The 60,948-nt window shown below is 41.5% G+C and overlaps 1 protein-coding gene across 1 annotated transcript; it reads right to left on the bottom strand.

Moving 5' to 3' along the window:
- Positions 1-1,201: 1,201 nt before the first annotated feature.
- Positions 1,202-34,201, bottom strand: LOC142749350 (chloride anion exchanger-like). The gene is made up of 21 exons (XM_075857260.1): positions 34,073-34,201; positions 25,600-25,808; positions 21,863-22,002; positions 19,309-19,419; positions 19,050-19,222; positions 18,450-18,614; positions 16,714-16,866; positions 16,137-16,219; positions 15,471-15,618; positions 14,415-14,528; positions 13,888-13,965; positions 13,279-13,374; positions 12,253-12,359; positions 11,528-11,597; positions 11,351-11,443; positions 11,175-11,270; positions 9,173-9,412; positions 5,961-6,015; positions 3,256-3,401; positions 2,398-2,460; positions 1,202-1,587 (listed from the first exon to the last, which is right to left on the bottom strand). Exons 2-21 carry the CDS (start codon positions 25,740-25,742, stop codon positions 1,564-1,566), a joined length of 2,298 nt encoding a protein of 765 aa, XP_075713375.1. The 5' UTR covers positions 25,743-25,808; positions 34,073-34,201; the 3' UTR covers positions 1,202-1,563.
- Positions 34,202-60,948: the final 26,747 nt, after the last annotated feature.

Raw genomic sequence — 60,948 nt, 5'->3', positions numbered from 1 at the left:
CCACCCAGCATAAAGTTTTCAATTTAGTGCATTGACATATTTATATATGTATATTGATTATCTCATTGTATTAATATTTTTGGGTTCAGTAATGGTTTTTTATAGTTTATGTCTGCAAAAAGAGGATGTGGCCTTACTTGAATACTATCATTATTTATTTATATAAAAACATCATCTTCCATTGCCCTGTACATCTTATAACATCAATTACATAATAGTAATAACCCTGCCATATGGAAGCGTAGAAGAAGGCGGTGTGGATAAGAACAATTACAAGTCTATACATTATCTTCTAGCCCTGCAAAGGTCAGCAGAACAGGAACGGAGCAGAAGTGTATTATTTTCCTATTTGTGGGATCTTTACTATTCCAAATGTCTAAGAACCATCTAAAGTATTAAATTCCAATTAGGGATTCACAACCTGCACTTCCCTATTATATGGAACTTAAAGGGGTTGTCCACTACTGGACAACGATGACCTATCCACCAGATAGGTCATCAGTGTATGATTGATGCAGGTCTGACACCCGGACCCCACACTGATCAGCTGCTCCGACTGCCTCCAGGCACCAGATGTTATTGCACCATATGTATCAGCTTATCGGTGCGAGGTCCGGGTTTCGGACCCCCACCGATCATATACTGATGACCTATACTGTGGATAGGTCATCAGTTGTCCCATAGTGGACAACCCCTATAATGATACTTGATAAACTTATTTTTCTCAGTTGTGGTTTGATGATTTATAGTTTACTATCATTCCGATTTTAGCACTGACTTCCTGGTGAGCTTGTGCTTATATACAGCAGTTAATCTGAACAAGCAGAGCTGCGGTGGGAAGGTACATGGCAGCAGTCTGAGCCTCGGAGGAGAAAGGAGGTGAACTTTAGACACCCTACAATTAGGCTAAGTCACTGATCATAGCTATGTCTAAATGGAGCAGGGATAGCAAACAGCCAAGACTGAAGAAAATAAAGTAGCACGTAACCATTACACATAGGTAGTAACTTTTTAGATTGTAACTGTACCAACATTTTAAGCTTAGAAACAAGGGGCAATGCAGCGTGGCTAATCAATGAATTATCAACTCTCTATTTGGCACTCCTGGCATGATGTCGTGAGAACGAGCACTGCTCCTACATGATAAGAAGTGCCGTTTGGGATCCCACAAGTGGCAGTAAGTGTACACATATTGAACCAGTCTTATGAATGGTTTAAACTTTAATTTTTTAGTAATATATTTTTTTAGTAATATTTTTTTGTTGGTCTTTGCTCTTAAATTCTAATATTTACATTTGGGTAGAATAAATGCAATATAAATAAATACAACAGGAGGGAACAAATTATAATAAACCATTTACAACAGTATTGCAGAGTTTGGAAGAAAGGGGAAAACTATCATAATTAATGGTTAATATTTTCTATCTGGACTTAGTGTCTTTACTGGGTTTTTTGTCCAAAATTCTCAAGTACAACTGCAAATGAAGTATCTTGTCCATAACATCTGTGGAATAGAACAGCATCTATGAGCCCATGCATAGTCATCTATGACAGGTATGATACCTAGAACCTTGTTTCAAGTCCCCCCTAAAAAAAACAAAAAAAGAAAATGTTCAAATTGGATAAATCAGTCAAAATAATAGAAGTATTTCCTGTAAAACCTATCTATGAGAGTAATGGGTAGTTACACACAAGCTGTGTATACTATTCTATGGTGAAATGAGAGCTAGACAGCACTGGACAGTGATAGGATTAAAAAGATATTCCTTAACAGTGGTTCAGTAGAATGAGAGAATGGATAATAGTTGACGTGGACTGGAATTGCTGGGGGATCCAGGTCCAGTCGTTTTTCTCGTCTTCTTTTTAATTCTGAGATAGACTTTAAAGTATAGCACACTTTGAGCTTCAGTTTACTCTGGGACTGGAGAAGCCCCCAGACGTCACTGTCAATAGATGAACAGTGACTTCAGGGGCTCCTCCGGTAGCAGAATTCCTGGCCAGAGCTGTAGCAGCCAAAATGTTATGTTTTAAATGCAGATTTGGAGCTCTGTATCACAAAAGCAAAGCTTTGGCGCTATAAGAATATATTGAGAAAATGATCATCCCCGAATTTTGGACATAAAAAAGATGATAAAAGGTGGAAAGTCACTTTAATGATAATGTCCACTTATTAACACCATGTCATTTTTAGGTCCAACATTCTGTGCTAATAAAGTTTTTCATTTCTTAATAAATCTTTATAGTAATTTTAAGTTTCATTTTTCTAGTACAGAGCTCCAAATCCATTGTATACATATGGCGCTAAATGATAAAAATCAGTGTATCTGCAGTAACCAATTTTCTTCCTTTCTTTTTTTTTCCATGCCATCGGTACCTTAGTTATATGATCAAACTCACCCTCAATTCAGTGTGAATGTTTTGTTTTACAACTCCATTTACAGAGGAAAGATTGACTGCTTCCTACATTAAAAACAATGGAAAGAAGAACATGAGATTACAGATTTGTCGATATCTCACTCGCGAGACTATAAAAATTGGAATTAAAAAAATGTAACGTGTGTTTACATGCAGCGATTCCTCAATATGGTAACGAAATTATAATCATAGCCACTTGGTGCGGGGTTCAAAGTCTAGATGAGTGGTTTCAAACTATCGAACTACTGCATTTACACACAGCGATTTTAGGTTCTTAAGCTTACAATTTTTAGCTTACCTGGAGATCTGCGATCGCAGTTTCAACTCAAAAGTAGTCGGCTATGAGTTTTTACACGTTGAGACGATCATAAGCAACGATGAAAATGTGTTGAATACTACACATTACCGAATCAAGTTAAGCCACCTTTATTTACTGTGACATCATATTATTCCCTCGACAAATGACTAGACATAGTAGTGGATCTTTATCAATGCACGAATATCACATTTAGTACAATCATAAAAAGTGAGTAGGGTGAGACTTGAGTCTACGTTAACAAAATATCTGCGTGCGAAATTGGTCAACTCAGACCAATTTCAATATCTGTAAGATTTATGCTTGTCAGAAAAAGGGGGCAATTCCCATATAAAGCAACATTTTCGTTCTGATAAATGGCAGTGAGCTATGACAGGTAAGCGCCTGTTCCGGACAATGAAACCTCTCACAGCTCTGTATCTGCGTCGTATTCGTATGGCGCATGCTATACAGAAAATGAATACCAGTACTGTGCACCAGTAATAGCGAATATGCCCCATTGTGTCAGCAATAATGGAAGTTACCTTGCTTAGCCCAGTTTTCAATGTGTGTCCCATGCCTTTATTCTCAAGCACCTGTAGGACTGCATCATGGACGGTGAGAAAAAGCATTGATGTTTTAATCTCGTCATCAAAAAATGAACTTCGCTTTAACTTCTCCACCACAGAATCTGTTGGATGCAGATATGCTAATGGTTATAATTCAAGTAAAATTCACATGGCTGCTGTTTAGATCATATTTTACTATTGGATCAGATTTATTGCTCAACTTTTGGCAGTTTTGAAGAATAAAATCCAAGGGATCACCACATAATATATTGTGAAGCAAACAAGAAAGCCTATTAAAGAGAATGTATCGTCAGAAAATGACGTGTTGTTTTTCTTCACATTATAGTTTTTCATGTCATTTTCTATAGTAGAAAAATAATTCCTGAAATCGACAATTTTCACATTGGCCTCTAAAGCTGGCCATACATTAGGTATTTCAGACGGCCATTTTCTAAACGACTTGTCATTCATGGTTTGTCTGTGAAGTTGGCTTTCTGGACAACAACTTTATAAGATAAAACGGCAAATCACAGATTGGTCTCTGCTTTGATGTGTTGCCTGGTCTGGGTTTCTATTGATGGGTTGCAGATTTGTTTTTTGGAATGAACGAGTTTACAAGACGGCACTTGACAACAGCCAAAAAATATCTAAAACAGCGAATCAACTTTTCCACAGATTTCTGTATTTGGTCGTTTTCTTTTACACTCATTCATGTCACGAAAAGGCTCAGATTGGGAGAAAATCAACAGAAAATGGTCCAAAATCTCTAATGTATGGACAGCTTAAAGGCTAAGAAGACTTTTGAAGGCAAGTTTTGGATTTTTTTTTTTTATAAATAAATGATTTATTTCTTTTTGAACAACTTTTGAATTGGGTTTCATTTTAAAAAAAACAAAATTAAACTTTTTAAGATACAGCTTCTAAGTATCCTGTATACCTAGAAACTGTATCTTGCGGTCGGAGCTGAATCTGTTCGGTCTGAGGGACTGATAAGTAGCTTCGGTGAATGCTGGTCCTGGTTCATAAACTTAGATGTGATAGTTATTAGCTGTATTCTGCATGTCAGAGACATACAGGACCAGCTTTCAGCCAAGCCATCAGTACAGCTGACCTGACGGAATCTGCTTTGCCGGCAAGATACATTTTCTATGTATAGAATACATAAAAGCTGTATTTTAAATAGTTAAAAAAATAAAAATCCAAGTCAATTAAAAAGTACCATAAAATTTATTTTTAATTAAGTAACAAAAAAGTCACCATTTGGTATTTTTTTTGCAGTTATAAACACTATGCATTCATTCCATATATGCAGCCTTTCATATCAGAATTCTGAATTCATTTCTACTACTAATGAGCCACTAGAATGTAACTTTATATTAACCGTCATTTAACTTCGGAGCCATTTATTGAATCTTAAACCAGTAACTGTGAGACTCAAACGCTGTAATTTGTTGGTATGCGCCTCCCTTTGCTAAATAGCATGACAATCAGACATTATAAGCTTTTAATAACTGCTGCCAGTAGAGGGCAGAATAACTCTCTTTCACAGTGCAGGAAGGATAGAAACAAAGAGGTGATAACTGGAGTCTTCTCGATGATGAGGGAACTGTGAGACTGCATGTGGGCACTGTAGGCACTAAATGGGCAATATAATGCACTATTTATCTACACAATGCATAACACTCTCTCTCTACAGTATACAGTATAGCACTGTGTGGACATTGCTTGTCTCCAAGTAAGCAACGTGTGGCAATCCCTGGGCACCATTTATTTAGTTCAGGGGTGGGGAACGTCCTGCCCACGGGTCGTATAAGGCCCACAAAACCATTTGGTCTGGCCCTGCCGGAACGCACCGATCTCACTCAGACCGCCGCATCATTCACTACTTGGCCCAGTCCGCCTTCCTCCTGCTCCTAAATGTGAAGAACGTCACTCACATTTAGTAGCAGGAGTAGAGCGGACGGAGCCAAGTAGTGTCATTCACTACTAATGAATGAGGCGGCAGCGGTCTGCATTTGAAGACCTAAATGCATTTGCCATCAGCTGCGGCCTACTCAGACCATCTAACATCACACACCTCACCAAAGAGAAGCAGTTCCAGCCATCACATTAGGGGTGAGTTAGATGCTTGACCAAATATAGCAGGGTAACTTTTAAGTTGATAGTTTTGTATGGCCAGCGAATGATGTTATAAATATCTTAATGGCCCTTGGCAGGCAAAAGGTTCCCCACCCCTGATTTAGTTCTATGCGGACTGTGCTGTTTAGATTTATGTGGGCATTTTAATATAATGCTATTTTGTATGGCACTCTGGGCAATGTACTATATGTTATATATCTGGGCAATGTGTGACATCAGCTGGGCACTGTATGTACTAAATGGGTACTGAATGGAATGTTTTTATCTTCCCCTTGGCAGAATCCCGGAAATGTCCCTGCAGGAATGTATCAGAACAGATTGAGATAAGGCAACCAAGTATTATTTCTTTTACTTACCCACCTGTACATCTAAAAACACTTTTTTTTTTTATTTTGGATGAGAAATAGGTAAGTCATTAACTGAAGCTGCAAAGGTTGGTCCCTGTAAGAAATATTCGTTTTTCTTTTCACTGGTTCAGAAAATGAAACTATTTTTTTTATTATGCCCCATTAGGATACAGCTTGTAAAAAATGTGAACTTACAGTCTGCAGCAACGATGTACGTGTCCACATCAACCTTGATGAATTCTTTTAAAATCTGTAAAAATAATGACATTGACTAGACAATCCTTAATAATCACTCGCCTCATCTTGTGGACCATTATTGTTTTATTTTGGACTATGCATTCACTTGTCAGTATTGATAAGCTGTCCATGATAAAAACATTATTTTATTATAATTTTGGACTAGAATACAACAGGGGCGTAGCTAGGGGGGGGGGGCAAGCGGGGCACGTGCCCCGGGCGCAGTTCAGAGGGGGGCGCCAGCGCCACCTCCTCCTGCACTATAATTGTACCTGTGTCGCAAGGACACAGGTACAATTAGAAGCAATGAATGACCGGGCACGTTCCGTGCCCGGCCATTCAGCGCCTCTCCACGAATGAAGCGACTGGTACCTTTTGTACCAGTGACGCTTCCGTCGATGAAAGGCGCTGACTGACTGGCAGGGAAAGTCATCCTGCCCAGCCAATCAGCGCCTTTCATAGACGCTGCGTTCAACCCCCTGGAGACCTGCGCAGAAGAGAGCAGGTCTCCATGGCTGCCGGACGGCGTGGGAGCGGGAATAAGGTGAGTTTGAAATTATTATTATTTTTTTTTTAAATTGTAATAGAAGTGTGGCTGTATCTGCGGGGGGGACTATATCTACTCGCGGGGGGCTTTATCTACAGGGGGTGTCTATCTACAGGGGGACTATATCTACAGGGCTGGGCTATATACAGGGGGACTATATCTACAGGGCTGGGCTATATACAGGGGGACTATATCTGTTGGGCTATATACAGGGGGACTATATCTGCTAGGCTATATACAGGGGGACTATATCTACAGGGGGGCTATATACAGGGGGACTATATCTGCTGGGCTATATACAGGGGGACTATATCTACAGGGCTGGGCTACATACAGGGGGACTATATCTACAGGGGGGCTATATACAGGGGGACTATATCTACAGGGCTGGGCTATATACAGGGGGACTATATCTACAGGGCTGGGCTATATACAGGGGGACTATATCTACAGGGCTGGGCTATCTACAGGGGGACTATATCTACAGGGGGCTATATACAGGGGGACTATATCTACAGGGGGGCTATATACTGGAGTGGGCTGTCTATAGAGCACCATATACAGGGGTGGGCTATATAGTATATAGCCCCCTGTAGATATAGCCCACCCCTGTATATGGTGCTCCATAGATAGCCCACCCCAGTATATAGCCCCCCTGTAGATATAGTTGCCCTGTATATAGCCCAGCCCTGTAGATATAGCCCCCTGTAGATATATTCCCCCTGTATATAGCCCCCTATGTATAGCCCACCCCTGTATATAGCCCCCCTATGTATAGCCCACCCCTGTATATAGCCCCCCTCTGTATATAGCCCCCCTCTGTAGATATAGCCCCCCTGTGTATAGCCCACCCCTGTAGATATAGCCCAGCCCTGTGTATAGCCCAGCCCTGTGTATAGCCCAGCCCTGTGTATAGCCCAGCCCTGTAGATATGGTCCCCCTGTAGATATGGTCCCCCTGTAGATATAGTCCCCCTGTAGATATAGCCCACCCCGGTATATAGTCCCCCTTGTACATATAGTCCACCCCTGTATATAGTGCTCCACAGATAGCCCACCCTTGTATATAGTATATACAGGGGTGGGCTATCTGTGGAACACTATATACAGGGGTGGACTATCTAGTGGAGCACTATATACAGGGGTGGACTATATGTACAAGGGGGGGCTATATACAGAGGTGGGCTATCTGTGAAACACTATATACAGGGGTGGACTATATGTGGAGCACTATATACAGGGGTGGGCTATATCTACAGGGGGGCTACATACATGGTTGGGCTATCTGTAGAGCTCTATATACAGGGGGCTATATACAGGGGTGGGCTATCTGTAGAGCACTATAGGGGGAGTTATTTGTGGGACACTATATATAGGGGTGGTTTATATGGGGGCACTATCTACAGGGGGCTCTATGGCAGGCACTATCCACAGGGGGCATGGTGTGTGTGGGGGACACAGTGTATGTCACTATTATATTTAGGGGCGTAGTGTGTGGTATAATGAGAACTTTATCTTTATTTATAGGTGCAGAAATGTTGGAAAAGTGAGAAGCTGAAGACATGTGAGCGGCAAACTGCAGAAATGGGCTGTCCCCGGGAGAAGTCATCATAGAGGTCTGGACCGGATGGAGAAAAAGAACTAGAATCTGAGACGTCACCGGTGAGTCACTTAATGTAAATGTTCACTCTGCCTCTAATCAGTAATGTAGTCACTGTGTGATCTGCAGCGAGATGATGGGTGGTGTGATAGGATTTATTTTTTGTGAAACGCCATTTCCCAGCATATCCTCACCATTGTTCTGGCTATGCTGGGAGCTGTAGTTTTACGCCGTACAACCCTGTACAGCAGGGGTTGCACTAAATTGAGCTGTATTTGTGCTGGGGTTGTATATATGTACTGAGCTTGGTTCTGGTGTTGTGTATAGAACCATATTGCTTGTAAAATGTACAAATAATTTTATGCTCGCGTTACATAAAGAGAAATGACACGTCGATTGGTAGAGAAAACAAACACGGCGAGGGGGAAGAAGATGTCGGAAAAGAGGTTGGGGGGGCGCCAAACTGAATCTTTGCCCCGGGTGCTGGAGAACCTAGCTACGCCTCTGGAATACAAAAACAATTGACAAATAGACATATCATATATGTTCATGATGTTAACTGACACTACACAGTCGTGTGCAAGAGCCCTCAGGTTACAACTCTGGACTTCAAACGTGCAACATGTGCTATACTGCAGCGTTTCCCTGCAACATGCGGGAGCAAGGTTATCCCCATCAAATGTATTTCCTTATGAACAAAATGGTGTCTCTCTGGGTTAAAAAAACAAAAATGTTTTGATTCTTAAGATCTCTTATTTTGTTCTCACGTGAACATCTTGTTCCAGAGAACCATGGTCAGCCAAAGCCGTTCTCCTTTACGAGGACCCTAGCTCAGCTTCCTAAAACCCTTTAACAACTTGGGGGTACATAAGCCCAACATGAATTTTAAGTCTTCGGGTAGAGGTGTGTTTTAATTACCAGGACATAACAATTCCAGGCCAAGCCGCTACAAATACCACAAATAGGCATAGAAGGCTATGGTATTATCATATGTAAAACAGAACAACTCCACTGTTATACTTACTCCTTTCAAAGCTTTCATGCCTGATATATCAATGAATGACACTGCCCCAAAGTCAAGGATTAAACTATGAAGGTCTATTCTTGGAACGTGGATATTATTTGGAAGATCTGCATTCCAGTCAACGACAATGGGCAGATCTGCAGTGTTTATGGGTTGGTCCAGCTCTTCAATCGTGTTGTTGTCCAGTTCATCTTCATCATCTGACTCTTTATAATCATTTGATGTACATATAACACCTTTCTGAAGAATGACATTTTATGATAAAATATGAGATTATTACTTTTAACTTGAACATGTTTATTTGCTATATCAGACAAAACAAGCAGTTTCCACAGGTCCTTCTCATTGAATTAGAATATCATCAAAAAGTTAATTTATTTCAGTAATTCATTTAAAAAAGTGAAACTCATACATTATATAGATTCATTACACACAGAGTGATTTATTTCCAGCATTTCTTTTATTTTAAATATTGAAGATTATGGCTAACAGTTAATGAAAACCCAAAATTTAGTCCCTCAGAAAATTAGAATATTGGGTAAAAGTTGCAGATTGTAGACACCTGGTGTCACACTCTAATCAGCGAATCAACACAAAACACCTGCAAAGGTTTCCTAAGCCTTTAAATGGTCCAACAGTCTGGTTCAGTAGGCTACATAATCATGGGAAGACTGCTGACTTGGCAGTTGTCCAGAAGACAGTCATTGACACCCTCCACAAGGAGGGTAAGCCACAAAAGGACATTGCTAAAGAAGCTGGCTGTTCACAGAGTGCTGTACCCAAGCATATTAATGGAAAGTTGAGAGGGAGGAAAAAGTGTGGTAGAAAAAGGTGCACAAGCAACAGGGATAACTGCAGCCTTGAAAGGATTGTCAAGAAAAGGCCATTAAAGAATCTGGGGGAGATTCATAAGGAGTGGACTGTGGCTGGAGTCAGTGCTTCAAGAGCCACCACACACAGATGTATCCAGGACATGGGCTATAACTCTCGCATTCCTTGTGTCAAGCCGCTCATGACACGGAGACAATGTCAGAAGTGTCTTACCTGGGCTAAGGAGAAAAAGGACTGGTCTGTTGCTCAGTGGTCCAAAGTCCTGTTTTCAGATGGAAGTACATTTTGCATTTCATTTGGAAATCTGGGTACCAGAGTCTGGAGGAAGAGTGGAGAGTCATCAATCCAAGTTGCTTGCGGTCCAGTGTGAAGTTTCCAGTCAGTGATGGTTTGGGGAGCCATGTCATCTGCTGGTGTTGGTCCACTGTGTTATATCAAGTCCGGAGTCTACGCAGCCGTCTATCAGGAAATTTTAGAGCACTTCATGCTTCCCTCTGCTGACAAGCTTTATGGAGATGCAGATTTCATTTTCCAGCAAGACTTGACACCTGCCCACACTGACAAAAGTACCAATACCTGGTTTAATAACCACAGTATCGCTGCGCTTGATTGGCCATCAAACTCATCTGACCTAAACCCCATAGAGAATCTATGGGGTATTGTTAAGAGGAAGATGAGAGACACCAGACCCAACAATGCAGACGAGCTGAAGGCCGCTATCAAAGCAACCTGGGCTTCCATAACACCTCAGCAGTGCCACAGGCTGATCGCCTCCATGCCACGCCGCATTGATGCAGTAATTCATGCAGAAGAAGCCCCGACCAAGTATTGACTGCATATACTGTACATACTTTTCAGTAGGCCAACATTTCGGTTTTAAAAATAATTTTTGAAATTGGGCTTATATAATATTCTTATTTTCTGACAGACTATTTGGGTTTTCATTAACTGTTAGCCATAATCTTCAACATTAAAAGAAAAAAATGCTGGAAATAGATCACACTGTGTGTAATGAATCGATATAATATATGAGCTTCACTTTTTGAATTTAATTACTGAAATAAATTAACTTTTTGATGATATTCTAATTCATTGAGAAGGTCCTGTATTACATTGAGCTTTATAGAAAGAAAAGCAATGAAAATTATATGATGTTGTGCTTCCCACTTACCGATGTGACATGTAACTCTCCTTTCTTCACTAATTTTTTTAATTTTCTCAGAGCCTTATTCCGCTTCCGCAGAACCCACAGAGGATTAAATCCCGCCTTGGAATAATAAAAAAAAAATGTGTTTATTACAGAAAAAACATATTATACGAAGAGTAAAATGTGAGTGACAGACTTACAGCAGCAATGAGTTTATCTTTGAAGAAAGAACTATTGGCAAAAAATAGTGGAGATGGGCATCTGAAAATCTTCAGTCCTTTTGGCTCCCAGATCTGTGCAGAGTAACACAAATTATCATCTGAATGAACAATATCTGTAAGTACACATTCCTGGAAATAATATCTGGTATGACTTACATCACTGTAGTCCTTCCTATTTCTGTAGATGTCAGTTTTTTCAATATTAGCTATCTCTGCAAACTTGGGGCTGAAGGAAATGGAAAATGATGTCATAAGATTACATAGAATACACAACATGACACAGTAAAAAAAAGTTCTCTACATTATACCTTCCCAACGTGCCTGAGTAGTAGTGTCATTTCTGCATTTCATTTAATAAGAATATGCACTAATAATGACTGGATCCTGTAGACCACATGTTTGGAAGGTGACCACCTGATCTGTGCTTAGGTTTTTTTGTAATGTGGTGGTCACCTTGCCAGGAGGAGCAATACATCCTTTTGCTTATACAATGATTTAGGCACAAATAATCCTTTCAGTGCGGAGAATCATAAAGCAATCTATTCATACAGAACTAACACTAACTCAGCAATGGAAGCAGGAACTCCATGATAGAGAAGCCAGTGCAGAAAAGTTGCCGGGCTAAGAAAACAAAAGTCTAATATTTAAAAAAAGAAGTGGATTTATCTATCTGCACATATACTGCATGACATGAGCGAATGCGAATGTCTTTAGCACAAACATAACGCAGCCACTGCTCCCGCTTATCAAAGCTGAGAAAACATAGATCATGGGCAGTGGATGATGAACTTTGAGGGATAAATGCTGTCTCCAGCCTGCCAGGTTATCATTAGCACGTTGTATCTAAATGACCTGAAATATGCAATGAAACAATTACTTACAACTGAACACGGAACACGACTGTCAGAAGTTCAATTCCTACACCAACAGCAAGCCCAAGATCCAGGCCAAGAACAATAGATGCGATGAAAGTCAAGATCCACACGAGCTGTAATGAATAATCATATTGGGGCTGATTTATTACTGTTTGGGTCAAGAATGGGTCTAAATATGCGTAAAAAAAACTGCCACAAATTTATGGTGGCAAATACTGTAACCCTCAAAAATGCTATAAGGAAGAGAAAAGTGTTTAACAGGTCATACAAGATGCACCAAAATGATCATGCAGCATGCAGTGTGATAAATTTGGCGCATTTTGCGCCTGCCTGATCTAAGCTTACACTGTCTAACTATTAGACAGCATAAGTATTGGGCCATTTTATTTTATACAGCGATATAAAGAAGTCAGTGATTGGTATTCTCATTTCTCTATTTTAAGTATTTTGTTTATTTATATTCAATCCTGTGAGTTTTAGCCTATGTTCACACGGAGTATTTTGCAGGAGGAATATCTGCCTCAAAATTCAGTTTTTCACTGCGTTTTTCGCCCGTGGCCATTGAGCGCTGCGGGCATAAAACACCGTGAAATACGCTCTCTCTGCCTCCCATTGAAGTCAATGGGAGGTCAGAGGCGGAAACGCCCGAAGATAGGGCATGTCGCTTCTTTTTCCCGCGAGGCAGTTTTACTGCTCGCGGGAAAAAGACGCCAACGCCTCCCATTGAAATCAATGGGAGGCATTTTCGGGCCGTTTTTGACGAGTTTTGTGACGCGGTTTCCGCGTCAAAAAACTCGGCAAAATACTCCGTGTGAACATAGCCTTACTGTTATGTTAAATAACCATATACAACATGTAATTAATTTCCAACAGTGCACATTATAAGCATTCATACATGTTATATCATCTATTTTATGTATTTCCGTTATACTTTATAAATATAACGAGATACAGGTAAAACTGTTCCAACTATAAATATAATCAGACAATTACACCATAATATAATAAAAATAATAATAATAATGTGCTTACACAATCAAACTTATCTTTCTTAAATATGGCAGGAATTTCATTGAACTTCATTAGCATTCCTTTTAAATTCACCACGATTACCGCTGCTAAAACTGACTACAAAAAAAAAGAAAAGATTGTTTTGTGATAAGTCATGATAATGATTATTAATATGGTAAAAGTTGTGAAGGAAAATACAATCCAGTATTGCTGAAAATGTATATGCCTCAATTGTCAGCATTCAAAGTTAAAAACAGTGAAGGAAGCCCTCAAGCCTCACTACTTTATGCCGCACTTATGTTCATATTTCTTTCCTCATATACGAACTGCTTAGCTACCTCCATTATTATAAAAATGTTAGGGCTGTCGGTATTTGAGGTACAAAATGGAGTAACGTGTTCAAACTGTATGGACTGTCCACCATATTTTCTCCGTTTTTGTTTTCTTCACTTTTGCGCCTTTCCGGCACCCTCAGTGTCTTAAAATGACATAAATCCATATCAGTTTACGAGGCTTATATAGCTGCAGCCCGCTAAAGTTTATTTACAACAAAAATAAAGATATAACTAGTGTCTGCGTATTACCATTGCACATTATGTTATATTAAACCACAAGGGGAGTCACAGGTACCTTTGGTAATGGTTCTAGGAGGTATCCAATAGCCAAAATCACAATTAAGACAAGCAGGCCAGATATTATTCCAGCAACCTACAACATAATAAGATTAGAATATACATAGTCATTACAGGTGTATTTCTCCCGTCTATATAGCAGCAAGATCATTTTAATGTAAGAAAACTCGACCAAGTTTAAAGAGTGTTCCCACAATGAAAATGAAAAAACTTTAGGCCAATTTTACTATTGGTGTTGCAATAGAATTCTGACCTAAGTTGCACCTTGTTTTTGGCCAAATTATTTTAGACAAAAATATCAATTAAATGCAAAACTTATCCAACCAAGAGGTGGTATAAAGTTAGAGAAAAGTGTCTATAGATGCACCAAATTTATCATGACCCACTGTGATAAATTTGGCACATCTAGTCTAATTCTAAGCTGTCTAAATTTAAGATAATATTAGCATATCTGCCCCAGTATGTATTTAAAACAGGATACATAAAGCATAATTGAGAATTTCAAAATTATAGTATCTTTTCTACCTGGGTTTTGCCACCAGTGCTTTCTTGTACAGATGATCTCGATAAAGATGTGCTTGCAGCAAATCCTTTAAATGACCCACACAGTATATTACTCAGTCCAAATGCTATTAACTCCTAATGCAAAGATAAAATAAATAAATCAAAGCACGAACAATATTTATCAAACAAGTAGATGAAACACAAACATACAGAATTGTACTTATACCTCCGTATGGCTCCGATAATGTCACACTTTAAACGTGCAATGCCTTATCTCAGAGAAACAGCAGTAACAACTAATCTTATAATAGTTACCTATGTAACTTTCTATGTGGCAAAGTGGCAGTAAAAACTCATTCAGACGGTCGTTTTATGAATCGCTACGGTACAGGGGGTGTAATGTGGTGGCCATGGAGTTCAATGAACCCATACAGTACCTACATACTTTACCTCCGATTTTATACGGGGGGCACCCATAAGTTTTTTTCCTCACAGATTCAAAAAAAAATTGTGGCATGGTGTATTACGGAGGTATTCTCTGTAAGGGTATGTTCACACGCAGTGTTTTCAGGTGTATCTCATGGCGTTTACGCCTCGAAAAATGCCTGAATAAAATGGAAGCTGAACGCCTACAAACATCTGCCCATTGAAATCAATGAGAAAAACAGCGTTTAGTTCATACAGGGCGTCTTTTTACGCCTCTGTTTTAAAAAACGGAGCGTAAAAAGACGCTCTGTAAAAAGAAGTAGCATGTCACTTCTTGAGGCATTTTTTGGAGCTGATTTTCCATTGAACACTATGAAAAACGCCTCAAAAAACGCCTGAAAAGAAGCCTCAAAAGAAGCTCCAAATTAAAAGAACCAAATTAAAAAAAACGCCTGAAAATCAGAGGCTGTTTTCTCTGAAAACAGCTCCGTATTTTCATACGTATTTTAGTAACCGTGTGAACATACCCTTATGGTTCTAGGTTTAAGAATACAGAGCCTACAAAGGTACGTCAATTTACATATGCAAAAACAATACTGCATGGATCTGTTTATTCTTATTTGACACGCTTATTTGGAACACGTTTCATACCTGGTTCCCATTTATAGTGTAATTATGTTTGATGGCATACACCTTAGCAACTGAAAAGGCCACAGCAAATCCAACAATTGCAATGGAGAAAGAATTAGCAATGCATGCTTGAAAAACCTCTAGACTTGGTGCAACTGGGGCCTGATATCTGTGTAAAAAAAAGATTAATATGTATCGGAAATGGAACATAATATAAATTATTTTCAATTAGAAAAAAAAGAATTTTTGCGCCTTTATAACACTAGATCATTTGTATGGGAGTTTAAAGTGTTAACATCTCAAAAGTCCAAATGTGATCTCGTAGAGGCCAAAGGGAACAGTCGGGTGGCCTATGGATTTTCTATACCAAAGGGTCTTTGGGTGCTCTCAAGCAAAGACTTCTGAATTAAATGTAATTTTTCAGGACAAAATGAGAAAAAACGTAAATAAACATCAGTTAAGTAGATGTATATATTTTCAAGGCAGTCATTATAGTCGTCTAGGGGTACGTAGAGAAAGGGGGCAATAACTTACTTGTCCACATCCCTATTCTGCTTGTTACATACCACAACCTTCCTTCCTGAAAGGACTGTAGGCTTCAACAAACCACCAATTGGTCTATTGTACAAACATGGCTCTAAAGCCCTGTACTAAGGTCAGATTACCTTTAACACATGAAATATTTACCCTCTTTGTATGGGTCCTACAATATTTACTCCATATTTGACTTTGAAAGTAAATGCATAGGACACCCCTGCAGCAATTATTGTCTGCAAATAAAAAGAAACAGGAGATATCACATAAGATATACTGCCATAAACACTCAATGAACTTAAGATAATTCACATTTTGTTCATTTTAAAAGGTCTTTCAATAGATAGGAAACCTTAAATTACATTTATTTGTAATCTACTTTTTACCTTAGAGTTCCGTCTTTCTTCTCCTATTGTACACTCATCTGGTGGTTAGGGTTGAAATTAAAAGTGTGTGGGTTGTTGCGCGGCAATTTTTCTATGTAGTCTGGACCGCCCCCTAACTGTCTACAAACAGCTATGATGGGGTGGTCCAGACATCCCAGCCAGTCTGACGTGCAACAATCAACACATTTCAGTTCTGACAAGGAGATGAGGCTGCAGGATTAGGTTTACCAGCACTTCATTAAAATTCCTACTTAACGTGAACCTAAACTTTAAATGTCATGCATATTCGTGTTATGTAACAGGCACTGCCGATGTCAGTCAACAAAGATGGTAGCAGTACTCACCATTATGATTTCTATAGGAATTGGCACTGGCAGTTTTGACTTATAACGATTGTTGAGTTCCTTCACAATGTACACACAGATCATTACGATAATTGCTATGACAAGATCAGCAACATTGGTTTTAGTTATTTGAGTAAATATACTCTTCAGTACCTAAGAAAATGATAAAATTAATTAATAACTAGTATAGTGAAAAAGCTCAAAGTTATGAATTCAGAAGACAATGAAAAAAATAAAAATTTTATATATATATATATATATATATATATTTATATTTATATATATTTTTTTGTCATTCTTTATTTATAAACATCTGCATTAAACTATAACAACAGGTAGGGCAAATGTGGATCAGAAAATTGAAATCCATTAGTTACATTGCACCATTAAACAGGTAGGAAGAATCGCATACATTTAAGGCTTGCACATGGCAAAGCTGTGTGCATTGATGCTGTGCAGAGGTACACGGAGTTCCTGTGGCATCGTACTACGCTCCATAGTACAAAGTCACAGGCACTCCTATTCCGCTGTATGGTTCCATCCGTATGGCTTTGTATTACGAACATATTCTTCCATAACAACAATGCTTTTAGGGGAGAATAGCTCTATAATATTGAATCTAATGGCATGACAGAAAAAAAATCAAAGTCATAGCGATACAGTAGGGACGCACAGAGATTTATGGGTGCCAAACTACAGCTTTGTACAACTCAGAGGTTGTAGTAGGACGTAATTTCAATATAATTTTACTCAAATATCTTCTGGAGACATCCTAGTGTTCAGACCCACACTGGCCATTTGTCGGGTCCGTCAGAATCCAGATTGGCTAATACATTGTTTAGATATAGGCTGCCCAGCCTAGGGCCAATTTCCACGACTGGACAAGTGGAACTGCTGTGACAAGTGGAACTGCAGTGACCCCTAACAACAGACAGCGCTGGCGTATGACCAACCAGGTAGTGATCCACAGAGGTGTGTTCTTTGCCTCTCAATCGGTGAACGTGTTGCTAGGAGCAAACACTCTGAAGTGGAAATCGTGCAACATCGACATTCCCAATCTCAGTCCAGACTGCTTGACGGTTGTGGTTAACAAGAATAATGTTATAACCCTGTGTTGCCAAGATACAGCAAAAACGATGTTGAAATTAACCTGTTTCGGGTCTGTTTTGCATGGGCCCCTTTACACGTGTATATGCATGGGGAGTGCTGTCCTCATTTCGTGTTACAGTTTGTAAATTTGTAGTTATTCATGTGGACTGGTGTGGTATGTGTGCTAGGGCCGTTTTTTAGTCCCAGTCCGGCCCTGCTAGTGTTCACTTTTCATGAATGTATTATTTTACTATGTAGTTTTGAGTCAAGCAAGTGTATTAAAGTTGTTGTCCCATTAGTACACTGTACCATGTACTGTACCTTATTAGGGCAGGTAGACACCACTTCAAAGAGTGGATCCTACTCTAAAGGACTCAAAATGACCATGGATTACCTGGTTGCACATTAATTTCAATGGGTACCAAGTAATACCACATTTTATATAAAGCCGTACGCAGCTTCTACCAACTTATTGTGGTAGGTTTTAGCTGCTGGACACACAGGGATCAGATAATTGCCAACAGGTCCTCATTTAGAGTAGAGAATAATCTAGGTGGCATAATTCCTATCATCCATAATAAATGTTACTTTTCCCCTGCTCCTCACAATATAATTAATAATGATACAGTCCTGTATAAGCTACTTACATAAAAATTTGCAAGTGGCCCACTAATTGAACTGACTTTAAGACCAAAAATGTATTTCAGTTGTGATATCACAACTTCAACGGCGGCAGCAGTCGTGAAACCATTAATTAAGGGCTCAGATAGGTAAATAACAATGAATCCAATTTGAAGAAGTCCCAAAGCCAACTAGAAAAGAGTAAAAAAATTTTAATAGCATTTCATTACTTTCAATAAAAACATATATTCCCATCCAGCATGTTGCATTATGCTAATTAATCTGAGGATTTATGAAAACATAATTTGTTGTGATTTTCATAATTCATACGTTTTAGTGTAAACTATGAATCATATTATACCAGAAGTCTAAAGTATTATATTTTATGTTTTGTATGTGTATCTTTACATATGCATAAGTGCATTTCCATGATCCCAACACAACAGGAATCAGTGACTGGCCCAATCATGTGTCTTTCTTCGAAGAATATTTCCTTAACTGTGTTGAGACCCATGATTGCTGATCTCATTTTTAAAACTAACATTGGGGAAGGCATTGTAGCACAAAAACAAACACATGTATATGATTACTTAATAAAATAATACATTTCTATGAATTATACAGACCTGTATAATTCCAACTAAAAATGTCAGTGACGCTGCCACGATTATTCGTTGGTCATTTAACAAATTTTCAGCAGTGGTATTAGTAATAGTAGAATTTCCGTTGCTCATGGTGTCATCGGGAACAAGACTAGCTACCACTGAGCCAACCATCAGGCTTACAATAGGGAAAGGACCTACAAAAAATATCTGCATATTTTAAAAATAGAAGTCCCAAGCCTCTAGAATTTTTCATTAAAATTATTTAACAGCTACAACTTACCAGCTGATATATGTTTTGATGTCCCTAAGAAAAAATACACCACAACTGGGAAGAAGGATGTATATAATCCATAGCCAGGAGACACATTGGCAAGTAGAGCATATGCTAGACCTAAAATATAAAGTGTAATTATAAATTTTCAGTCTTCCACTCCACAAAAATCTATTTTTATTTTTTTAAAGCAATTATTTTTGTAAAGCCCTGAAATGCTTCAAATGCATTTTCATCAACGTGTGACTAATAGGAGGCCAACCCCTGGCACCCAACCTACCAGCAGTATGAAGGGGCTGTGGTACTCCACTGAGCGCTTGTAAAAGATTTGCCTGACACAGCTTCTGTGTCGACGCCCGTGGTTAATCAGTCTGCATCTGTGCCTAGGTCTGGTAGAGTGACTCGATCTGCTACCACTCAGGCTGGTAGGCTCAGGAGTGGGAGAACCTATCACAGCCTGGCCAGATGGTTCTAGCTCCCGCCCTTGGTCTATGTATACCTTCATTTGCTGCGTTTACTTTGCCTGTGATTCTCTCTGGTTCCTGGCTCTGCTGTTCCTGCTACTTACATTTGACCTGCTCCATATTGACCCTGGCTTGATTGACTACTATTCTTCTGCTCTGCTTTTGTTACCACGTACTCTCCTGGTTTGACTCGGCTCGTTCACTACTCCTGTTGCTCACGGTGTTGCCGTGGGCAACTGCCCCACTTCCCTCTCTTCTGTGTACCCTGTCTTGTGTTGTCTGTCGTGCACATATTGAGTGTAGGGACCGTCGCCCAGTTGTACGCCGTCGCCTAGGACAGGCCGTCCAAGTAGGCAGGGACTGGGTTGCGGGTGTATTAGGGCTCACTTGTCCGTCTCCCTACCCCGTCATTACAGCGCTGTGGCCTATTTAAGTAAAGCAAAGCAGCTCATCATACATGTGGCTGATCAGTTTGGGACTTGGGGATAAAACCCCAACTATTAAGGTGGGTTTACGTGGGCAGATATGTGTCTATAACAAGCACCAATCATTACAGGTCGATTGGCACACATTTAAAGGCCCTTTACACATGCCAATGTAAACCGTATAGGGGCGAACGATCATTAATATTATCGTTTGATCCACATACAATTTATATAATATTGGCAGCACATCCCCTTTTTACATATGGACAACGATGCTTTGCAGGGCAGCATAAAAGATTAAATCAGGCGACGAATTAGCGTTTGCTTGTTCGGCGGCCAATCGCTGGCCTGTTTACACAGTGCAGTTATTGTGAACAAGCATCCTTACGAACACGCTTGTTCATTGACCCGTGTAAATTGACCTTTTTCACACCTTTTCACGTTGATTGCACATCTGTAGGATAGGCCATAAATATTCCCCCCCCCCCCCCCCCAAAAAAAAAAATTTTTGTTTAACTTTTTGCTGCATTGACAAATAAAATTCTCTTACATTATTTCACTTGTGCCCCCTACATACTAGTTCAAACAACTTGTCAATAGGAAGGTGATACCCTCATTGCTACCTTTGGTTATATGTATGTTGTCCATATATGTAGGGTGGCCACCCAGTGCATATTTATTGATGTATTATAAAGATTTCTTGCGTCTTAACACCTGGGTATAAACTAAAGAAAGGAGAACAGCAGCACCATAGTAATAGTATTATATTCTTGGTGCATGCCTCATAGAGACTGGATCCAAAGTCCCAAAACTCAAACAGCAGGAAAGAGATGAAGGGAGAACTCACACATTGCGACCTTTCATCTCTTCACAGGAGCTGCTTGAGAAAGGCTCATGTGTTCAGCTGAAATGTTGCAATAGGTATAAACTAATTTGCACAGAAGCGAAACCCTTGTGTGTCATAAAACTTTATAGGATACTATTGATTTGTATGCCAGGTCTATTAGCTCGAAGGTCCTAACAACCTAACAAGAAGAGAGCGCTAGTTTATCTAGACTGGCTGGTCTATGGACCGTTATTTGCTCTGGAGCGGCCAGAAAAGTAATAATCAGTGCCATACCCGTTGAGGAAACTATTGCTTGTCTAACATGACACCAGTGAAATCTCCCTGCCCGACCTAGGACAATATGGAAAATCACTCCTGCCAAAACAATTTAAGGCTACATTCACATGAGCGTGACAGATTTACGCGTGTAAAAAACGCACGTAAATATGTCAGTGAACGTTGCATTTCACGTAACGTGCTGTTGCTGCGTGAAAACTCATGCATGTGTGAATAGTCCCATTGAAATCAATGGGGCCGTGTCCAGTGCATTGTTTCAACGCACAGCACACGGACGAGATTCACGTTCTTGTGAATGGGCCCTAAGAATGGTGGGGATTCCAGAATGTATTAAGAGTTCCAGAATGTATATATTCAAGTGAATAAGCCAAATTCACCCATCCAGTGTGCATGTTCAGTCTAAAAGGGGATTTTTCAGGAAACAAAGTGACAATCAATGATTGTGATGCTCTGCTCACTAGTATACATGTGACTAGAAAATATGTATCTAAGCATGTCTTTGTAATGATTCTTTCTTTGTGTGATATTCATATTTACACTGGTAAACTCACCTTGCAGCACAGCCACAAGTCCCGTAGTAACTCCAGAAATTATATCACTGAGAATCCATTCCTTAAATCGATAGGTAGGAAGCCATGAAATAATAGGGAAAAAAGATAACGCAATTCTTTTTGCTTTTTTTGAGGAACAACTGCAATTAAACACAGACCAAAGAAGATGTAACCAAAAATATCATATAGACAAACAAAAAAAATATGTTAAAAATATTCTACATGGACTTCCAGTTCCTGTCATTTACAGCAGTATCGCACTACATGCTGTGTGCCCTGCATATCCCGCATTTGTGGACCAAGACAGTTTAAAAACGGCGTATATTAAGGCCCACCCGTGGCATACCTTTCACTTAGACCATACCGCTGGACAGGATTACTACTGGGAGGGAGAGGTCACGACGCTGTGGCCTATCTTGGGTGTCGCTCAAGTTCCCGGGGGTAACACCTTCTTAGCTTTGCTGGGGAAGAACGTGGCGGGAGCTGGTGAAATCGGAGGGGCCCTCACCTCTGGTGAAGCGGACTATGTATATTAATATAGAGTGGCCTTGTCAAAGCAGTAGCAGGTGGCCATCTCTCCAGACTTTTTTTACACTCAGTATGGCCTGCATGTACATCTGAAGGGCTGGTTTCTTAGAGTGCATCTTACCAGGTCAATTACCTCGAAGGTCCTAACAACAAGAGAGTGCTAGTTTATCTAGACTGGCTGGTCTATGGACCGTTATCTGCTCTGGAGCAGCCAAACAAGTAACAAACCGTGCCGTACCCATTGAGGAAACCATTGCCTGTCTAACATGACACCAGCTAAATCTCCTTGCCCAACCTCAGAATTTTCACAAAAGGATGACGATCTCCTTTCCCTTAGAATGGGACTCAATCGGATTTGCTACTGCTAGAATATTAAAAGAATGGGTGTTCCAGCATGTATTAAGGTGACAGAGCTACAGCGCCTCTGTGAACGGGATCTACTAGAGGCGTTGGGCCAGGATTTCTATTGTAGAAAGGGCTCATCGTACTAGCAGTCATCTTGCCAAAAGAGACAATGGTAAGTTATCATGAAGTCACTGGATTTCAATGACAAAGTTGCTCTGTTTATAACAACTCAATCTTTGAAGTGCTGAGGGGCAAAAATGCTTCTCTTTGAAGATTTTTGTGCTGAGGTAGCAAAGAAATGGAGAACCTTCAGTGAAGACTGTTCTGCCCTTTATCATGGCAAACAATGTTTCCAGCTACAATACCCAGCACTATTCCGAGTCTCCAGACGGCCGGACGACAGTTTTCTCTAAAGGAAGCTCTAGATCATCCCCGATCAAGATCTCCGCAGCAACATTCTCGACACAACAGCAGTGGCAAATATCCGCGAACATGAGCCTTCGCATCATGACCTGATGGGGCCAAATATTACAGAACTGTAAAGAATAATGGACACCCAGACTGAAGTGGTCCTTCACCTTCAGTAACCTGGGGACATGACTAATAGGTCTATCACCCATATATTCTCTTGATAACTGTCATGACCCCCGACTGAACCCTTAATTTCCCTTGCCTAATTCTACAGAGTATGTATGTGTGATCCTATCAAAGAACAATTTGACCTCTGGTTGGGCCGATTAATAGCTTTAAAACTTGTTCTCAATTGTTATGTTTTGGTCATATTGGTATTCCGATGTGTGTATAATGCCCCACTCATTAGACCAAATGGTTATTTTCCATTCCTCACTGGACTAGTTTGGCATTCACATAAGGCTTGGAGTTGTACTTTCTAATACTTTTTTTGACCATAATGGAATACAATATGGTGATCTAGTTATAAGTATTTCATTAAAAGGACCAACAAACTGCATGTGACAAGATGTTATTCAGCAGATAACTGTTGTAATAAACTGTGAACCAGGCTCACCACCCAGGCAAATAAAGTCAAGAATGGTTAGAAATACTAGTATCTAAACACCTATCACCCACCATCTAACCTAATTCAAAGACAATCATGTCACATGATATTACTATTCTGTATTGGAATTGAACAAAACATTAATGGAAATATTTATGTGTGGATTTTGACACCGATTTTACCTTCTCAATAGAATGGCTAACATTCACTTAATTTCCCTAGGTAATCTGTAACAAATATTACATGCTACACATTTTTATCGAGGCCTCTTTTGAACCGATTGGTCGAAACCAGTTGATTTGTACAAAAACAATTTCTCAAACCCATTACCCTGCCAGTGCAGATATCTTTTTCCTTTGCAAATGTAAACAAGAAACGCATGATCATTTATCTGTATAGAGGTAACATATTACGCATGTAGTTACTCATAGAGAAAGTTATTTGTCTAATTAGCCTTTAACCCAGCAGGACAGGGTCTAGTTTAGTTTGCGTGCGTTCTGAAACAATACAGCTACTTTATCCATAAATGATAAAGACTACAGAGTATAATGTCTATGTATACTACAGCAGTGAGTTCCCAGGATTTTCTAAATAGATGAATGGTAGAATTCACAAGTCTGGTATCAGACTATGAGACCAAAAGCTATTCTGTGAATATGACCCCCATAGTATGGATTTATTTCTAGATTGTATATGACAGATATGTTGTATGAAAGGGAGATGAACATCTCTTAAGTCTCTTTCACATGGCAGTATTTTGGTCAGTATTCTGCTTCAGCATTTGGAAGCCATAACAAAGAGTGGATTCTACATAGAGAAAAAGTATAATGGAAAGTTTTGTATCTCTGCTGTGTTATGGACACACTCCTGGTTTTGGCTTACAAGTAGTGACGCAAAATACTGACTAAAATACTGATGTGTAAAATAAACTTTAGAGATCCCCTTTGTTTGGAGAAGTAATAAAATGCAGAAAAATAACGGAAAATGAACTCAAACAACAGAGTGACAAAAAAATATTTGTTAACATATTTGCATATAAAAAAGGAACGCTACATATTGGTTTATACATGTAGGAGGTAGAAGGTCACAATAGTTATCACTGGTAATAACTAGGCTGGTCTCCACATGTTTGCAGAGTGAAGAATTCCAAAGGTTAATATGTTCATGCTTCAAGTGAAAAAGAATGAGTAGCTCTATACCGTTATCTATCAATTACTTGTTGCTTGAACATTTATTATTGACTAATTGTAGGAGTCTCTGTAGGTTTTTACTAATAGTATTTCTCCACTTTATATCCTCTGAGTCATAATGAGTTTGCTAAAACACTGGTTCATTTTTGCTATACTCTATGAATACATCTCCATTTTACTGAAAACAACTCTCTTCAATGCTGTAGTTCATGAAAAAGAGGTTACAACTATAAAATGATGAAGGGGAAACTTTCAGGGAGATAGATCTCTTAGATTATTAAATCATTTAATAACACTAAGAAAGTGGCTGCAATAGCTCGGGCTCCATGTACAATGGCACATCCCACTCTACTGATTGGCCGAGAGGGATTCGTTGACCTCTACACTAACTTATGACCTTCTGGAATAACTGTTTGTTCTGAACTGGACACTACAGGATTTCAAAACTTCCACAATTGCCCTTTTAACTATTTTTCTCTCCAATGAGTGTTCTGATGGAAAATGTCCAGCTACAAGTAACAAATATGAGTATGATCACACATGAGAATAAAAATGTATTAATCGAGGTTTGCCCTATTTATGCTCATAGCCTAGGCTACATCTTATTCAATTTGTAAAAAATAGATTTAAATACTCTCATAAAATCCACTTCTTACCTACAAGTCCTTTTTAGAAGATCCAACGCTGTTGTGTGATGTCTTTCCACTATTTCATGGTCAGCAGTGAAGGAATCCTCTGAATAAATTGTTCTTGCCACCAAATACTTATTTTCCAAAGAGTCATTCATTGTTTCTTCCATTGTTTTATATTATTTTTCTATTAATTGTAGGTGGTTAAAAATACCCTAACTAGGACCTGATATTATCTGGCAAATATAGAAACGAACATATTAGAAGCATGATAAAAGTATAAAATTATATAATAGAAAACAAAAGTCTTGGCACTTCCTGTCTAAGTTTGGACTACGGTTATGTTCACACATGGAAGATTCGTTGCAGAAATGTATGCATACACCTAAATGGGGTGCATCAACTTCCATTTCCTTTCAAGGCACTGTCTCAAAAGGAAATAGAATTTATTTGTGAGATACAATGTTCCTAAAAGGTATGAATATTGAACTAGATCTAAATTGTTTTATCTAAAGATAATTTGCATTACTTTGAAGTTATGCTTTTTAACAAAGCAGTATTTTATTGGTTAACCTTGAATGGAGTCGGAGCTTTGCCTTTTTGAAATGGAGATCACTGAAAGATGGATGAATCTTGATGAAGCTGTAATGGCGAAACTGGTCAGTTATCATCTGTGGTTTACTATACATTTTTTTACAAGTAATATTTTTTGTAAGTATAATAAAAAAGCGGGGGGTTACTTATTTTAACCTGAATCCACTCAGTATTGCCCTTTTTCTTCTGTGGTTACCTTGGTGTAGCAACTGCAGAGGCTGGGAGTTACATCACCTGGAGGAGTTGCGACTCCTGAGGAGGCTTGACCGCTAAAGGGATCTGTAGCTACAAGTACGAGCAGAATTGGCGTCTGAGAGGAGTACAACGCTTCAGATTATTAGGAGAGCATGGGATAAGCGTGAAGGAATCCCAGAAAATGCTGAGCCGGCAACAGTGAGCTCATTGATAGTATACATTGTCTGATTTTAATATCACACTATATGAGACTGTGCAGAATGTATATTAGTCTTGCCGATAATTAAGGGGATTGAGGCTGATGAACTTTGCTGTTGTTAACAGTGACTTTTGACTGGATGTAGGAAATTTATTTGTGCATGTAAAAAACATGTTTTTAATGACTTTTTTTTAAAAAGGAGCTACTGACTCCAAAAACACTCCAAAAACGCCACAAGCCAAAACGCTGTGTATGCAAGCCTTCTTATATTTTACTATAGACTTTAAAGTATCATCTGGCCGCAGCTTATTGGGGCCAAAAACATGCAGAAAATGTACTCAAAAATGCCACAGAAAACGTGAATAAATGCTGTGTGTGAGTCCAGCTAAGTAATACTATATTTTTACAAGGTTCTTCAATTGATTATATGAATTAATTCCTTACAGAATCTGTACAGTTCAAAGGTTAACATAAAATGTAACTATAATGATACACTGTAGCAAATCCCCAGGACTGCAGGGAGATTTGTGCTTCTAATGTATTTATGTCATAGAGGATTGTCTAGATTTAGTACTTAACATATTGAGCCAAAAAACTGGTCCAGATGCCGTGCGTCACATGTTTTAGACACGTTTTGCACCTTACTAGACACTTTTGTTAAGTGTCTAGTATAGGAGCCGTTGCTAAGATGATTTAATAAAATGCGCCAGATTTATTAATGGCGTGTGCATTTTTATGGTGCATAATAGTGGTGTAAACTAAGCCAGCCAAGACCTGGCGTAAAGAAGAGAAAAGTGTCTAACTTTTAGCAAGATGCGTCAAAACACACAGCATGAGCCACTGTAATATATTGGGCTTTCTGACTGTCAAGTCATCTATCAAACTTTTAGCTGCGAGAACTGTATGGTCTATACTGGTTTTCAGCCTGTGGGTATAAACAAGATTGTCTCAATTCGCTGACACTAATCAGAGATCTTGAAAATGGTTCAAATCTGAAACACATGGGAGGAGATGTATTAAAGTGTAGCTAAACGTTTGACAAACTTCTGACATATCATAGTGACATGTCAGAAGTTTGGATTAGTGAGGGTCCGAGCACTGAGACCCCCACAAATCGCTAGAATGAAGCAGCTGAAGCGCTCAGCCGCTTCGTTTCTGTTCGGCTTTTTCCGGAAAGCCGATGTATCGGAATATGGGCTCATAGACATTCTATTGAGTCCGTACACTGATACATTTATTTCCGTAAAAAGCCGAACAGACACGAAGCGGTCTCAGTGCTCGGACCCCCACCAATCCAAGCTTCTGACACGTCACTATGACATGTCAGAAATTTGTCAGACGTTTAGCTACACTTTACGGGAAACAAGAACTTGGGGAAACTCGGACATGAAAAACAGCAGTTTTTCACATCCGGGCTTCACCCGTGTGGGACCCGTTTTCACGGATCCCCATACACAAAATAAACATGTTCTATTTTTTAACCCCTTCCCTCTTTGGCCACTTTTGACCTTCCTGACAGAGCCTCATTTTTCAAATCTGACATGTTTCACTTTATGTGGTAATAACTCCGGAATGCTTTTACCTATCCAAGCGATTCTGAGATTGTTTTCTCGTGACACATTGGACTTTATGTTACTGGCAAAATTTGCCCGATACATTCAGTATTTAATTGTGAAAAACACCAAAATTTAGCGAAAAATTGCAAAAATTAGCATTTTTCTCAATTTAAATGTATCTGCTTGTAAGACAGGCAGTTATACCACACAAAAATGTTGCTAACTAACATCCCCCATATGTCTACTTTATATTGGCATCGTATTTTGATCATCATTTTATTTTTCTAGGACGTTACAAGGCTTAGAACTTAAGCAGCAATTTCTCACATTTTCAAGAAAATTTCAAAATGCTATTTTTACAGGGGCCAGTTCAGTTGTGAAGTGGCTTTGAGGTCCTTAGATATTAGAAACCCCCAATAAGTCACCCCATTTTAAAAACTGCACCCATCAAAGTATTCAAAACAGCATTTAGAAAGTTTCTTAACCCTTTAGACATTGCGCAGGAATTAGGGCAAAGTAGAGGTGAAATTTACAAAGTTCATTATTTTTTTCCAGAAATTCATTTTGAATCCATTTTTTTTGTACCACAGAATGTTTTACCCAAGAAATGCAACTCAATATTTATTGCCCAGGTTCTGCAGTTTTAGGAAATATCCCACATATGGCCCTAGTGTGCTACTGGACTGAAACACCGGCCTCAGAAGCAAAGGAGCACCTGGTGGATTTTGGGCCTCCTTTTTATTAGAATATATTTTAGGCACCATATCCGCTTTGAACAGGTCTAGTGGAACTAAAACAGTGGAAACCCCCCAAAAGTGACCCCATTTTGGAAACTACACCCCTCGAGGAATTTATCTAGGGGTGTAGCAAGCATTTTGACCGGCCAGTTTTTTTGCAAAAATTTTTGGAACTAGGCCATGAAAATGAAAATCTACATTTTTTCAAATAAAATGTAGGTTTAGCTAATTTTTTTTCATTTCCAAAAGAACTAAAGTACAAAAAGCACCACAACATTTGTAGAGCAATTTCTCCCGAGTAAAACAATACCCCACATGTGGTAATAAACGATTGTTTGGACACACGACAGGGCTTAGAATGGAAAGTGCGCCATTTGGCTCTTGGAGCTCAAATTTAGCAGGAATGGTTTGCGGAGGCCATGTCACATTTGCAAAGCCCCTGAGGTGACAAAACAGTGGAAACCCCCAACAAGTGACCCCATTTTGGAAACTATACCCCTCGAGGAATTTATCTAGGGGTGTAGCAAGCATTTTGACCGGCCAGTTTTTTTGCAAAAATTTTTGGAACTAGGTCATGAAAATGAAAATCTACATTTTTTCAAATAAAATGTAGGTTTAGCTAATTTTTTTTCATTTCCAAGAGAATTAAAGTAGAAAAAGCACAACAACATTTGTAGAGCAATTTCTCCCGAGTAAAACAATACCCCACATGTGGTAATAAACGGTTGTTTGGACACACGGCAGGGCTTAGAAGGGAAAGAGCGCCATTTGGCTCTTGGAGCTCAAATTTAGCAGGAATGGTTTGCGGAGGCCATGTCACATTTGCAAAGCCCCTGAGGTGACAAAACAGTGGAAACCCCCAACAAGTGACCCCATTTTGGAAACTATACCCCTTGAGGAAATTATCTAGGGGTATAGTGAGCATTTTGACCCCACAGGTTTTTTGCAGAAATTATTGCAAGTAGGCTGTGAAAATGAAAATCTAAATTTTTTCAAATAAAATGTAGGTTTAGCTAATTTTTTTTCATTTCCACAAGGACTAAAGGAGAAAAAGCACCATAAAATTTGTAAAGAAATTTCTCCCGAGTAAAACAATACCCCACATGTGGTAATAAACGGCTGTTTGGACACACGGTAGGGCGTAGAAGGGAAAGAGCGCCATTTGGCTTTTGGAACTCAAATTTAGCAGGAATGGTTTGCGGAGACCATGTCCCATTTGCAAAGCTCCTGAGGGGACAAAACAGTGGAAACCCCCAACAAGTGACCCCATTTTGGAAACTACACCCCATGAGGAAATTATCTAGGGGTGTAGCAAGCATTTTGACCAGCCAGTTTTTTACAGAACTTATTGTAAGTAGGCCGTAAAAATGAAAATCTACATTTTTTTCAAAGAAAATGTAGGTTTAGGTATTTTTTTTTAATTTCCACAAGGACTGAAGGAGAAAAAGCACCGCAACATTTGTAAAGCAACTTCTCCCGAGTAAAACAATACCCCACATGTGGTCACAAACATCTGTTTGGACACACGGTAGGGCTCAGAATGGAAGGAGCACCATTTGGATTTTGGAATGGTTTCTGGGTGTCATGTCATATTTGCTGAGCACCTGTAGTACTAGTACAGTGGAAACACCCCAAAAGTGACTCCATTTGGGAAACTGCACCCCCTGAGGAATCATCTAGGGGTATAGTGAAAATTTTGATCCCAAAGGTTTTTTGCTGAATTAATTAGAATTAAGCCATGAAAACGAAAAATAATTTTTTTTTCCAACAAGATGTAATTTTAGATACACATTTTTCATTTTTGCAAGGAATAGAGAAGAAAAAGCACCCCAACATTTGTAAAGTAATTTCTCCCGAGTACAGTAACGCCCCATATGTGGTTATAATCGGCTGTTTACGTATATGGGAGCATTCAGAAGAAAAGGAGCGGTATTTATCTTTTGGAGCGTAGATTTTGCTGGAATGGTTTGCGGACGCCATGTTGCATTTGCAAAACCCCTGATGTACCAAACAAAAGTGACCCCGTTTTAGAAACTACACCCCTAAAGGCATTTATCAAGGGATGTAGTGAGAATTTAGACTCCACAGGTGTTTTTCAGAAATTAATACGCAGTGGATTGTGCAAAGTGAAAATTGCAATTTCTCCACTGATCTGCCCATACACCGCACAAGATGTTGTGCCCCTAGAGAATCTTACCCCATAAATTGTTAAGCGGGTTCTCCCGGGTATAGTAATGCCTTACTTGTGGCCATAAATTGCTGTTTGGGCACACTGTAGGGCTAAGAAGGGAAAGACCGCCATTTTGAGCATGGATTTTGCTTGGTAATAGTTCTGTTTGGGGTTTTTGATGGTATTTCCGTTTATAATGTGGTGGCATATGTAATCTGTGCGGAGTATATCAGGGTATATGTAATCTGTGCGGAGTACATCAGGGTATATGTAATCTGTGCGGAGTACATCAGGGTATATGTAATATGTGCGGAGTACATCAGGGTATATGTAATATGTGAGGAGTACATCAGGGTATATGTAATCTGTGCGGAGTATATCAGGGGTATATGTAATCTGTGCGGAGTACATCAGGGTATATGTAATCTGTGCGGAGTCCATCAGGGCATAATAAGAAGGTATAATAATGGGGTAAATAATACAATTCTCCATTGGTTGTGTTTTACGATGTGAAGCGGTCCGTTATGCGCAGGCCGGTGTCACACTGATAAACGGTTTTCTTTCTTATCCCCCTTCTGTAACGTTCTGCACCTTTTGGGGACTTTTTCTCCTTCGTAGTTTGGAAAATATTATTGGGAAAGTTTTGCGCTGGTATAATACGGGCGCCCTCGCTTCCAGCGGATGTGCGATGTCCCTTCCTTTTCCTAGTTCCTAAATACTAGGGCCCTGAAACTGAAGGAATGTTCCCCTCCGGCCTGCGCATTGAGATGTTTTTTATCACCGCATTACTAGTGCCATAACTTTTTTGTTTTTCAGTTGATTGAGCGGTGTGCGGGCTTGTTTTTTGCGAGACGGGCTGTAGATTTTATTGGTACCATTTTAGAACACGTACGACTTTTTGATCACTTTTTATTTCATTTTTTGATAAAGGAAATGACCAAAAACAAGCAATTCTGGAATAGTTTTTTATTGTTTTTTTTATCGGCATCCACTGTGCGCCCTAAATTACATGTTAGCTTTATTCTGCGGGTCGATACGATTACGGCGATACCAAATTTATATAGTTTTTTTTATGTATTGCAGCTTTTGCACAATAAAATCACTTTTTTTATAAAATCATTTGTTTTCTGTATCGTCATTCTAAGACCCATAACTTTATTATTTTTGCGTGCACAAAGCGGTGTCAGGGATTATTTTTTGCGGGACGGATTGTCATTTTTTATTAGTACTATTTTGGAGTAAATGTGACTTTTTGATCTCTTTTTATAGCATTTTTTGGAAGGAGATGTGACCTAAAAACAAAGATTCTGGCGCTGTTTTTCAAGGTTTTTTTTTACCGCGTTCACCATGCGGGATAAATTACATAATAGTTTTGTAGTTTGGGTCGTTACGGACGCGGCGATACCAATTATGTATAGTTTTTTTGATTTTTTACGGTTTTTCCCATAATAAAAGACTTACTATGGGAAAAAAGTCAGTTTAGCTTTATTTTTATTTGAAACTTGTGTGTTTTTATTGTTTTACCACATTTTTATTAACTTTTTTTTACTTTTCTGACTTGTCCCACTAGGGGACATGAGGGCCTGATGCCCCGATCGCTACTCTAATACACTGCACTACATATGTAGTGCAGTGTATTAGCGCTGTCAGTTATTCACTGACAGCAAGCCTATGAGGACACGCCGCAGGCGGGTCCTCATCGGCTCCCGTACAAGGCAGACTCGGACGCCATTTTCTGCCGTCCGATTGCCACAGCAACCCAGCGATTGCGTCACTGGGTTGCCGATCGGGTGAAAACCTATCAGATGCTGCGCTCTATTGAGCGCAGCATCTGAGGGGTTAATCTGCCAGATCGGAGAATAGCTCTGGTCCTGGCAGTTACAGGAGGGTGCCAGCTGTATAATACAGCTGTCCCCCCGCAGTGATGGTGCCGGCTGTGCTTCTGAGCCCGCACCATCACTGCGCCGTATATATACGGCGCTTTGCGGGAAGCACCTCCCGACAGCGCCGTATATATACGGCGGATGTCGGGAAGGGGTTAACGGACCCTTCACACGGTCAATTGAAACAACGGCCGTGTGGACAGCCCTATTGAAATACATGCGTCCGTGTGACGGCCATTGTTTTAACGGCCGTCACACAGACGTATTCAATGGCCGTCACACGAACGTATTCAACGTTCGTGTGAATAAGCCCTATGACTGCGCCAGTCTTCATAAAAATCAAGCTGGAGTAAGATGCAACACATTTATTAAGAGGCATGCCTCTTAGTAAATTTTTCCCATTTTCGGCTGTCCGTGCGCCTGTGAAAGAAATCTTTGCCAGCCAGGAACTGGCTAAGATTTCTGCTCTAACTTACGCAAATTATAGTAACGGCAACGGGTGGCTACACCCCTTTTGCTAAGCTTCATCCACTTTTTTAAAAAAGTGGCAAGAGCGGGGTAAACTGACCAAAAAACTAAATATTTGCAACTTTTGGGCCATTGCAACATTTCTATTCCAGAAAACTGGCGTCGAAAAAAAAGGATTATTTAATTCCCCCCAAAGTCTTTTGGAAAATTGCATAATTTTTCATTACACAATGATTAAGCTCTATACAAGATTGGACCATCCTTTTAGTTTTGTTGTATCCCGACTTTCAGATGCAAAAGGAAAATCTGAACGCAATTTATATTCAGTGTGTCAAAGCAATATATTGGGGAGTAAAAGAAAATAATATTATAATATTCATGAAGCACAAAATATCTACATTATGTTTTGATATAATAAATAATAATAATAATTACTATGTATTCAATTTAGTATTATATATGAATACTATAATATTCATGAAGCACAACATATCTACATTATTTTTTGATATAATAAATAATAATAATAATTACTATGTATATAATTTAGCATTATATATCAACACTGTTTAACAACAATGTAACACATACATTCTGGTAACAGTTATGTAAATCTACTTATGGATCCTATAAATTCTAGTTGTATTTGTTATTAAAAGTTTACATCTTTTCCATGGCTTCTACATAGTGTTTCTTACCTTCTGATACATTCCAATAAAAAATATATTTTTTCAAATGTTAACATAAAGCTCTGTGGGATCCCGTTAAAAGGTGTGCTTCCTGCCCCTGTGACAGGCTTCTTTCCCAAGCAGGTCTTCATGTATTCTTGTAGGTGTTAAAAAAGTTCTGTAATAATGATTAACTTGCATTAACTACTTAACATGGGAGAAGATTTCATAACCTTTGAGACTGTAATCAATTGAATCAATATTGATAAGACACTTTCTTGCAGTATAAATATTTTCACTTGTGAAATGTTATTTTTAAAGAACCGTTGTATTCAGATTACCCTCAGATAAAATAAGAATAATAAAAATAAAATAATGTGTCAATTTATTTCCATAAAGAGGACTTGTTACCTCTACTGACTTGTCTGTTTTTAGTAAATAATTGTATTCCCCATGAAGTAACAATTCTGGATCATCTTTCCTTAGAACTCTGCATTGTGTCCTCTGTTATTCCCCCTGAAGATTTATGAATTAATTGACAACTGGGTGTTACCAGTTGGGTGTGTGCCACTACAGAGACTGACAATGTCCAATTAGTGCTGACAGAGTGAGACTCTATAGGGACACACCTGTTTGACAAGGGCAATGGTAACACCCAGTTGTTAATTTATTCATACATTTCTAGGAGGAATAACAGAGGAAAGGCACAACGCAAGAAAATATAGCCCAAAATTGTTATTTCATGGGGAACACAAATATTTTCTAAAATAGACACGTCAGGAGAGGAGACAGATTCTCTTTAACACCTTAGTTTTGCAGCCATTTTTGGATTTTTCTTTTTCACTTTTCCTACTCACCTTCCAAAAGCCATAACTTTTTATTTTTCCATCAATATGGTCGTATGAGGGCTTTTTTTTGCGGGACAAGTTTCTAATTTTTCACAGGGCTATTTATAGTACAATATAGTGTACTGGAAAACAATTCTTTGTGGGGTGGCTTGTTTTTGCGGGGCGAGCCATAGTTTTTATTGGTACCATTTTGGGATACATAAGACTTTCTGATTACTTTTTACTCCGTTTTTATTCCCTTTATTCCATTTTATGTGACCAAGAAGAGATGACCAAAAAAATAGTCATTCTGGCATTTTTTTTATTTCTTTTTTTACTGCATTCGCTGTTCGGTCAAATGTAGATTTCTAACGTTAATCTGGTTTCCCTTAGTCCTAACAGCAGCACAATAATGGGGGTATTTCTGCCCCTGTGAACTAGTAGGACAGATGGAATTTTTAATTTAATCAAATGAAACACTAATTAACTAGAGCCCCCTCCCTACATAAGGTTGTCTAGCCCCACCTATCATGTGTTTATTATAAAGTAGCAGCCTTAATTAGGGCAGAAAAGCTTGTGCTGCTGTTAGGACTAAGGAAAAACAGATTAACGTTAAAAATCTACACTTCCCTTACCAGCAGCAGAATAATTGGGATTTAGAAAGAAATAATCCCATAGTGAGGGCCTTCTTGTCAAAATTGACTACTCAAGAGCTGCCTTCTCGCAGAACCAAAAATTCAGCCTATAATGGTTGATAAATATTAAGTACGAGCTCCTAGCTGCACAGCAAATCTGATAGAGCTGGATCAGACTTTATTAAGCCCAAGAGGTGGACACTGCTCTAGTAGAGTGGTGTGATGGCAGGAAGGAGGTGAAGGGAAAGTGAGCCCTAATCTACCCACCGCCCTGTCCCTGCCTACTTGCAACGACCCGCCCTAGGCGACGAGGTACAACTGGGCGGCGGTCCCTACGCTGTCTAAGTGCACAGGAAAACAAACAGGGAACACGCAAGGGAAGGGGCAGTAGCCACGGAACGCCACGAGGAAACGGAGCGGCGAACGAACAGTCAGGACCAGGACGAAGTGAGTAACCCGAGCGGGCACGGAGACAGAAGCAAGCCAGGGGCAAAGCAAAGCAAAGCAAGTCAAGTCAAGGAGAACTGCAGCAAGGCAGAAGCACGGCAGAAGCAGGCTGGAGCAAGCAGCAGTGGGGCCAGGAATCCAAAAGAATAACAAGCAATGAGGAAGAGAAAACTGCAGGTATAAATGGACAGGGGGCGGAGCTAACTCTGACTGACCAGGCCGCGATAGGCTCTCCCACTCCTGAGCCTGCCACCCTGATTGGTGGGAGCCGGTGTCAGTCTAAGAGGTCTGGCCTCAGGTGTCGACTGATTAACCCTGGGAGTCTCCACAGACGTAGTGCCTGGCAGATCCTTTACAGTACTCCCCCTTTTATGAGGGGCCACCGGACCCTTACTAAGAGGACCCGGTTTAGTGGGGAAGAGAAGGTGGAACCTCCTGACCAATACCCCAGCGTGAACATCTCGAGCAGGTACCCAAGTCCTCTCCTCCGGCCCGTATCCTCTCCAATGGACCAGGTACTGGAGGGAGCCCTGGATCATCCTACTGTCCACAATCTTGGCCACCTCGAATTCCACCCCCTCAGGGGTGAGAACGGGAACAGGAGGTTTCCTAGAGGGGGACCAGGACGGGGAGCAGCGTTTAAGGAGGGAAGCATGAAAGACGTCGTGTATGCGGAAGGATGGGGGCAGCTCCAGACGGAAGGATACAGGGTTGAGGACTTCAATGACCTTATAAGGCCCAATAAATCGGGGAGCAAACTTCCTGGACGGGACCTTAAGGCGCAAGTTCCTGGACGACAACCAGACCAAATCCCCGACGACAAACCGGGGGTTAGCAGAACGTCTACTATCCGCCTGAATCTTTTGTGCGCTCTGGGACGCCTCTAGGTTCTTCTGAACCTGGGCCCAGACAGTGCACAGTACCCGATGAACATCCTCTACCTCAGGATTATTGGAACAACCAGGGGAGACGGAGGAGAACCTTGGGTTAAACCCGAAATTACAGAAAAACGGGGAGACCCCTGACGAGTTACTGACCCGGTTATTCAGGGAAAATTCAGCAAGGGGAAGGAATGAGACCCAATCGAATTGACAGTCAGAGATGAAACACCTTAAATATTGTTCCAGGGATTGGTTGGTCCTTTCCGTTTGGCCGTTAGTTTCGGGATGGAAGGCGGAGGAGAAGGACAGATCAATCTCCAACTTTTTACAAAAGGCTCTCCAAAATAAGGAAACAAATTGTACCCCTCTGTCCGAAACGATATTGACTGGGGCCCCATGGAGACGCAGGATGTGTTTCACAAACAAAGAAGCTAACGTCTTGGCGTTAGGTAGCTTCTTAAGGGGCACAAAGTGGCACATCTTGCTGAAGCGGTCGACTACCACCCACACCACCGACTTGCCCTGAGATGGAGGCAAATCGGTGATAAAATCCATGGAGATATGGGTCCAAGGTCTCTGGGGAATGGGCAAGGGACGTAGTAGGCCCGCAGGTCGGGACCTAGGGGTTTTGGACCTAGCGCAAACCTCACAAGCGGCGACGTAAGCCCTAACATCTTTAGGCAACCCAGGCCACCAATAGTTTCTGGTAATGAGGTGTTTGGTGCCCAAGATGCCAGGATGACCAGATAGAGCGGAGTTATGGTTTTCCCTGAGTACCCTCAGCCGGTATTGCAGGGGAACAAACAGTTTGTCCCCAGGGACGTTCCCGGGAGCTGCACCCTGATCAGCCGCGATATCAGAAGCTAAATCAGAATCCGTGGCAGAGACGATTATACCAGGGGGTAAAATACAAGCGGGATCCTTCTCGGAAGGAGGATTGGCCATGAAACTACGTGACAGAGCATCAGCCTTAATATTCTTGGACCCAGCCCTATAGGTAACCAAGAAATTAAATCTGGTAAAGAATAGTGCCCACCGAGCTTGTCTAGGATTAAGCCTCCGGGCCGATTCTAGGAAAACCAGATTCTTGTGATCCGTAAGGACCGTTACCTGGTGTCTGGCCCCCTCCAGGAAGTGCCGCCACTCCTCAAAAGCCCATTTAATGGCTAGAAGTTCGCGGTTGCCAATATCATAGTTACTCTCCGTGGGCGAAAACTTCCTAGAGAAGTAAGCACAGGGGCGGAGATGGGTGAGGGAGCTGGTACCCTGGGACAAGACGGCCCCCACTCCCACCTCGGAAGCGTCAACCTCCACAATAAATGGCTCCTCTTGGTTGGGCTGAATCAGCACGGGGGCCGAGATAAAGCACTTCTTGAGAGTCTCAAAGGCCTGGACGGCCTCAGGGGGCCAATGGAGGACATCAGCACCCTTGCGGGTAAGGTCCGTAAGAGGCTTAGCGACGACCGAGAAGTTGGCAATAAATCTCCTGTAATAGTTGGCGAACCCTAAAAAACACTGTAACGCCTTAAGGGAGGCAGGTTGGACCCATTCCGCCACAGCTTGAACCTTGGCAGGGTCCATGCGGAATTCATGAGGAGTGAGGATTTGCCCTAAAAATGGTATCTCCTGTACCCCAAAGACACATTTTTCAGTCTTAGCAAACAGATTATTCTCCCGAAGGACCTGGAGCACCTTCCTGACATGCTCCACGTGAGAGGACCAGTCCTTGGAAAACACCAGTATGTCATCAAGGTACACAACAAGAAAATTACCCAGGTACTCTCTCAGGATTTCATTAATAAAATTCTGGAAGACAGCAGGGGCGTTACACAACCCAAAGGGCATGACCAGGTATTCGAAATGACCCTCGGGTGTGTTGAACGCAGTTTTCCACTCATCCCCCTCTTTGATGCGGATAAGGTTATATGCCCCCCGTAGATCGAACTTAGAAAACCATTGGGCTCCCTGAACCTGATTAAAAAGATCCGGAATCAAAGGAAGTGGGTACTGGTTCCTTACAGTGACCTTATTCAGGTTACGATAATCAATGCACGGCCTAAGACCACCATCCTTCTTCCCCACGAAGAAGAAGCCAGCACCTACAGGAGAAGTCGAGGGGCGAATGAAACCCTTGGCCAGGCATTCCTGGATATACACCCTCATGGCTTCACGTTCAGGACATGAAAGATTAAATATCCTACCTTTAGGAAGCTTGGCACCAGGCACCAAATCGATAGCGCAATCGTAATCTCTATGGGGGGGCAACACCTCGGAGGCCTCCTTAGAAAACACATCGGCGAAGTCCTGAACGAACTCAGGAAGCGTGTTTACCTCCTCCCGGGGAGAAATAGAGTTAACAGAAAGACATGACATAAGACATTCATTACCCCATTTGGTGAGATCCCCAGTATTCCAATCAAACGTGGGATTATGCAACTGCAACCAGGGAAGGCCTAAAACCAGATCAGACGATAATCCCTGCATTACCAGTACAGAGCACTGCTCCAAATGCATGGAGCCAACCAGGAGTTCAAAAACAGGAGTATGCTGAGTAAAATAACCATTAGCAAGGGGAGTAGAGTCGATTCCTACTACAGGGATAGGATAAGGTAAATCAATACAAGGCATCTTTAGAGACATAGCAAATTCCACAGACATGATATTAGCAGATGAGCCAGAATCCACGAAAGCACTGCCCGTGGCAGACCGGCCAGCAAACGAGACCTGAAAGGGAAGCAAAATTTTATTGCGTTTCACATTAACGGGAAATACCTGTGCGCCCAAGTGACCTCCCCGATGATCACTTAGGCGCGGAAGTTTTCCGGCTTCTTATTCTTGCGCCTGGGACAGGTGTTCAGTAGATGCTTGTCGTCCCCACAGTAGAAGCAGAGACCATTCATTCTGCGAAACTCCCTACGTTGTCGAGGGGACATGGAGGCCCCGAGTTGCATAGGTACCTCCGAGTCCTCCGTGGAGGGGCGAGGAGGCGGGACCTCGGGGGGGATCGCAGAAAAGTCAGAGGGGAGCACACTGAAGCGTTCTAGCTGACGTTCCCTGAGACGTCGGTCAAGTCGTACTGCTAGGGCCATAACCTGGTCAAGAGAGTCAGACGAGGGGTAGCTAACCAGCAGATCCTTCAGGGCGTCAGATAATCCTAACCTAAACTGGCACCTTAGGGCCGGATCGTTCCACTGAGAAGCTACGCACCACTTCCTAAAATCAGAACAGTATTCCTCAACCGGTCTCCTACCCTGACGTAAGGTCACCAACTGACTCTCGGCTAAAGCAGTCCTGTCAGTCTCGTCGTAAATGAGTCCGAGGGCAGAGAAAAAACGATCAACAGAGGAAAGTTCAGGGGCGTCAGGAGCCAAGGAGAAGGCCCACTCTTGGGGCCCTTCCTGGAGTCGGGATATGATGATACCCACCCGCTGGTTCTCGGAACCTGAGGAGTGGGGCTTAAGGCGGAAATATAGTCTGCAACTCTCCCGGAAGGAGAGAAACGTCTTACGGTCCCCTGAAAACCGGTCAGGTAACTTGAGGTCGGGTTCTAGAGGTGAGGTGGTGCGCCCAACCCTTTGGGCCAGGGCCTGGACCTGTAGGGAGAGGCCCTGCATCTGCTGGGTCAGGGTCTCAAGGGGGTCCATGATAGCGACAGCGTAGGAGAAATGGTAGACTAGGTAAGGGCTTGTTATTCTGTGATGGCAGGAAGGAGGTGAAGGGAAAGTGAGCCCTAATCTACCCACCGCCCTGTCCCTGCCTACTTGCAACGACCCGCCCTAGGCGACGAGGTACAACTGGGCGGCGGTCCCTACGCTGTCTAAGTGCACAGGAAAACAAACAGGGAACACGCAAGGGAAGGGGCAGTAGCCACGGAACGCCACGAGGAAACGGAGCGGCGAACGAACAGTCAGGACCAGGACGAAGTGAGTAACCCGAGCGGGCACGGAGACAGAAGCAAGCCAGGGGCAAAGCAAAGCAAAGCAAGTCAAGTCAAGGAGAACTGCAGCAAGGCAGAAGCACGGCAGAAGCAGGCTGGAGCAAGCAGCAGTGGGGCCAGGAATCCAAAAGAATAACAAGCAATGAGGAAGAGAAAACTGCAGGTATAAATGGACAGGGGGCGGAGCTAACTCTGACTGACCAGGCCGCGATAGGCTCTCCCACTCCTGAGCCTGCCACCCTGATTGGTGGGAGCCGGTGTCAGTCTAAGAGGTCTGGCCTCAGGTGTCGACTGATTAACCCTGGGAGTCTCCACAGACGTAGTGCCTGGCAGATCCTTTACAAGTGGGCTCAAAAAAATTGAAGTGGATTAGAGTTTTAACAATGTAAGCCAAACTACTGGCCTCTACACTTCACCTACCCAGAGAGAATTTGGTGGAGTTTAAGCCTCTGCTTCTTTCAGGAAACAATTAATAAATTCTCAATCGTCCTGATCTCTTACTTCAAGCCAAATAGATCTTAAGACAACAAAAGAGATCTAGGAATGGAGACTATGTTCCTCATGAGAGGAAGAATCGTGCCGGAACACTGGAAGGGAGCTGACCTGATTACAGGTTACAAATGAGGTCTTGGCAGTCACCTTAGCAAGACCATGTCATTGAGGAATCTGAATTACAGGTCCACGGATAACAAGGCTTGAAGCTCCCCTATTCTCTTGAGAGAAATTATGGCCAGGGGCGGACACACCACATGTGCAAATCGCGCAGCTGCACAGGGGCCCAGTACATTACATGCAAGGGACCGAGACAGTGGCTCACAGTTACTAGTGTACTATTGGAGAGACACAACGCGGCGATCCACGATAAACTACTGGAGAGAATGGGGGCCACACTCCCCTACTGCAAGGGGGTTTCCCACTGCCTGTGCCCATTCCTGATTATGACCTGAAGGTAATAAGCTTTTAGGATAGGTAATTATGTTGGACCTCTTCAAAAATTTCAGAGGTAGATGAGCATAAACCTATTAGGACTAAAGCAAGTCCAATTTTGCCACAGGTCTGGGGATAGTAGGTCTCATTCTAGAAGACCGTTTCAGGAACCTGTTCACCAAGGACTTTTGTGACAAGGATCTTACCCAAAAAGGCAGATCTGGACTAAATTTGGACCTTTAAAGTCATTAGACGCAGGCCTTTTCCGAATCCTTCCTGTAGGAAGTGTAGGATGTTGTGAATTTGCGGGTTGGAACGATCCATTCAACCCTTGTGTAAGCCTTCTTGGTAGATTTAGACCTGGACTGTGAGCAGGTCTTCATAAATTCATTGGAGAGTCCTTTAGATTATAAAAGGGGCTGGTCAACCTTCAGGCTGTCATTTTGAGACTTGCCAGGTCCTGGCAGAGTTTAGTGCTCTGAGATACCAAGTTCTGCACTGGGGAAGACTCCAGTAACACCCTCGACTCAATTGTATGAGTTGGGGAATCCATGACTAGAATGGTATGATAACTTTTTCTGTGGCCTGGTCTTGCCCGATTTTCGTCAATACCCTAAGTATCAAGAAAACCGGAGAGAAATATATGCCAGCCTGTACCGCCTAGGGATAGACAAGGCATCCACTGCCAAGGGATTGTCCCCCTGAAAGAGGGAGTGACATTTTTACACCTTGGCGCTCAACCTGTTCGCAATGAGATCATTCTCTGTTACTCCCCACATCCTGTTAATCTGCTTGAAGATCGCTAGATTTAGAGACATTTCTCCTGGGACTGCTAGACTTTGACTCAGTTAGTCAATATGTACAGCAGACAGATAGGTTCAACTCTGACCATGTCAAGATCTTTCCCACTTCTCTGAGAAGTGGTTCTGACCAGGTGCCACCCTGCCTGATGTTATGATGTCCGACTTTACACGGACTGCTTTTCCCTGAACTTGCAGAGTATATAATATGGCTTTGAGTTCCTTTGGGACATAGACCTCTAGAGGGGACTCCTTTAGCCCCGGACTGTATATTCCTTTAGGTGTACTCCCAACCTATTTGAGATGCATCTGTAGTCAAGTAAACCAGATGTTAGATCCAGGATCTCCAGTCTCTGAGATGTTTCCACATCTAACGGATTCATGAGTTTAAAATGACAGGATGCACCTACTTTTCAATCACTCCGGGTTGCATTACCTAAGGTTCTGGATCTCTCTCTGAAAGGGTCATAAGTGCCCTAAGGCCCAAGGAACTGCTTCTGCAGCTGCTAACGTGAAACATAAGACCCCCTGCTGCCAAGATTCTTTGCCGCCAAGCGGATGGGAGAGAATATGTCCTGGAAATTTATGACAAGCCTAAGAACGTCTTTGTTCTTGATGGAACAATGTCCAACTTTTCACAATTTAATATCCAACAGGAGTTACTGGAGAGTTTGAAGATGGAACATTAGATGAATCATCCAGATATGGTACCACAGATGTTCCCTGGGTTCTTACAGGCATCTATAGCGGACACCACCTTTGAAAAGCTGTGAGGAGCTGAAGAGATCCTGAACGGAAGACCTGTGAATTGCAGGGTGCTTGATACTGCCTCTTATCTACACAGCTGTTCTTAGATCTTTTCTTAGAGGCAGAAAAATGGGAATGTGAAGATATGCATCCTTTTAAGACCAGAGAGGCCATAAAATCTCCTTTTCATGGATCTGATTGTCTCCTATCTGAATTTCTTCCTTCTGAAGTATCGGAGGTCAATACCTTTCCTTCATTTACCCAAAGGCTTATGAGCTAGAATTACAGGAAAATAAACTCCAGTTCCTCTCCCAGGAGTAGGGACCTACTTTAGGATCTTCCTTTCTAGGAATTGTAGAAAGGAGACATCCAGGATGTCCTGATGAATAGGAGCAGTACGAGAAATCTTCCCGGAGGAAGCAAATGAAAATCTATTGAATAGCTAGACTGCATGATCTTCAACCCCATGAAAGTTATACTTTGCCAGCTTCAGAAGACACTTGGAGGTGCCTTCTACAGGAAGTGATCTGGCATCAGCGTTTGAGCTTTCAGAGTCCTAGACTGCCCGGCCATCATGATTGACTTTGTTAAGGGCTATGGAGCCTCTGTTAGGACTACGGTTGCGGACCGCTGCCGCTCTTCCTGCCCGTTTGCGAGTATCTCCATCTCCGGAGACACCAGCCGACGTGGCCTTCCCATCCTGGACTGTGCGATAGGATGCGCGCACGCTCGTCCCCGGCCTTAAAGGGCCAGCATGCGCACTCCCTAAAAAGTTCGCTAACCTATCCCCAGAGCACCCTGGAATATAAAAAGGGCTCCGCCCTTCCACTCCTTGCCTGAGTGTTGTTGAAGTTTTCCCATGTTTGTATTGCAAATGGTCCCTTAGTGTTTTCCTGCTCCTAGTGTTCCCATGCCCTGCTACCTGTCTCCTGTATCCCGTGCTGTGTTTCGTTCCTGAGCCTGTCTAGTATCGGAGTCGTGTTGTGCCACCTGCTGGAAAACACCACGTCTGTCATCTGTCATCCCTAGTATCATCCGCCACGTCTGGCGCAACCTGCCACGCCTGCTGGAATACACCACGTCTGGTGTCAGCTGTCACTCCTGGTGCCATCCACCATGTCTGCCGCAACCTGCCACATCTAGCCCCATGTGTGCCGGAGCCTCTGCAGCCGTCTGGACTATCTCAGGTACCCTTGTGCTACGAATCTCTTCTATAGACTTTGCATAGACTTTGAGTTGGCCAGCTGCATCTCCGCTATGGCGGAGCGGCCTAGTGGGTCCACATACCCCTAGTTCGTGTCAGTACGCTCAGGCCATGGAACCCGCTGGCCAATCTAAGACTGCAGTTCAGGTGATACAAATGGATATGCATGCATGCCGGGATCAACTCCTCGCGGCAGTAAACTCCATCATCGCCCGAATGGATCAACCCCCAGCCCCTCTTCCGGATGCTGTTGCCGTTCCACTGCCCGTTACTCCTCCTGCTGTTCTGTTTTTAGCTCAATGTAGGTCTAGACAGCCTGACCATATAGATAGCTAATAGAAATAACCCCAAGGGGAGGAAACCTCCAGCTCACCAGTCCTGCGTTCTGTGTTCAAACTTCGCCCGGATCTCCGTGACGGCTCACGATGAGAAACATAGAAAAACAAAGGAAGGTTGATCCAGCGCTGTTTAGTGTTTAAAAAGGAATCAGTGCTCTCACTTTTATTATAGTAGAAAAAATAGTAAAATATGAACAAACGCAATAGCGAGATGGTTTCAAGTAATACAGTATAAGTTGAAGCCTACGCGTTTCAAACACTATCAGTGTCCTTATTCATGGCTGAACTCAGCCATGAATAAGGACACTGATAGTGTTTGAAACGCGTAGGCTTCAACTTATATTACTTGAAACCATCTCGTTACTGCGCTTGTTCATATTTTACTATTTTTCTACTATAATAGAAGTGGGAACACTGTTTACTTTTTAAACACTAAACAGCGCTGGATCAACCTTCCTTTGTTTTTCTACATATAGATAGCTACTCATATTAGCTTAGATACAATCTATTACTGCATAGCGGACAATCCTTTCTCTATGCTCTGTCTCTACTGGCTGGTACTATAGAAACCTATAGAGAAAAGAGGTCAAGTACGCTCAAGGTAATATGTGATAGAAAAACTTCTTTATTAACAGATACACAAAAACAGGACAATTAAAAAATGAGTCATACAGTGTAAAGTTGGCGTCAGCCCATGTGGTATACAAATATTAATGGTAACACATGATGTAAAAATGAATAACAATAGCACCATATATTTGTCTACACTGTTTATAACTCCCATATAATAGGCAAATGGTGGTTCCAACCTGAAAATAGTTTCCTGCACCACTTATTCATGCTGTGTTACGTATAGCCATATGCATTCAAGACTGTTTAATTTACAACAGTATTGATCCCGGGTTCTTTTTATTCATTTTTTTACATCATGTGTTACCATTAATATTTGTATACCAATATTTGTATCAGTTAATAAAGAAGTTTTTCTATCACATATTACCTTGAGCGTACTTGACCTCTTTTCTCTATAGGTTTCTTAGTAATGCTATGGTCGGAGTACCAGGTCATATTGGGTTATGTGTGTTCTCCTCAGTCTATAATTATAGCCATTTGTGTTACTTTGACTGTTATAGACATATAAAGATATAAATTCTTCGAGTTCACACTATTCCTGCTTGTGTACATGTTGGTTATCTGGCTGGTACTATACTGTTACTTAGCCTTAGCAAGAAAGACTGTTGCTGTTTTACTACATTGTAATTTTAACCTTATATGTGGTTCGTCTTTTTGTTAAAATGAATAAAGATAACTCCTTAGTATTTAGAGTAGTGTTACACGTTAGTTGGGAAAAAACAGGCTTTATTTGCCTTTGGCATTCATAGTAAAATGTAACTGTTAGCCTGCCCGCCAAATAATAGGGTCCTTCAGTGTGTAGCCAGACACGTAATGCATTGCGCCACTGGTCTTGCTCAGCAAAGTACGCCCTTCAAAGCGCACACTTGAAGATTTGACCTGACCTAAGCAGATACAATAGAAGATAGAAGAAAGACTGATTCTTTCATCTCAGCATGGATTTCTCCCACTTTCTCCCACTTCCTCCATAGGTGCGACCAATCCATATTCACACTATAAAGTCCCTTTTATGCCAGCACTTGTTATAATAGTTATATATGAATGTCAAATAAAATAAAGGACATTTGTTTATCTATATTCATATTAAGATGGGCTCTTTTCTATTGTGTGTGATAAATGCTGAATTTAAGTTCAAGCCATAATGCTTTTAACAGATGAGCTATTCAGCAATAGCAAAATAAGTTTCACAGGACTGAAGTAAAGAAACATGTTCGTGAAGTTCACCCTATCAGGCCATTTTCAGGCATTCTGCTATTATCACAGAATTTTTGAGGATTTTCTGCGCAGATTCCACACCAAGATCTGTGTTGAAGTGCAGTACTATTCAAATGAATGGGGTATTAGAAAATGCGCACATGTGGCAGGCACTGACCATTACTGTCTATGGGGAGTTACAGAAACTATGGACACAAAGTGCCCTTTCTGCTACTCCTACCTTTTACTGTCTTCCATTAGAAACTCCCTTAAGGGCCTGTTCACATCAGCGTTGGCTTTCCATTGAGGGGTTCCGTCAGAGCTTTCCGTCGGGTGAGCCCCTCAACGGAAAGGCAAACGGAAACCTTAGCTTCCTTTTGCATCACTATTGATATCAATGATGACGGAAAACTTGCTAATGGTTTCTGTTTGTCGACTGCGCTATTGATTCCGTCAAAAAACGGAAACCTGACGGAATGGTGATAAACGGAAACCATTAGCAAGGTTTCCGTCATCATTGATATCAATAGTGATGCAAAAGGAAGCTAAGGTTTCTGTTTACCTCGAAAACTTTATAACTTGTAATTTATTCATTTAAATCCCAGCTCTTTCTGGGCCTAGGAATCCATTGGGAAGTCTTACACAATAGTTGACAGCATTCCTTGTATGAGTGTGCATACAGATGTACTGTAGCTATCAATCACTGAGTAGGACCGCCCACTAAACTCCTGGGCTTAGGAGGGATTCAAAAGAATAAAATACAATGTATACTTAAACTTTTCCAACAAATCTTTATATCTATGTGCTCAGACCTTTGTCCTCTAAAGTCCTTGGTTCAGGTTTTATTTCTCTTCTCTTTCCTCTTACATACCTGGAACGAAGGCAACATGAAACTTATATTTTACCACTTATTGTCCAGCTGACTGACTGCTGAATAAAACACAGGAGCAAAAAGCCTGATCCAGCTATTAGTAGATGTAATGTATGGCATGGTAGGGATGAATAATCAAATAAAGAAATAATATTGACACAATCATTTTATTGGGGTGGTGGGAAGGCTAGATAAACTTGCCTATAGGCAATTCTCTGAAATTTGCCCACTTAATTGGCCAAACTTAATTAAAGCAACCTAAAACAAGCCCTTTAGAGTAGAGTGGCATAATGTGAATGAAGCCTAAGGGTATGTTCACACGGCTTATTTCCAGAAGTTTTTCGAGCCGTAAACGCCCCAAAAAATGGCTGAAAATATGGGGGCTGAACGCCTCCAAACATCTGGCCATTGATTTTAATGGCAAAAAAGTTATTCCATTCCCACGGGGGGTTTTTCGTTCTATAGCTGTTTTCACACAGCCGTTATTTTGGAGTGCAGATTTTACTGGAATGGTTTTCTGTGCCATGATGCGTTTGCAATGCACTGGAGGTACCTAAACAGTGGAAACCCCCCAAAAGTGACCCCATTTTGGAAACTACACCCCTTAAGGAAATTTTTTAGTGGTATAGTTAGCATTTTGACCCAACAGGTTTATTGATGAATTTATTGGAATTAGTCTGTGAAGATGAAAATCTACTTATTTTGTGAAGAAACATAGAATTTTTTAATTATTACAAGGAATAAAAGACAAAAAGCACCCCAACATTTGTAAATCAATTTCTCCTGATTACAGGACTCCCCCATATGTGGTAATAAACTGCTGTTTGGACCCACGGCAGGGCTCCAGAGTGAAGGAGCGCCATTTGGATTTTGCAGCGCAGATTTTGCTGAATTGGTTTCTGGGGGCCATGTCGAATTTGCAAAGCCCCTGAAGTACCAGTACAGTAGAAATTCCCCAGGTGTGATCCCATTTTGGAGACTATACCGCTCAAATAATTAAATTAGAGGTGTAGTGCGCATTTTGATCACTGAGGTGTTTTATAGATTTTATTAGAATCGGGACGTGAAAATGAAAAAATATTTTTTTTTCCAATAATATGTCGTTTTAGCTCATAATTTTTCATTTCCACAAGGAATACCGGAGAAAAGACACTCCAAAATTTGTTACACAATTCCTCCTGAGTAAAGAAATACCACATATGTGATTGTAAACTGCTATTTGGACACACGGTAAGGGTCTAAAGGGAAAAAGCGCAATTTAGTTTTTGGAGTGGAGATTTTACTAAATTGGTTTTTGATGCCATGTTGCATTGCGCTGAGGTACCGGTACAGTGAAACCCCCCCCCCCCCCGAGAAGTTACCCCATTTGGGATACTACACCCTTTTAAGGAATTTTATCATGAGGTGTAGTGAGCATTTTGACCCCACAGGTTTTGCAGAAATTAGTACACAATAGATGTTGCAGATTGAAAATTGCCATTTCCCACATATATGCTATTACAGTGCGAAATGGTGTTGTGCCCAGCTTGTGCCATTGGAGACACACACCCCAAAAATTGTTAAGTGGGTTCTCCAGAGTACATTAATACCCCATATGTGGTCGTTTGGGTATACTGCCAGGCCTAGAAGGGGCACCATTTTGCTTTTGGAGAGCACATTTTGTTGGTAGTAGTTTTGTTTAGTGTTTTACTGGTGTTTCAGTTTATAATGTGGAGGCATATGTACATCAGGGTATATGCAAGCTGGGCGGTGTACATCAGGGTATACGTAAGCTGTGTGGAGTACATCAGGGTATATTTAATCTGGGCGGAGTACATCATGGTATATGTAAGATGTGAGGAGTAAATCAGGGTGTATGTAAGCTGTGCGGAGTACATCAGGGTATATGTAAGCTGGGCGGAGTACATCAGGGTATATGTAAACTGTGTGGAGTACATCAGGGTATATGTAAGCTGTGTGGAGTACATCAGGGTATATGTAAACTGGGCGGAGTACATCAGGGTATATGTAAACTGGGCGGAGTACATCAGGGTATATGTAATCTGGGCAGAGTACATCAGGGTATATGTAATTTGGGCGGAGTACATCAGGGTATACATAAACTGGGTGGAGTACATCAATGTAAACTGTGAGGAGTACATCAGGGTATGTGTAAACTGTGCAGAGTACATCAGGGTATATGTAAACTGGGCGGAGTACGTCAGGGTATATGTAAGCTGTGTGGAGTACATCAGGGTATATGTGAGCTGGGCGGAGAACATCAGGTCATAATAGGATGATGTAATAATGGGGTAAATGGGGTAAATGAATAATAAAATGATCCATGATCCATGATCCTCCGCTTTGAACCAATCCCTTATGCACAGGCCAGATTTTTGGGTGCAGGAGTCGCACTTCCAATGGGTGTCCGTGGGATTGTACAAAATATCCGCACTCCAGCATTGCCTAATCTTTGACTTCTTCACTAGCCCCATATGTAGCACAGACCCCAAAATGTCATAGTTTCCGCTGCATTTACAGGGTCTACCAGTGGGGGCTGCAAATAATCACGTGGGGTTTTAGTTGAAGAACTGCTGCACATATAAATTAGTCTGGGCAGGCGTTTTGCATTATTCAGAGAGTCATAACTTTTTCTTTTTCTGTTGACGAGCTGTGTGAGTGCTTGATTTTCATGGGACGAGCTGTCGTTTTTATTAGTATCATTTTGGGGTAAATGCGATAATTTGATCAGTTTTTATTCAATTTTTTATGAGGTGAGGAGACCAAAAAACAGAAATTCTTTCACTATTTTTTTTATAAATTTTTAACGGCGTTCTCTGTGCAGTATAAACAACATGTTTTCCTTTATTCTGCAGTTTGATACGATTATGGCAATACCAAATTTATATTGTTTTTATATGTTTTACTACCTTTACACAATAAAAACGCTTTTTACTAAATAAAATAATGTTTTAGTGTCACCATAACCTGAGAGCCATAACTTTTTTATTTTTTTGTCGACGGAGCGAAATGAGGGCTTGTTTTTTGCGTGACAAACTGTAGTTTTTACTGGTACCATTTTGGGGTACTTGCGACTTTTTGATCACTTTTTATTCAATTATTTTGGAAACAACGTGACCAAAAAAGGAATTCTGCCATTGTTTTTTATTTTATTTCTTTACGGTGTTCACCGAGCGGGATAAATAATGTGATATTTTTATAGTTCAGGCCGATATGAACACGGCGATTACTATTATGTCTAGTTTTATGGGGTTTTTTCATTTTTTCTATTTTAAAGGACTTGATCAAGGAAACATAGTCGGGTTTTTGTTAGATGAATAATAATTATTAGTTTTTATTAGATAAAACGTTTATTTATTTATTTTTCTGAAACATTTTTTTTTTTTTACGCTTACTAGGGGACTTGAAGATCTGATCTTCTGATCCCCTGTACAATACACTGCACTACTTATGTAGTGCAGTGTATTGTAACTGTCATTTTACAACTGACAGTCAGTCTATTAGGTCCTGCCTTTGGCAGGACCTAATAGTCTTCCGTCCCTGGCCGACCAGGAAGTCGTTACTACGCTTCCTGGTTGCCATAGCAACCATCGGCACCCCACAATTTTTTGCGGGGGGCCAACGGGGTACAGAGGGAGACCCCTCCCTCTGTATCAATCACTTAAATGCCGCTGTCGATATTGACAGCAGCATTTAAGGGGTTAAATGTCGGCAATCGGAGGGAACAGTGATCGCCGTCGTTGCAGCAGGATGTCAGCTGTATATTACAGCCGACACCCGCTGACGATGAAGCGCGCACAGCTCCTGTGCCCGCTTCATCCTCAGGGCGTTACTATACGCCCATTTGCAGGAAGGGGTTAATAAAAAGTGTTTTTTTGTTTTTTTTTTACACGTTTTTCTCTGTTCTCACGGATCTCACAGAAATTAGGAGATCAAAGAAAGTGACAGCTGCCATTGCTCTGTTATCACTATGTGATTTCACATAGAGACGGCTTATTCCTGCTCCGCAATAGTATGGCGCAGGTCTGCTTCAATAAGCGGCGTGTGCCGTACTATTGCGGAGCAGGTACACAACAGGTTAAACAGGCTGTTTCTGCTATGAGGCTGTGGCACTATCTTGAAAGGTCCATTTTCACTTTAATCTTTGTGCCAAGTTTCTGCAAAGTCATGTTGACTTGCTAACATTCTGTGTAATTGCTTTGGGTTGCAGAATAGTGTTTTCTATTCATGTTTTATTCTGGACAGGATTGAGCTTGGACTGGTAATATGTTCAGTTTGGGGGAAAAAAATAAACAATAATAAATAAGTGTGTGTGGAGTTTTAAATTTTTAATTCTGAATATTAAATATCTGGCAATTTAAACTGCATCCAAAAACTGTTGTAAGCGGGAGTTCACACAGAGTTTTTTGTTTGGCAGAAAAAAAATCTGCCTTATGTAGGCACCAAAAATTATTAGCAGTGTACCCACTGCAGTGAACACACTTGATAATATACATTCCGGTCCCCATCTTGCTGATTATGAGATTTTCATAGATTTTTATATCGCTGCCAGGGGACCGGAAGTCTAGTTGCACAGTCTTCTTTGATGACGATATGACTCTTCGTCACGTGACCGCTCTCGCTGTACTCTATGTAATCGATGTACTAATGCTACTGCTTGTCCATAGAGTACAGCCGGGCCAGTCACATTGTCTCAATAACGCCACGAAACAAAACACAGTTGTCGGTAGTGTATTTTATATTTTACTAAAGACTTTAAAGTAAAATCTGCACGAAAAGCTGCAAAAAATGGCATTAAAAATGCCACAAAAATGCACAAAAGTCCAGCAAAATGCTGTGTGAATCCAGCGTTAATGACCAGCTATATTTATTTTTTTCATTTTTGTCTCTCTGTATTTCATAACTTTTTCACTTTTTCATGCTAACGTGGCTGTATGAGGCCTTGTTTTCTGTGGGTGAATTTTTTATTTTTTTTCCTGCGACGTTTGGGGGTGCAAATGGCTTACTGTGTCCTTTATTTTTGCGGCATGAATATAAATAAAAGTAATATTTGCCATTGTTTTTTTGTTTATTATTTATACTATTCAGGTTTCACGCTGAATTAAATACATTTTTCAGGTTCTTACAGTTATGTAGATACCTAATATATGTAGGTTTTCTTGTTTTTACGTAATGTATAGGCAATAAAATATATTTTATACTAGTGGACATTCTTCTGTTAATTTATTTTTTTAACCCCATGAAGAATAACTTTTTAACAACTTTATTTTATTCTTATAATGTATTAGCATACTACTGTATGCTAATACATTATACTGTGTCACTATGAGACAGGCTACTGTCAGGGCAACACATAATGTGCCCTAACAGCTGGCTTACAGAACAGACAGCCATGAGGTCCTTGTCTCTGATCGGGTCACTGGGAAACCAGTTGACACGATAGAAAGGGATGAGTCCCCTTTGATAATGCTGTGGTCACTGATTGTGCTTAACAAGGGATTAAATGGAGGGATCTGAGTTTACTCCGATCCCGGCAATATTCAAGAGAGTGCTCTAATTTTAGGAGCTATTAGTAACACCTCCTGCTTAGAGAATGAGTGCTCACTGGGGAGCTCATACAGTTTTTTTTCCACAGCGACACCAAAAGATATCGCTTTAGACTTGAAACCTGCACAGACAGTCGGGAAGGGGTTAAAAGTATTAGTGTGATTATTACATATATATCTCATACTCAACATCTGTCTACCTATTTTAGAATGCTGGAAGTGTGCTATCTGTTGAACAGAGGTGATATCAGACAAGGCTTCATCTTAAAACATACCATACTTTTCAGGTGACTTTTCAAGATAAACTGTCATATGTGTGTACATGAGGACTAACTATATTTCTGGCCATTATTTGACCTGCATTCTGCATTATTTAGCAGTTTTCCCCTCTGCAGGCGCTATCTCTAGTTCTCAGTTGTCTCTGAGCTAGTGGGCAGAGTCTAACTGATATTATGTCTCCTATGCACAGCACACATAGAAGAGGAGAATCTTGCTCATCTATCTCCATTTTTCACATGTAAATATAGAAGCTGCAGCAACATGGAAGAGATTATACAGCAGTACTGAGCAGTGTAGCTAAGAAACCAGCAGTGGGATGAGATATAACACCAGAAGCTGCAGCACGTCTGTGTATGTATTTCTCACTCTGCTCCTGTTCCCCTTCCCTCTCCATAGACTTCTATGAGCAGTGTTTGTGATTCCTTTCTGCTCTTGCTCCGTCCTCCCGCTCCCCCTCCCTACTCCAGAGACTTCTATTGGCAGACAGTGAAGTGACATCCTCCCACTTTCTGCAGTACGTCAATTCCGCTCTGTAACTAGGGACGGATTTTGCTTGATAACAGTCGGTGGACAGCAGATTACAGAAAGGGAGACACCTAGTGGCAGTTACTTTACTCAATTTGCATGGATAATACAACTTTATTTTAGCAGTAAGTAAAATACAAAGTTGATCTTTATCAGGTTAACTATTAGATTAGTATAAATTGTTTGAAAAGTTAGTGTCTATTTACGGAAGCCCACATATTCTCTGCAGTTCCATAATACAAAGCCATAAGCATTCCGGGTGCCAACATGACACGAGAGGATGTCTCTATAATATAGAACATGCCACCATTTATTTTTTTTGCAAATTTCGTATGAGTCCCTCAGGAAAAAAACCTCTGTGTGCCTTAGTATAAAATTGGGGGTACAATATGGGCTCATTGCAGGGTATGGACTCCATATTACACTTCCGTAGAAAAACAGATCCGTAATACAGCTGTGTGCATTGAGACCAATCTCAAAAGGGCAATATAATTGTACGACATAGCTATATGATTCTTTGCGGGACGAGTTGTACTTTATGTAGGTTCCTTTTTATGGTACATATACATTAACATTTAATTTATATTAGTATTTATTTTGGCAATAATGCAAAAAAACTATTCTGCACTAGTTTTTATTTAATTAAATTTTACAGCATATTCTAATCATCACAAATGATGCTATGAATTTATTGTAGTGGACTTGATGCCAAATGTGTTTATTAGAGTGTTGTTGTTTTTTTGTTTTTTTACAAATGACCTTTTTTTTTGTTCATTTCACTTTTTTTTCAAGGCTTACTGATGCGTGTAGAGAGCGAAGGCTATTCTGTTTGTTCCGATCCCACAGACGATCTACTGTATCACAAATTGCTGAAAAAGGTAATGCTGGCTATGATAGAAAGGTGTTAGAACACACAGTGCATCACAGCTTGCTGCATAGCCACAGACCAGTCAGAATACCCATGTTGATCCATTTCCACCGTCAAAAGTGCCTACAATGGGCGTGTAAGCATCAGAACTGCACATTGGAGGAATGGAAAAAGATGACCTGGTCTGATTGATCACATTACATTATGTGTGTGTCGCTTACTTGGGGAAGGGATGGCACCAGGATACACTATGAGAGGAAGGCAAGCCAGTGGAGCTTATGTGATGCGCTAGGCAATGTTCTGTTGGGAAGCTTTGGGTCCTGGCATTCACGTACCACCAACAGGGCCGGATTATTATTGGTGCTCCTGGAGCACCTGCTCCAAGTCCCAGTCACCGATTGGCTTAGGGGGGCCCCCAGGCATATTTTTTATATTTTTGCATCTTTACTTCAAAACTGCTGCAAATTTAGCATGATTTGTACATAACTGCATTGTCTCTAAATGTCTCTATGCATTTACAAATAAATAAACACAGCGTTTTTGCCGCAATTTTGTGAAAATGACGCCAAAACAGCAACTAGGAGAAGGACCTTTGGTGACATCATAGGCACATGACAAAGGCTCTAAACCACTGAGGAGGATAGTAAAGTGATAGTGTAATGACGGGGTAGGGAGACAGACAGGTGAGCCCTAATCTACCCGCCACTCAGTCCCTGCCTACTTGCACGGCCCGTCCTAAGCGACGGCGTACAACTGGGCGACGGTCCCTATGCTCAATAAGTGTATGACAGACCAACAGACAAGGGTACACAGAAGCTAAGGGAAATGGGGCAGTTGCCCACGGCAACACCGTGAGCAACAGGCGTAGTGAACGAGCCGAGTCAAACCAGGAGTGTACGAGGTACCAAACGCAGAGCAGGAGAGTAGTCAGTAAAGCCAGGGTCAATATGAAGCAGATGTCAATAGTATTAGCAGGAGCAGCAGAGCCAGGAAACCAGACAGAATCACAGGCAAAGGAGGAGCAGGAAATGAAGGTATAAATAGACAGAGGGCGGGAGCTAGCTCCGTCTGGCCAGGCTGTGATAGGTTCTCCCACTCCTCAGCCTCCCAGCCTGAGTGGTAGCAGATCGAGTCACTCTAACAGACCTAGGCACAGATGCAGGCTGATTAACCACGGGCGTCGACAAAGAAGCTGTGTCAGGCAAATCCATTACAGTTAGAAGGTAGAGTGGAGGTCAGGTGACCTCAGAAAGGGGAGGGTCTAACTCCTAATGCATCTCTATGCAGGGAGAAAGGATACAGGAGGAGTGGGGTACATGGGGAGCAGTGTTTGAGAAGTGGGGTACATGGGGAGCAGTGTGTGAGGAGTGGGGTACATGGGGAGTAGTGTGTGAGGAGTGGGGTACATGGGGAGCAGTGTGTGAGTAGTGGGTACATGGGGAGCAGTGTGTGAGTAGAGGTACATGGGAAGCAGTTTGTGAGGAGGGGGTGTACATGGGGAGCAGTGTGTGAGGAGTGGAGTACATGGGGAGCAGTGTGTGAGAAGAGGGTGTACATGGGGAGCAGTTTGTGAGGAGGGTGTGTGCATGGGGAGCAGTGTGTGAGGAGTGGGTGTACATGGGGAGCAGTGTGTGAGGAGTGGGGTACATGGGGACAGTGTGTGAGGAGTGGGGTACATGGGGAGCAGTGTGTGACGAGGGGGTGTACATCGGGAGCAGTGTGTGGAGGGGGTGTACATGGAGAGCAGTGTGTGAGGACGAACGTACATGGAGAGCAGTGTGTGAGAACGAAGGTACATGGAGAGCAGTGTGTGAGGACGAAAGTACATGGGGAGCAGTGTATGAGGAGTGGGTGTACATGGGGAGCAGTGTGTGAGGAGGGGGGAATATGGGGAGCATTGTGTGAAGAGGGGGGTACATGGGGAGAAGTCTGCAGATGGGGGCATGAGCGGCAGTCTGGGGGGCACTGGAGGTACAGGGAAGCTGTGGGATACTGTTTAGTGATGTATTTTAAGTAGTGTGTATATCTAGTGCTTATGTGGTGAAGTGTATGTACCGTCTGTGTGTGAGATATGTGAGTGGTAAATAGGGGGGTCTAATCTGAGGATCTAATATTTAGGTGTCTTTTTGCGGGTCTGAATTTATTTAAGGGACAGAATTCATTTTTTGAGGAGGACCTGTCACCAGCTCCAAACATCTCATTTACATATATTGCCTTTACCCCGCTTCCTTCCTATTTCCAGTGCGAGGCAGCTTAGAACAAATGTGATTGATTAGAAGTCTTCTCCCTGCGTTGTGTCACTGGACAAGGCCTGTCATAAGCTACTTCACTCTGATTGGACAGCGTCAGAGGCTGTGAAGATGGCTCCACCCTGTAGTTCACGCCTTGTTGGCTAACTACAGAGAATTACCATATTGGGCGACTAAAGTACGGAGCATCATTACTCAGGAACAGGGAGCAGCAGAACAAATAGAAAAACAGTGTTGGGGACAGGGAGCGAGCGGGCTAAAGGTAATATATGTGAGTTGGATGTTAGGACCTGTTGACAGGTCCTCCTAAAATCTAGTCTGGGATTGAATTAGTGGTCCAGTCTTGGGGTCTGATTTCATTTTGAAATATGATCAAGGGTCTGAATTAGTTTTGCAGAAGTGCTGGGCAAAGATGTCTCGGCAGCAAACTCTGCAGTCATCAGGAGACAACGTCACAGCGGCCTGGACCGGATGAAGAAGAAAGGTAGAGAGTACACCTCAGAAAAAAAACATCACCTGTTAGTCACTGAATGTAATAGGTATGAATTCTGTCTGTGAGTGCAGTTTAGGGTCTTTATTATGTTACACGGTTCTTAGGCTGGATTCACACGAACGTGGCGTTTTTGCGGACGCAAAAACGTGGCGTTTTACGCGCGCAAAAACCACGTGACAGCTCCGTGTGTCATCCGTGTATGATGCGCGGCTGCGTGATTTTCGCACAGCCGCCATCATAGAGATGAGGCTAGCCAACGTCAGTCACCGTCCAGGGTGCTGAAAGAGTTAACTGATCGGCAGTAACTCTTTCAGCACCCTCGACAGTGAATTCCGATCAACCTGTTTTAAAAAAAAGAGGTTCGTACTTACCGAGAATTCCCGGCCGTTGCCTTGGTGACGTGTCCTTGGTGACGCGCCTCTCTTGACATCTGGCCCCACCTCCCTGGATGACGCGGCAGTCCATGTGACCGCTGCAGCCTGTGCTTGGCCTGTGATTGGCTGCAGCTGTCACTTGGACTGGATTGTCATCCCGGGAGGTCAGACTGGAGGAAGAAGCCGGGAGTTATCGGTAAGTCAGAACTTCTTTTTTTTTTACACGTTCATGTATATTGGGATCGAAATTCACTGTCCAGGGTGGTGAAACAGTTTAGCTCTTTCAGCACCCTGGACAGTGACTATCTCCTGACGTCGCGTACCGGAAATTTTTTTGCCGGGTTCGGACAAAATGAATTCGGCCGAACCCGGTGAAGTTCGGTTCGGTTGTCCGGGTTCGCTCTTCTCAAAGACACCCCGTTTGGATGTTTGTAAATAGAAAAGCACGTGGTGCTTTTCTGTTTACATTCATCCTTTTGACAGCTCTTGCGCGAATCACGCAGTTCGCACGGAAGTGCTTCCGTGCGGCATGCGTGGTTTTCACTCACCCATTGACGTTTTTCCCGTTCGTCTGAATAAGGCCTTACACAGATCACCACAGAACTGATCAGACCCCATAAGGGCATGTTCAGACTTGGCGGAAATTTGCCACTACCTGGCCTCAAAGGAATTCCGTAGCAAATCCGATAAGTCTGAACATGCCCTAAGAAGAAATCAAGAAAACCAACCCAAATTAAAAGTTATGGGAAAGGCTGTCCTGCATACCCCTGATGGGTTATCAATCTGTTTTTGATATAAAGTATCAGGCTGAGCAACAATACAAAAGTGTGGAATATAGTCATAAGGTGTCAGGTGGAGTCAGAGGTCCATCTGTCTATAAATGAAGACCACTGATAAATGAGATTGTACTATATGAGGAAAATATTTATGGATTGAGGGTGTTAGAAGAGAAAAATTTGCATATGTGGGTTTATGGAAAAACACCTCTCTCTGCGGCTGTGTGTGGCTCACGGATCAGTGGGGTGCAGTTGGGTTTATATTTATATTTTGTATTTGTATGTTTTTGAAAGCAAAAATTAAAAAAATTCAGGTGCAGGACTACAACAGGAGATGGCAGTGCTGGCGGATGGGTCCTAACAGAGAGAGAGAGAGAGAGAGAGAGAGAGAGAAAGAGAGAGTGTATAGTAATGTGTTGTTCTGTGCGTGTAATTAAAAGAAGTCCTTAGTGTATTTTATGTTCTGTCAGGAGCACTGTATGGGGGTATTTACACATGGCATGGTGATATTCTTTGGACTTTGTATGGGGGTATTATTTGAGTACTGTAGGTATTAGTTCAGCATCACTTGCTTTTAGACAGTATTATATAGATGCGATATTACACTATTTTTAGGCATTGTATAGGTATTTTTTCCACATTGAAAGTTATTATTATCTTTGTTATTATGTTGGCATTGTATGGGTTTATTATTTCTATATAATATTGTAGTAAAAAGTGGAGCAAATTGAGTACATGAGGATGTATTCAGTCATAATGCTTTTGACAGCATTAGGCTCTGTTCACATATGCATAGCATGCTGCACTATTGTTTCCGGTAAAACCACGGACACCACTACAGAAAGCCGATGGAAACCATTAAAGTCAACGTGTTCCGTCGGACGCCGGTGCTGTCCGTGATATTTCCTTGTTCTGCTTCTCTGATGGAACAGTACAACAGAATCACCCCACACAGGTGTGAACCCAGCCAGAGATGTAAATATGTCCCTGCCTAGTAACAGTGATATTGTACTGAAGGAAGATGCAAGGTGTAGCAGGTAGGAGCCAGGTAGTTAATGTAGTTTTTATTGCGCAAAATTCTGGTGTAAGATAAGAGATATGTGTTTTAACCCCTTTAGGACACACCCTGTTTTGGCCTTGTGGACACAGATGATTTGTTCAAATCTGACATGTGTCACTTTATGTGGTAATAACTCCGGAATGCTTTTACATATCCAAGCGATTCTGAGACTGTTTTCTCGTGACATATTGTACTTTATGTTAGTGAAAAAATTTGGTCGATAAATTCAATATTTATTTGTGAAAAACGTCAGATTTTAGCGAAAATTTGCAAACATTTGCATTTTTCTAAATTTAAATGTATTTGCTTGTAAAACAGATAGTAATACCACACAAAATAGTTACTAGTTAACATCCCCCATATGTCTACTTTATGTCGGCATCGTTATTTTTTTACGTCCTTTTATTTTTCTAGGATGTTACAAGGCTTAGAACTTTAGCAGCAATTTCTCATATTTTCAAGAAAGTTTCAAAAGGCTATTTTTTCAGGGACCAGTTTTTCCCCAGAGCGGAGTCCCGGGCAGAGCGCTAGTATTGGCTCCGGGACTCTGTCGAATTCCCTGACATCGGTGTCCATGTTTGGACACACGATGTCTGGGGCTTCCCCGTAGCCGGAGTCCCGTGCAGAGCGCTAGTATAGGCTCTGCTCTGGGACTCTGTGGAATTCCCTGACATCACCGTCAATATATAGACAGTGTGGCAGGGTCTTCCCCAGAGCGGAGTCCCGGGCAGAGCACTAGTATCGGCTCTGCTCCGGGACTCTGTCGAATTCCCTGACATCGGTGTCCAAGTTTGGACACACGATGTCTGGGGCTTCCCCAGAGCCGGAGTCCCATGCAGAGCGGTAGTATAGGCTCTGTGGAATTCCCTGACACCAACTATACATCCTTACAGACCAATTAGACCTTTTCATGGCAACAGCATTCTCTAAGGGAAGTGGCCTCTTTCTACAGATTAATGTGCCCTGTCACACTGCAAAAATTGTTCAGGAATGGTTTGAGGAACATGACAAAGAGTTCAAGGTGTTGACTTAGATTTCAAATTCCCCAGATCTTAATCTGATCAAGCATTTGTGGGATGCCCTGGAAAAACAAGTCCAAACCATGGAGGCCCAACCACTTAATTTTCAGGACTGTAAATGGCAATTTTTTTTAAATAAAAAAAAAACCAAATAGAAAGTTGTTTAAAATTAAATAAAACTCTGATATATATATCGATAGAAAGCAGCAGCACTCTATAGCAAATCCCACTATAGTAACGGGTGCACAGCAGGTAATCCTGATCCAAGGACCATAT

Source organism: Rhinoderma darwinii, chromosome 3 (assembly GCF_050947455.1).
Source record: "Rhinoderma darwinii isolate aRhiDar2 chromosome 3, aRhiDar2.hap1, whole genome shotgun sequence".
Lineage (NCBI taxonomy): Eukaryota > Metazoa > Chordata > Amphibia > Anura > Rhinodermatidae > Rhinoderma > Rhinoderma darwinii.
Note: the sequence above shows the minus strand (reverse complement) of the source record. Positions and strands in the feature narration are given on the sequence as shown.

Coding starts and splice junctions, on each gene's coding strand:
- LOC142749350 (XM_075857260.1), bottom strand. CDS start 25,742: ATGGAAGAAACAATGAATGACTCTTTGGAAAATAAGTATTTGGTGGCA. Junction 14,529..15,470: donor ACACTATAAATGGGAACCAG/GTATGAAACGTG, acceptor TCTTTGCATTAG/GAGTTAATAGCATTTGGACT. Junction 12,360..13,278: donor AGAAAGATAAGTTTGATTGT/GTAAGCACATTA, acceptor TATTCATTACAG/CTCGTGTGGATCTTGACTTT.